Source organism: Rhinopithecus roxellana, chromosome 5 (assembly GCF_007565055.1).
Source record: "Rhinopithecus roxellana isolate Shanxi Qingling chromosome 5, ASM756505v1, whole genome shotgun sequence".
Classification (NCBI taxonomy): domain Eukaryota; kingdom Metazoa; phylum Chordata; class Mammalia; order Primates; family Cercopithecidae; genus Rhinopithecus; species Rhinopithecus roxellana.
In genome coordinates this window covers 88,500,684-88,572,772 of record NC_044553.1, presented here as the reverse complement: position 1 = coordinate 88,572,772, position 72,089 = coordinate 88,500,684, and the positions used below count along the sequence as shown (strand labels likewise).

General features: G+C 40.7%; 3 protein-coding genes across 8 annotated transcripts in view; 2 read left to right on the top strand and 1 right to left on the bottom strand.

The window, feature by feature from the left end:
* Positions 1-4,003, top strand: part of AKAP5 (A-kinase anchoring protein 5) — a 9,016-nt gene extending 5,013 nt beyond the window's left edge. The window contains exon 2 of the mRNA XM_010383695.2: positions 1-4,003. This exon is cut by the window's left edge and continues 2,332 nt beyond it. The gene's annotated coding sequence lies outside the window, so the exon portion shown is untranslated.
* A 13,129-nt stretch (positions 4,004-17,132) lies between these two features.
* On the bottom strand, positions 17,133-39,064 carry ZBTB25 (zinc finger and BTB domain containing 25). Of its 4 annotated transcripts, none has more exons than XM_010383698.2 (3): positions 38,777-39,064; positions 24,244-24,423; positions 17,133-18,787 (listed from the first exon to the last, which is right to left on the bottom strand). In XM_010383698.2, exons 2-3 carry the CDS (start codon positions 24,414-24,416, stop codon positions 17,653-17,655), a joined length of 1,308 nt encoding a protein of 435 aa, XP_010382000.2. In that variant the 5' UTR covers positions 24,417-24,423; positions 38,777-39,064; the 3' UTR covers positions 17,133-17,652. The 4 variants fall into 4 exon arrangements, with proteins under 4 accessions (XP_010382000.2, XP_030786380.1, XP_030786382.1 ...); XM_030930520.1 differs by lacking the exon at positions 38,777-39,064 and adding an exon at positions 38,673-38,759; XM_030930522.1 differs by lacking the exon at positions 38,777-39,064 and adding an exon at positions 38,005-38,132.
* A 315-nt stretch (positions 39,065-39,379) lies between these two features.
* On the top strand, positions 39,380-68,275 carry ZBTB1 (zinc finger and BTB domain containing 1). Of its 3 annotated transcripts, XM_010383697.2 has the most exons (3): positions 39,380-40,069; positions 57,195-59,110; positions 67,925-68,275. In XM_010383697.2, exons 2-3 carry the CDS (start codon positions 57,213-57,215, stop codon positions 67,959-67,961), a joined length of 1,935 nt encoding a protein of 644 aa, XP_010381999.1. In that variant the 5' UTR covers positions 39,380-40,069; positions 57,195-57,212; the 3' UTR covers positions 67,962-68,275. The 3 variants fall into 3 exon arrangements, with proteins under 3 accessions (XP_010381999.1, XP_010381998.1, XP_030786379.1); XM_010383696.2 differs by lacking the exon at positions 67,925-68,275 and having other exon boundaries at positions 39,381-40,069; positions 57,195-60,663; XM_030930519.1 differs by lacking the exons at positions 39,380-40,069; positions 67,925-68,275 and adding an exon at positions 41,651-41,742 and having other exon boundaries at positions 57,195-60,663.
* The last annotated feature ends 3,814 nt before the right edge of the window (positions 68,276-72,089 follow it).

Genomic DNA, 72,089 nt, shown 5'->3' with positions numbered 1-72,089 from the left:
CCTGTAATCCCAGCTACTTGGGAGGCTGAGGCAGAAGAATTGCTTGAACCCGAAAGGTGGAGGTTGCAGTGAGCCAACATTGCACCACTGCACTCCAGTCTGGGCACCAGAGCAGACTCCATCTCAAAAAAGAAAAAACAAAAAAAGGAGAACCATTCACAAATCCTTCAATCAGGCAAATTGTTACTAAGTGCAAGAGTGTAGAAACAAGGAGTGGGTTTTTCCTTCTCTTCTTTCTGCCTCAACAGATCTGTATATATCCATTTCTGCATGGATTTATCTGTGAAAAGTTAAAAAATGAAACAGCAAAAACAAAACAAGGGGAATATTATTCTTCATCCAGAAGAAGGGAAAATTCCCAAGTGAATTATCACAGATAATATAGGATTCATCTTGCAGAATTACTTCTTTAAGAGCCATATTCATCAACCTCTCTCCAAAGAGGGGAGAGTAGATTCAAAGCCAGGCTGGTAGTAATTGTCCTGGAAAATCCTAATAATCTAGTGCAAATATTATTTTTGGCCAAAAATGAGCCATGAATGTGGGTGAATAGAAAGTGAAAAGTTAAAGCACATTATAATTTAAATGTCAGTATTACTTCCTGTCTGTGTGTTGAGAGAAACCAGTAAAAAGCATTTTACATGGATATTGAAAATTAACTTTTTCATCACTATTTTCTTTTCTTTTTTTTGAGACGGCGTCTTGCTCTGTCACCCAGGCTGGAGTGCAGTGGCGTGATCTCGACTCACTGCAAGCTCCACCTTCTGGGTTGATGACATTCTGCCTCAGCCTCCCAAGTAGCTGGGACTACAGGCGCCTACTACCACACTCGGCTAATTTTTTGTATTTTTAGTAGAGACGGGGTTTCACCGTGTTAGCCAGGATGGTCTCAATCTCCTGACCTCGTGATCCTCCCGCCTCGGCCTCCCAAAGTGCTGGGATTACAGTCATGAGCCACTGCACCCGGCCTTCATCACTATTTTCAATCCAGATATACTTTACAAAAGTGAGAAGGGCTTATTTGCATTTTTATTTACATATTGAAAGGGAAGCATCTGATCTCATCAATGATTGCCATATTTTTTGAAAAAGTAATCCTATTTCAATCTTTCCTTGTGTGAAATGGCCATAATACCACAATGCACTTCCCTACCTCACAGGTTAGGATTCAAAGTGTGTATTCCCCCATTGTGTAAATTGAGTGATTGTGTTACTACCTGAAACAGATGAAGTAATAAAGATGAAGTATGAGATGTAAGGTATTTGTTCAAGAGCTCCACGTGGAGGAAAGAATGCAAATTAGATGATTTTAAATGATCTGGGTGAATTCTTGCATTGTGTATGGATTGCATATAGAAAGTATTTGCTACTTTGTCCTACAGAATCAGCTTCGTTTCTTTCTGTAAATACATATTGAGACCTCTATCAAAAGAAACTAATCTGACTTTGAAATTGAACCAAATCATGGATATTATTAGCAAGATTATTTGCTGAAGTGCAAAAATATTTCCCCCAGATTTTCCTACCTTCACGCTTATAATCTTGGGGGGGAAAATCCTTCAATTTAGCAAGATGAAAAGTGTATCATTCAAAACACATGACCCAAGAAGTCAATTTCTTTTAATTGTACAACTTTCAAACATAAAAAAAAAAAAAGACGAAGTCATCTTCTCTGAAAACACTATTTAACTCACTATATATGGTGCTAATGGACTTGGACAGCTACCAATTATCATATTTAAAAGTGAACAATTTTAAAAACCTGATAAGGTTGGTGCATTTTACAGTGTACTGAAGAATCCTGTCCTCATTTACTGCAAGGATGCCTCCAAGCCAATACACTTGCATTGTAAATGTTTAGTAATCTCATGAACAAGCAAAAAGTATAGCACTTACCGTTATTGAAAATATTTTGGGGGATTTTAAAAGAAACAGATAAATGGTAAATATGTGTATTGAATTTTTTGGTTAAGAAAGTAAAATTTTATCTAATGCTAGGTTTTTACTTTTTTCACTGTGGTTTAATATATATTTTTGGTTAGAATGTATTGATTGTTTTTATGATGAGATGTATATTTTACTTGCATTCATTCTTAAGTGGTTTCTGTTTTTCTATTGAGAATAGCTGTTGAATTAAGTACGATTTCAGTTAGAAAAAGGAATTCAGAAATTAATTGGTCTCAATCAGATTATATGTGCTACATAGCCAAATCCTATTACAGTGAATTCTAAGGTGATTCAAATTGTTTTATTGTTACAGAAATATGCAGAAATCAGATGGCTTCAAAGTCATAAAATATTTTTCTTGTAATAGTATTTAAGCAATTTGACCTTATATGCAAACATTAAGTGAATATAAATAGGTTCTGGTTCATGTCCATTTAATGACATTAAAATAATTATTAGGAACACCACATGAATTTTCATTTACATTTGCTGTGTTATAAATTCTGCTTTTAATGAATGTTTATTTATTAGCCAAAATTAAGTTTCTCTTTGAACCCAGAATTTTACAAGGCTGGGGGTTGGGGACGGGGATTATTGGATACTTGTTAACTTTTTCAGCATATTATCATTCCTCTTTTAAGAGTCAAGTATTATTCACTTTGCTTCTTACAACCCAGAGAAGGTGAAAATTCTGCTCTATTTTATGTAGCACTATTCACTTAACATTTTTTCAAAGCACTTTATAGGATATAAAAATAGTACCCGAAGTAAAGGTAGCAGAAAACAAAAGAACTTTCAAACAGAAATTATGTTCCCTGCCACCTCCTCCACCTCAAAGAATAATAAGCATGTGGCACAAAATGGAGTTCTTCAGAAAAGCTGTCTGCATAATTTTCCTTCAAGGTAATGTGTTTGACAGCATGAAGTTTGTGATGATCTTACTTGGTCTACTATTTAGTGGAGTCTTAGAATCTCTTTTATTTACTTCCGAGAGATTGTTATTTCACCAGTATGTGTGAACAGGCTTGCTAAAGGCATTAAAGATATGGATCATGAGGGCACCAAATTGGCTTCTGTATGCAGTCCAGCATTAACTTCATCCATAAATTTCTAACTTCAAGTTGCCTTATTTTTTATAGTTAAGAATGTTTTTAGAGGTTTACAACAGAATTTTAAAAATAATTGTCAGGCTTTAGAATCCCATTGTTTGAAAAGATCCTTTTAATGTCAACTTTATTGAAATATGTAGTCAACTTTCTAATTTCATCTGATAATACAGCAGGATTTGATTTTTCTGCCTGCCATTTCTGCATTAAAAAAAAAAATCCTCATTTAGGATTTAGAGTTATTTAGGTTCAAATTCCTATGATGTTTTATTGGGTAACATGAAGTCTCTTATACATAATTCAAAATTTCAATCCATGGTATATTTTATGGTACATTTTTGAAAAGAAAATTTGTAATGCTCCTTAGTTACAAAAATTAGAAGGAAGCTACATAAAATGCAGGTGTCCTAATTAAATTAAATTTAATTCAACACACGTATTAGGCATAATTCATACCTAACACTATTTGATAAGGGGGACAGGCTCCCTGCTCTCCAAGAGCTCAACCTAGGGAGCAGTGACAACAGAAACTGGGTTGGGGTTAAGGCAAAGAGCCATGGATAATGCTGCAACATGAGTGCCATAGACGGGAGTACACAGAGAGAGCAATTCATTTTGGTGTGGGGAAGGTGGTGATCTGAATACAGCAGCAGTTTGAAAGTGTTCCATTTTTAAATAAACAGTATGCTCATTTTTTGATTTGTGACTAGGTGTAGAAAAAAGCCTGCATAGTGTTACATATTTATAGTAGTTCTTTGTAAAAATGTTAAGTGGATGAGCTATTATGAACTATTATGAAAGTAAAAGTTTCAATTTTTTCTCATTAAAATTAGTACTAAATTACTGTGGATCAGATGATAATATTAAATAATACTCTGTAGAAAAAACGTTTCAAGTTGAATTAATTTATGTACTGATTATTAATACAAAATAAATGTTATATTGACTCATGTTTGTTTATTCAGATCTTTTAAAAGAACTGTGGGCAAACTATGTTCATTTCCTAAAACTACAAAGATCACATTGATGGAACTACTGAGTTTGCACTACCAAAAGTTCTACTCTGCTAATTGGAAATTGGACAGAGATTTCACAATAACACTCCTAAAACAGTCCTTCAGCAAGAGAAATAAAAACACCTAAAACGTTGAACTAATTCAACCAAAAGGGCAGTTCTGAATTTGATGACATTTGTGAATTTGACAAAAACACACTGTTTTCATCTCTTGCTATACTCATTAGTTGTCTTTTCTGCATTAACCTATGAATTGTTAATAATCTTTATGATTTTTCAAATGACTAATCAATGTGAAAATGCTAGAATTATTCAGATGGTACGTACTAAAGGTGGGTGTTTAAAAAGTTCTGTATTTACTAAGGCACTGATTTCATTTTGGTAATGTTAACACCCTATCTTTTCGTAACCACAGCCCAGTGATAACAATCAGGCTCTAGGAAGGACTGTACTTTCCAAATCTTGGGACCAATTTAAAACTATCACCTTAAAAGTCGTAAAACTAAACCTGGCTTCAAAGCAAAATGCCTTCTTAATGTACAAACACGGTAATAGCGTAGCTAATATTTCACATTTTGCAGGCTTTTTAAAAGTTTTACGGTTCGGCGCGGTGGCTCACGCCTGTAATCCCAGCACTTTGGGAGGCCGAGGTGGGCGGATCACAAGGTCAGGAGATCGAGACCATCCTGGCTAACACCGTGAAACCCCCGTCTCTACTGAAAATACAAAAAATTAGCCGGGCATGGCAGCATGTGCCTGTAGTCCCAGCTACTCGGGAGGCTGAGGCAGGAGAATGGCATGAACCCGGGAGGCGGGGCTTATAGTGAGCCGAGATCATGCCACTGTACTCCAGCCTGGGCGACAAAGCGAGACTCTGTCGCCAAAAAAAAAGTTTTATTAAATCTCATCTTCTTGGTTTAAAAAAAAAAAAAAGATACACTACACTTCACAAAACTTGTCCTCACAGGCAATTCTGTTAATCCCTTTTTAGACCTACCTTTAATGCTGACATCTGGAGTCCCCAGCCCTTTTGTGAATACCTACCTTTCTTTTTTTCCTTTCTGAAAGCTTAAGCTTACTGAAGGTTAAGTTCCTGAGCTTGGGAAAGAGAGTATGCGTGTTTGTACACTACACATTCACAGAAAGTCCTCTGCAAAACTGGGTGTGGGCACAATGAGCAGTGCAGGGAAACCTAGGTGAGGAGAGGACAGTGTGGCGCCGAGCCTGGGCAACTCCCAGCCTTAAAATTGTCTCTGTAAACTCCACCCTATCATAACAATGGGAGCAGTGTCCCCCAGTTTCAGGACATTAGCAAGACTAGATGCACTTTCCCCACCACTTGCTTTGTGGTGAAACTCAAAAAGAACTTTTGGCCTTGATCTGACAGTGCTACTATGGGAGAAGGATTATACACTTTTCACAGCTGTACTTGTGGTCTTAGGACCCAGGCCTTCCATTTCTGCACTCCTGGGAAATAGGGAGCACAAGGTGACACCGAAGCAGATGCAGTCATTTGTACACTTGTAACCGAACCTTTTATTCCCCAATCCCTAGTCTGACATCTAAGCTGTTAGGTCACAGAAAGGTCTGGTTAGTATGGCTACACGTGGGTTTCTGTACCACATCTGTGATGAAATCACCATCACAATGCAGCTTCAGGCATGCATTGCTGCTAATCAAATATCTATAAATTACAATGCAAAGGTTCCATATGGAATGGCCATTTGCAGCGTAAGAACTTTAGAATATCACTTCTGTTTAAACAAAACTAGAGTATTTCTATCCTCCTGACAGAATGACTTAGAACTGCCTTGTACTCTATATGGCTGAGATGCAGAAAATGCCAAAACAATTGGTCACGACTCAATTCAGGTAAAAACAAGTCAACCTGAGTTTTTGATCTTTTATCCAAATGGACCCTAAATGGCCTTATCAGTAATTGTCCTGATTTCAGGGTGAATTTGTTTAGAATTCTTTAAAAAAACCCTCAGCATCTGGCTATTGTGTTTTTCCTGAAGGATTAACAGTGAATAATGATAATCATTAGGGTTCATCAAACTCTAAGACTTATATTTTTCTGAGTGGTATGAATCTTTTTCTCATTGAGGTATAATTTACATACAGCAAAATCCGTCCTTTTAATACAAGTTCTACCAATTTTGACCAAGACATTAGTTGTGTCACCTACGGGTAATTTTAAATCTTATTCTGATTTCTATACCACTTGTCTTAGTTTAATCCTGACTTTATCAGTGAAAACTGCTACTTGCTGCAGAAATTCAAAATAAGGGCTTCTTAAACCCAATGTTTAAACCAGGATAAAGAAACGCAAGGCTGTCATGCACAGCTGTATCATCGGCATAGCACAACTTTGGGAGAAGCCTTCATTCAATTGAGGCACCCCTAGCACTGTGTTGTGTACTGTCTGCATGGCCATCATAGTGGCTCTGAGTGTAGCCAGCAGCTTGAGAGAGCAGCAAAACTGTGGTATGTTGATAGTGAAATAGGAGATATTTAAGATTTAAAAAAAGGAATCTTTCCTTTGTATGTCTTTCCTCATAGACTTTAAAATACTGTGAGAGAGAGGACAGAAACCACTGAGCTCACACCATCAGACTGCACACATGTGAAAAAAGAGCAATGTTGGGAAATGACAACTGGTCAGCTAGGAATATTGTTGAGATTCACTCCTCTCGAATCTTTGATCTGCATTGTAAAACCTCTCCCCTTGCCTTTGCAAATATATTTTCGCCTTCAAAAAGTAACCGGTGTGACTTCACTTTCTACAGAACCACTCCAGGTTCTTCAGGTTTTCGTCCCTATATGGTAGTTCATAAATGCCAGTTCAAAAAAAGTTTTTAATTACCTGCATATGGTCTGAACTAAGTTTCATATGGCTTCCACTACAGAAAAAATGTGGCAGAGCTAAACGCACAAGATCCCATTCCTCAAAGGCCTGCTGGATACACAAAAATCTGACAGGGAACCTCCTGAAACTTGGTAATAACACAGACCAGACAAGGGATGACGACCACAGTGGGTGAGAGCCATCTTCTCCAGCCTCCCTCCTGGCACAGGCCTCTCCTGTTTCCAGGATAGTAGGGACACACCAGTTGTACAGAGAATCTCTCTGTAATTCCTTCAGGCATCTGACATGAAAGGACACCATGGTGTTCCAGTAGCTTAACACTTTATTATTTTGATACAATATCACCAAATTGTTTCAATGAAAAAAGTTTCAAACTTGTATAAACAGTGGAAGAGAATGTATCTGAGGGAGAGTGGGTTCATTTTCCAAGTTGGCTTATCAGCTATAAAATAAACTTAGGAGAAGCAATTGGTGATTAGGTACGAAGTCCTAGGATGATGAGAATAATATTGTAATCAGAAATGAAGGGGGAGGCAGATTGTATTCACTCAGTATTGGAAGGTACGAAGAGTTGAAGGTAAGAAAACTCTTAACTTGGGGGGAGGGGGGAGGGATTGCATTGGGAGTTATACCTGATGTAAATGACGAGTTGATGGGTGCTGACGAGTTGATGGGTGCAGCACACCAACATGGCACAAGTATACATATGTAACAAACCTGCACGTTGTGCACATGTACACTAGAACTTAAAGTATAATTAAAACAAACAAACAAACAAAACTCTTATTCAGAATGGAATGGGTTGGAAAGTATGAGAGAAGAAAGTCAGTTGTTGAACCATAGTTGGAAAATAAAGTAAATTTCAGTAGGTAACATACTGGCTTACCTCAAAGATTGTGGATGTACAAAAAAATGAACAAAAGGCAAGAAAGAAGCAAGGGAGTGTATTTACTCAAATGTCCTTCAATCTATGTCTTGACCAGGCAGAACACCAAAAACTGAGTGTGATGCCTGATTAGAAGAGCCCAAATTCCAAGGCCTCACAGTTAATGACTTGGAAAAATCTTCAGAAATGCTCAATGTATCACAATAATGTGATATTTTAAAGAGTTATCTGCTGAGATATGTACATGTAAATCAGAGGCATCTTGATTAGAGAAGGATGTCAAGATACTGCAGTACCTTATGAAATTTTAAGAAAATTCTCATTAGTCTTGACTCTACAAAGCATGATCCAAAAGTAGCTAAGCCCTAAATAATATTTACTATTAATAGTAATGCTGAATTCAAGTATAATGAACTTTTTAAAGGTACACTGGTGCCACCTTTTGGCCAGATTAAAAATTTACAGAAATTATAACCTACAACCTCAATTTCATGAAGAGACTTCTTTGGAGACACAATTATTTAGTTGAAACATTATATGAATAGTTTCAAAACTGTCTTGCTGATTAATACATCTCTGATTTTTAATAATCATATTTTTTCCTTTTTAATAATCACATTATTATCTTTTAAAAGCTGGGATCAAGGATAATACAAATAGAATTTAATTCTGAACACATCTCATACTCCAATACTTACTCTAAACATGACTAGGGGCCGGGCGCGGTGGCTCAAGCCTGTAATCCCAGCACTTTGGGAGGCCGAGACGGGCGGATCACGAGGTCAGGAGATCGAGACCATCCTGGCTAACACAGTGAAACCCCGTCTCTACTAAAAATACAAAAACTAGCCGGGCGAAGTGGCGGGCGCCTGTAGTCCCAGCTACTCGGGAGGCTGAGGCAGGAGAATGGCGTAAACCCGGGAGGCGGAGCTTGCAGTGAGCTGAGATCCGGACACTGCACTCCAGCCTGGGCGACAGAGCGAGACTCCGTCTCAAAAAAAAAAAAAAAAAAAACAAAAAAAACAAAAAAAAAAACATGACTAGGATAGAAATCCCCCAAATTAGGTTTCTTTGTATTATTTTATTCCTGACAACTGTCACAAAACTTACTTTAAGGTCTTAGAAGGGTTGGTCAACCTCAGCTCTAATGACATTTTGAGGTATTCTTTATTGTGGGGGGCTGTCCTCTGCACTGAGATGTTTAGCAGCATCCCTGGCCTCCACCTACTAGATGCCAGCAGCAGCCTCCCTCACTGCCCACCCAACTGTGACAACCAAAAACGTCTCCACATCATCAAATGTCTCTATGGTGGGGGGATAGCCCTGTGTAATGGTTAATTTTGTGTCCAAATGACTGGGCCATGGGGTGCCCCAATAGTTAGTCAAATATTATTCTGGGTGTGTCTGTGAGGGTGTTCTGGAGGGAGATAAAATCTGAATCAGTAGACTGAGTAAAGAAGATCACCCTCCCTGATGTGCATGGCTCTCATTCAATCAGTTGAAGGCCAGAATAGAATAAAAAAAGAGACCTTCTCTGGCCTGACTGCTTGAGCTGCAATTATTGGTCTTTTCCTCCCTTTGGACCCAAATGGAAACATCAGCTCTTCTTGAGTTTCAGGCCTGCCAGCTTTTGGACTGGAACTTGCGCCATAAGCTCTCCTGGTTCTCAGGTCTTCAAATTCAGACTGGAACATCACTGACTCCCCTGGCTCTCAGCCTGCCAACTGCAGATCTTGGGACTTCTCAGCCTCCATATTGCATGAACCAATTCCTTGTAACAAATCAATCTCTTTCTCTCTCTTAGTTCTACCTGTTGTTTCTTTCTTTTTCTGGAGAATCCTGACTAATATACCTCGGTTGAGAACTACTATTGTGCATCATGTTACTGGGGGCAAAAGGCAACACAGTAGACTGTAAATAGAGAAGAAAGCAGCAGCTGGGCATGGTGGCTCATGCCTGTAATCCCAGCACTTTGGGATGCTGAGGCAGGCGAATCACAAGGTCAGGAGTTCGAGTCCAGCCTGGCCAACATGGTGAAACCCTGTCTCTACTAAAAATACAAAAAATTAGCCAGGCGTAGTGGCAGGCACCTGTAATCTCAGCTACTCAGGAGGCTGAGGCAGGAGAATAGCTTGAACCTGGGATGCGGAGGTTGCAGTGAGCTGAGATCACTCCACTGCACTCCAGCCTAGGCAACAGAGCGAGAATCCATCTCAAAAAAAAAAAAAGAAGCAAAGCAAGAAACTTCTGGGAAATGACGAGATACTACCTTTCTTTCCAGAGACGGCAGTTGGAAAGCATTTGATTAGGACATCAATTTTCTATTAACACAGATTATGGTTGGTAAGAATTAGGCCCACGAATGCATTTTTGCATCACATCTCCAAAATGTTACCCAGTACAAAGACTACTTACCTCAACACCAGGAACACAACATTTGGCAAACACTGATGTAAAATAAGAACACATTCTACAAGCTGAGCTAATAAACTTTTGATTAAGTCATATTAATTTGTCTTGATAAAATAAATGAAATTCATTGTTTCCATTTTTCCATTCCAACTAGAGGATACACAACTTCTTTTTTTTTTGAGACGGAGTCTTGCTCTGTTGCCAGGTGGAGTGCAGTGGCACAATCTTGGCTCACTGCAACTTCTGCCTCCTGGGTTCAAGCAATTCTCCTGCCTCAGCCTCCCTAGTAGCTGGGACTACCTGCACGGGCCACCACACCCAGCTAATTTTTTGTATTTTACTAGAGATGGGGTTTCACCATGTTGTCCAGGATGGTGTCAATCTCCTGACCTTGTGATCTGCCCGCCTTGGCCTCCCAAAGTGCTAGGATTACAGGTGTGAGCCACTGCACCTGGTTTTTTTTTTTTTTTTTTTTTTTTTTTTGAGACAGAGTCTCACTATGTCGCCCAGGCTGGAGTGCAATGGCACGATCTTGGCTCACTGCAACCTCCACCTCCCGGGTTCAAATAATTCTCCTGTCCCAGCCTCCCAAGTAGCTGGGACTACAGACGCGCACCACCAAGCCCAGCTTATTTTTGTATTTTTAGTAGAGACAGGGTTTCGCCATGTTGGCCAGGCTGGTCTCGAACTCCTGACCTCCGGTGATCCACCCGCCTCAGCCTCCCAAAGTGCTGGGATTACAGGCGTGAGCCACCGCCTGTGGCCAAAATTTTTGGCAGAGATGAGGTCTCACTATATTGCCCAGGCTGTTCTCGAACTCCTGGGCCTTGGCCTTCCAAAGTGCTGGGATTACAGGCATGAGCCACCATGCCCGGCTGATACACAACTTTCTAAAAGAATGTTTCTAAAGCAAATTCATAGTACATTAGGTGGATGAGTTTAGCCACACAATGTATTATTGATTTTGGTCTCCTGTATTTGCTATGTTACATGTACTTTGAAGATTTTTTCAGTGGGTCTTTTATATTGAACAAGTTTTTATAATCTAAGTTTATTTTAAAGTATAAGGTTATATTTGATCCATTCTGACTAAATGACTTTATTTAGCACAAAATAGAGGAGCTGATGCCAGTTAATGTCAATTGCACCAGAGCAATACTTACTAATTAATCAAGTGCAGTACAAATACATACTGAAACACAATGAATTCTTCCAGGTCTTCAAGACAAAAATCACAGTTTGTAATTCCTTATATTTAAGACATCCAGGTTTGGGATTGTGTAATCTCACCAGTTTTCAAAATGTCCAACCATACAAACACAGAAGTACAGCAGAGAATAATCATTTACAGACTTCACTCTTAAGAAATTAAAAATTAATAATTTGTCACAGATCTATATGTAGTTCAAAACATATAAAGACACAAATTACATTATGAAAATTCTTCGCATGGCCCATTTTTACATCAATTACTACAAAAAATGGACATTTATCAAGTATCTGACTCACAACATCAAGAATGTGCCTGCACAAACGTTAATGAAATTACACATTTTTCACACTATGTTTTTCCATGATTAATATGTATTTCCTTCAGTTTTCAGTGACGACTTTTCTAATAATACTATGTTATTACCTTCAACCCATTTCCTGTCCTCATCTACTATTTAGATCACCTACATCAAAGAAATAAAAATGGGCTGGGCCTGGTGGCTCACACCTGCAATCCCAGCACTTCGGGAGGCTGAGGTGGGTGGATCACAAGGTCAGGAGTTCAAAACTAGCCTGGCCAACACGATGAAACCCCGTCTCCACTAAAAATACAAAAATTAGCTGGGAGTGGTGGCGTGCGCCTATAGTCCCAGCTACTCGGGAGCCTGAGGCAGAAGAATCGCTTGAACTTGGGAGGTGGAGGTTGCACAGAACCAAGATCGCACCACTGCACTCCAGCCTGGGCAACAGAGCGAGACTCCATCTCAAAAAAAATAAAATAAACGTATTTCTTTATTGTTTTTGTTCCTTTTCCTTTGTGTAAACAATATATTTGGGAGAACGTTCAATAAAGCTGAAATTGATGAAGTTTTATTCCCAATAATGCCAAAGAACTAATATCCTCCTTACTGAAGGCTAAAAAGAAACAGTGATGATTAAATTACAGTAGAACAGGAATTCTAGCAACAGTATTGTTTCTAGAGTTATTTGTAAAAAATAACAATAAGAGTTCTGTCAATTAGTTATTGAATATTAGATAGTACATTACCGCTTTTAAGAACATTCTAGAATTTATAGGCTGAAATACTAAAGTTAATAGGTCTAGCTAAGCCGGGCGCGGTGGCTCAAGCCTGTAATCCCAGCACTTTGGGAGGCCGAGACGGGCGGATCACGAGGTCAGGAGATTGAGACCATCCTGGCTAACACGGTGAAACTCCGTCTCTACTAAAAAATACAAAAGAAGTAGCCGGGGGCGGTGGCGGGGGCCTGTAGTCCCAGCTACTCGGGAGGCTGAGGCAGGAGAACGGCGTAAACCCGGGAGGCGGAGCTTGCAGTGAGCTGAGATCCGGCCACTGCACTCCAGCCTGGGGGACAGAGCAACACTCTGTCTCAAAAAAAAAAAAAAAAAAAAAAAAAAAGGTCTAGCTAAAGAATAAATGTTGTTTATATGGTTGGTTTTAATCAATAATACTAAGAGAACTTAACACATTTAATGTAAATCCTCACAACACCCCTGTGAGGTAGGTATTGCTTACACTCACTTTACAGATGGAAAATCAGGAAAAGCAAGAATTAACAATCTCAAGAGTTATAAATAAAAAAATTCTTATTTTCTTAAAAGGCAGACTGTGCTCAGTTCTGATGATATGCTAATAAGAACAAATACTAAAACAGTCTCTATTTTTCTCCAGAAAACAACTGTGTAAGATTTCGAAAGAAGGAAAAATTTTAAGCTGACTCACGGGGAAAATGTTTGTTTAGTATCTGCCTCATACACAGATGAAAGTGCATATGATATTTCCAGTTTCAAGCTTGGTAATCATTATGCAAACTGCACTATATTATTAGGATACTGGCTAACTGTATGGCTCCATTTTGTGGAGATGTAGTCAAAAATAAAGGTTTTAGCTGGAAGAACTTTTTTTTTTTTGAGATGGAATCTTGGCTCTGTCACCCAGGCTGGAGTGCAGTGGTGCGATCTCAGCTCACTGCAACCTCTGCCTCCTGGGTTCAAGCTATTCCCCTGCCTCAGCCTCCCAAGTAGCTGGGATTACAGGTGCCCACCACCACATCCGGCTAATTTTTTGTATTTACCAGGGTTTCACTGCATTAGCCAGGATGGTCTTGATCTCCTGACCTCATGATCCGCCCGCCTCGGCCTCCCAAAGTGCTGGGATTACAGGCGTGAGCCACCACACCTGGCCTAGCTGGAAGAACTTCTAAAATACAAAGCAAATTTTCTGTGAGCAATCACATCTTTAAAAAATAATACTCAGGGCACAGTGTTAGGCATATGACAGTTACTTTAAAAAATGCCTGCAGAGCCAGGCGATGGTGGCTCATGCCTGTAATCTGAGGCCAAGGTGGGCAGATCACAAGGTCAGGAGCTCAAGACCATCCTGGCCAACATGGCGAAACCCTGTCTCTACTAAAAATATAAAAATTAGCTGGGCGTGGTGGCATGTGCTCAGGAGGCTGAGGCAAAAGAATTGCTTGGATCCAGGAGGTAGAGGTTGCAGTGGGCCGAGATAGCACCACTGCACTCTAACCTGGTGGCACAGTGAGACTCCATCTCAAAAAAAAAAAAAAAAAAAAAAAAAAAAACCTGCAGCATAAATGAAAACAACAACAACAACAAAAACTGGGGGTCAGTCCTACACCACTATTTACTGCATCTCTGGAATTCAGCTTTTGGGACTTTTTTTCTATAAAATGAAGTTGATATTTTCCCACTTCCTAAACAGAATGAATGTTACAAGGAACAAGGAAAGAGCATTTGCTTTGAATTCCTAATATTAAAAGGAACTATATGAATAGAAATACAGGCCGGGCGCGGTGGCTCAAGCCTGTAATCCCAGCACTTTGGGAGGCTGAGGCGGGTGGATCACGAGGTCAGGAGATCGAGACCATCCTGGCTAACATGGTGAAACCCCGTCTCTACTAAAAAAATACAAAAAACTAGCCGGGCGAGGTGGCGGGCGCCTGTAGTCCCAGCTACTCAGGAGGCTGAGGCAGGAGAATGGCGTAAACCCGGGAGGCGGAGCTTGCAGTGAGCTGAGATCTGGCCACTGCACTCCAGCCTGGGCAACAGATCGCGACTCCGTCTCAAAAAAATAAATAAATAAATAAATAGAAATACAGTTAAACCACTATTTTCTTAACTCTCAACAAACAGATATATTTCTGCTTTAAATCAGTGTTGTCTATCACGGCCAATCAGCTGCTAACAAACTCTTACCATTTCTCCATACTCTGCCCTGATGTGCTTGCTGTCTTATCCCATCATCCATATACAACTCTACCTCCACCCTTTAGCTATATACAAGGATTTCCTGCGTCAAAGAATAATGAGTGGGCTGGGCACGGTGGCTCACACCTGTAATCCCAGCACTTTGGGAGGCTGAGGCTGGTGGATCACCTAAGGTCAGGAGTTCCAGACCAGCCTGACCAAGATGGTGAAACCCCGTCTCTGCTAAAAATACAAAATTAGCTGGGTGTAGTGGTGCATGTCTGTAATCCCAGCTACTTGGGAGGCTAAGACAGGAGAATCGCTTGAACCCAGGTGGCAGAGGTTGCAGTGAGCTGAGATTGTACCATTGCACTCCAGCCTGGGCAACAAGGGCAAAACTCGTTAAAAAATAATAATAATAAAAAATAATAATAATGAGTGGGCAAATAGGGAAGAATACAGAGGAGAAAAATTATCTTAATAAGAACAATAGAATTTGAATTGAAGAAGGCTAGGAAATATATCCTAACTAGCCTAAAATACAAAAAATAAATGTTAATACTTGTGTTCTTCCAATGAGATGAAATCTTTGAGGGCAGTACAAATTTGAATAGTTGCCTAAGTGAATTGGTAGAAAAAAGTTTAAGATTAGATGAAGTTCTGAGTTCTGACTCCAAAGAGTAATACATTTGTTTTAATTACTCCCAATACAATTGATCTTATAAATAGTTAGATTTGCTCTCAACACACATCAGTCTTGACCATAGGAGCCTTTACTCACTTGTCTAAGGCAGAGACTCAACTGCCTTACACAATATCCAGTAGTTTTTTCTTCATTCAATCCTCAAGAAAAACTTACCACTTTGTAATTTACCTAAACTGTTTATCTAGAGAAAACCTTTGTGTCCTTAGAATTAGCTGGATTACTCTTTGAGCTCCCTCCTGATTGAACACTGATGCTGTTGAATGTGTCAGGAAATATCCTCTGAAGTGGAGGGAGCTCAAGAGTTTTGTAAGTGGTTAAATTCTAAGGCTCACAAACCAAATTTTTTAGATGTACTCAAATGCCTGTGAAGCTTAGAATTTAACAAGAGGGCAAAAAAATATGTCTGTTTTATTATCCTTGACTATGCAGTGTTTGAAATTTAAATATTTCAGAAACAATTTAGATCTATCCTTTGTGGTGAAGCTTAACCAGCTATTTCCCAGGTATATAGAGCCGGGGAATCTGTAATTTATTCCATCAACTTTAACTCTCCTGGGGTTTTAGCTTTGTAAGTGTCACCATTATAAAAGAGAGTTAAGTAGATTTATAGAGGGAAAGCTAACATCATGGATTTTAAATGCAGTTATAGAACACTGAACGTATCTACTTTGCTGGCTTTATGGATCAGGAAAAAAGTAAAAACGGTGCCACTGAAAAATTACTTTTTCAAGTGGTTTTTAGAAAATTAATATCAACCCAGGAAGCCCCCAAAATCCTCTGACATTGAGGGTAGAAAGATGATTTATATTTTATCATCTTTCTCTTTCAACTCATGTAAACCTCTGGTCATAAAAATCTCAAATTGCTTTTTAAGCTGTCTAAGAAAACACTATACACCAAGGTAACAACCCTGGGGTTTTTAGTCAATGTAGTTCTAGCTCAGTCTCTGTCTCTGCATGCTTATTTATCTATGTGTGTATATCTTACTGTTTCTTAAAGATTTTTAAATTTCTCTCTGACTCTTCTCCCTTTCTTTTAACTGTTTTTTATTAAAAATGAGGTATACCATGTCTGTAATCCCAGCACTTTGGGAGGCCACGGCGGGTGGATCACGAGGTCAAGAGATCAAGACCATCCTGGCTAACACGGTGAAACCCCGTCTCTATTAAAAAAATACAAAAAAGTTAGCTGGGCATGGTGGTGGGCGCCTGTAGTCCCAGCTACTCAGGAGGCTGAGGCAGAATGGCGTGCACCCGGAGGCGGAGCTTGCAATGAGCCGAGATCACGCCACTGCACTCCAGCCTAGGTGACAGAGGGAGACTCTGTCTCAAAACAAAAAAAAAATGAGGTATACTCAATATTAAAAAGTAAAGAGAAGCCATGTAGGTAAGATGTTGTGGAGCTAGTTGTTAAAAAATAAAATTACTCATGATGTGGTATATCTTTTTTTTTTTTTTTTTTTTTGAGACGGAGTCTCGCTCTGTCGCCCAGGCTGGAGTGCAGTGGCCGGATCTCAGCTCACTGCAACCTCCGCCTCCCGGGTTTACGCCATTCTCCTGCCTCAGCCTCCCAAGTAGCTGGGACTACAGGCACCCGCCACCTCGCCCGGCTACTTTTTTGTATTTTTTAGTAGAGACGGGGTTTCACCGTGTTAGCCAGGATGGTCTCGATCTCCTGACCTCGTGATCCGCCCGTCTCGGCCTCCCAAAGTGCTGGGATTACAGGCTTGAGCCACCGCGCCCGGCCGATGTGGTATATCTTAAAATAAATTTTTATACATTATAACATATGTATAACATATAGTTATGCATTAAAATAAGTATTAATTTCCTATATGGAAGAAAATATTTAAAAATAATCCTTGTAGGAGTGAATTCACGTGAAATGTAGGCAGAAGTGATAGTTTAGAATATGCTTTAAAACAGATTTCATTTACTTTATATTCAATTTGATTTTACTGATTCTGTAACTGGAAAAACTTAGAAATTCTATAAATAACTATTTAAAGTTTCCATATTTCTACATTGGTTTCTGATTTCTAAATTGTAATTTCATTTGTGAAAAGTTCACAGTAGTAACTGAATGTTACATTTTAACAGACACATATTAATATGTCTTATGAGAAGATCTAATATATACAACCTTAAAACCATGGATAAGCTGTGAAGAAAAAAAGTCAACGAAACGAGGAGGAAAATAATTAATGAATAAAAAATGCTATGCGAATTTTCTTTTTCAGAATTGGTATAAAAATTCTGAAAGAGAAGCTGCTACTCAACTAGGATAGCATCCACATTTTCTTGTGTAAGCTCTGACTCTAAGGCACAAGGCAAGTCTAAGTGTTCTTGTGACAAGCGAGAACTTTTCAGGGAGACATCAGACCAGTTGTCACAGTATGGCTGAAATCTCTGGGCCAATGCATTACCAAACCTTTGGCATCGGTTGTATCTGTAAGATTTACCTTTGTGTGTATACATGTGTTCCAACAATTGGCTCTTTCGAGGGAATTTATGACCACAGATGGTACAGCTCATTTTTCTTTTCCTTGAAAAAGAAAAATTACAGTTTAATTCTACTGGCTCTGCGTCTTTGGAGATCAAAGATACTTGACTGATCTGCAAAGGCTCTGTGGTATCCTGGTTGGTGTGGTCTGGCTGCTGTTCATTCTCCTTAACAATGAAGGAGCTGAGCCTATGGCATTCAAGGGCCTCGCTGTTTTCATTAAGGGGATGCACTTCACCAAGGTCATTGCTTTCCAGAATGGAAGCAGGGACACCGAATGGCAGGGATCCAGACACATGTGTATGGAGATGTTGCCTTAGGTTACTACGGGAATCAAAACGTTCCCCACAGTAATGGCATAAGTGTATTTTAATACTGTTTTCAGTAGAAGTGGGGCCTGTCACCTCTGATGAGGGTGAGGGGTGGCTCTGGGAGATCACAGATTCTGGGTCACATCTCTCCTGCTTGATGGAAACTGGGGGCTTCTGGTGCTCCTCCAGGGCCTGGGTGACAGGATGGGCCCTCTGCTGGTCTGCAGTGCCATCATCCAGACCAATAGCAAGAGACAGCTGTAACTGGGGGTGGTCACCCTGGACAGCAGCTCTGTTTCCACTGTTGCTAGAAGGAGCTTCTTTGACCTCCAGTCCTTGTTTCACAACTGTTTTTTGGGTTGTTGAGATCTGAATGCCATATAAATTTGAGGACTGCACAGTCTCTGGTGAGAATACTTGATTCATTTCAGTTGCAATGTGAGAAAGGTAGTCGGCGTGAAGAAATCGAATCCCTTCCTCCAAACGACTATGATCCACAATCTGCTTTGGCCCTTTCCCCGTGTACATAATATGCAACAAATAGCTGAATATGTCAGGTTGGATGTCAGTTGGCTGTATTTTTATGCATTCACTGTTAAAAACAAAAACAGACCCACAAGAAATGAAACACAACCTAGTTCACCTTTCAGCTAACAGCATAGTCTGAGACTAAAGTAATTTCTTCCTAAGAAGTTCAAACTTAGCAATCTGCCTTATAAAACATGGCAACACAGGCTTAAACTTTCATTTTATACCAACTTTATGCCTACCAAAAAGTCTTCCTGTATTCAATCTGCTGCCTAAAGTTAGGAAACACAGACACATTCTGATTAGTTCAACGTTAATCGAATGACTCCTAAATGATATGCACTATACTAGATGCCAGGGGTAGAAAACTGATGAATAAAATAGGTACCCTGCTCTTAAGGAATTTAACAGTCTATCGAGTAAACAATCAAAAGAACTAAAAACAGGGACTCAAAACAGATACCTGTATGCCAATGTTCACTACAACATTACTACAGTAGCCAAAAGGTAGAAAGAAGCTGAGTGTCCACCAAAAGATGAGTGGATAAACACAAGATGGCCTACACATACAATGGAATATTATTCAACCAAAAAAGAAGGAAGTTCTGATACCTGCTACAATGTGGACAACCCCGAAAATATCATGCTAAGTAAAATAAGACAGACACAAAAGGACGAGTATTGTATAAAATATCTAGAATAGGCAAAGCCATAGAGATAGAAAGTAAATTAGCGGTTTCCAGGGGTTGAGAGGGTGAGATGGGGCATTACTGCTTAACGGGTACAAAGTTTCTGTTTGGGGTGATAAAAAAATTTTGGAAATAGACCGTAATAATGGTTGTACAACATTGTGAATGTGATTATCACTACTGCATTGTATAATTAAAAATGGTTAAAATGGCAAATTTTACATGTTTATAGCCACAACAAAAATATCTTAGAACTGTTGAAATAATCTATTGAAATTGGCCAGGTGCGGTGGCTCATGCCTGTAATTCCAGCACTTTGGGAGGCCAAGGCAGGCGGATCATCTGAGTTAAAGACAAGCCTGACCAACATGGTGAAACCCCGTCTCTACTAAAATTACAAAAAACTAGTTGGGTGTGGCGGCACACAACTGTGGTCCTAGATACTAGGGAGGCTGAAGCAGGAAAATTGCTTGAACCTGGGAGGTGGAGGCTGCAGTGAGCTGAGATCACATCACCGCACTTCAGCCTGGGCAACAGAACGAGACTCTGTCTCAAAAAAAAAAAAAGGAATCTATTGAAATTGATAATATTTAAAATCTAAATGCTAATCTTATTTTGGCTTCCCAAATATATTCATATGTGTTCTTTAAATCACAAATGAGGGGCCAGGCATGGTGGTTTATGCCTGTAATCCCAGCACTTTGGGAGGCTGAGGCAGGTGGATCACTTGAGCTCAGGAGTTCAAGATCAACCTGGGCAACACAGCAAAATCCTGTCTCTACAAAAATACAAAACAAACAAACAAAAAATTAGCCAGTCGTGGTGGCATGCACCTATAGTCCAAGCTACTTGGGAGGCTAACATGGAAGGAACACTTGAGTCCAGGAAGCAGAGGTTGCAGTGAGCTAGGATCGTGCCACTGCACTCCAGCCTGGGCAACAGAGCCAGACCCTGTCTCAAATAATTAAAAAGAAAAATAAATAAATAAATCACAATGAATACAGGTATAATTTTGAAAAGCTTAAAAATAATCTCAAATTTCAATTTTTACATATGAATCTAGAATTCAAGTAATAGATGGAAATAAGTATGTAAGAAATCAGACATATCCCTGCAAAATTAGAATAGAGACAACCTGAAGGAAATGTTGCTATCAAGGAACAATGAAATCTGTGAATGGACTTACGTTCCCTGCAGCAGAAGTTTATGTCAGTGCATCAGATTGCTCTGGGTGGCAGTATGCTGGCAATCCATTGCTTTAGTCTTGATACCTTAGGACTTCCCTCTTCCTCTACTGGGTTCCACTCTTGGCTCTAACCCACCCACTAACATGGTTTGTGGCAGGGCTTTTAAAAATATCAGTTCAGGGTTCTAATAATATGATTTTTAGTTGCTCAATACAGAGATACCACATAGCAGGCCTACCTTTGTATCACCCGGGTTCAGTTTAGCAAGCACATAACAGGTGCATTGAGAGCTGAACCAACTCACAGCTCTCAAGAGACTGCTCTGAAGGTGGCATTTCCAATATAGTGAGAGTAATCTACACTGACACTTAGGTCAGATAAGAAACTCCCTCATTTGCCAGAAAAAGTTGCCCATTACTTGTTCCCACTCCAATCTCCTCTCCACTTTGTGCCGTATGTTTCAACCATTCCGATCTATTCTGTGGTCTGAATGTGCTGGCCTGGTTCATATATCTGTATATGTTTTCATGCCATTTTTTCCCTCTGCCTATGATGCACATTCTTGAGTCCTACTACAACATCTGAAAAACTCCTTCTGATTCTTCAAGATCCAGGGTCTCTGTAAAGCCCGTTCCAACCTTCTCAAAATAGGGCCACTGAAACCTTACTCTATCTTGTATACACTTCTATGACAGACTTAAGGCATTATTATTAATAGTAACAGTAGCTAACAGTGCAAAACTTTATTCTAAGCATTTCAATATTATTAATCCATTTAATCTTCTCAGTACTCATGGGGTGAGTATACTATTCAAACATTTTATAGATAAGGAAATGAAGGCATAGAAGGGTCAATTACAGCACAACTATTTGCTTTATACACATTACTCATCAGACTATGAATTGCTCAAAGACAGAGATTATAACTTACCTGTTACTGGGTGATATGGTTTGACTGTGTTCCCACTCAACTCTCATCTTCAATCGTAATTCCCATAATTCCCACGTGTGGTGGGAGGGACCTGATGGGAGGTAACTGAATCATGGGGGTGGTTCCTCCATGCTATTCTCATGACAGTAAGTTCTCACGAGATCTGATGGTTTTATAAGTGGCTTCCCCCTTCACCTGGCTCTCATTCTTCCTCTTCCTGACACCATGTGAAGAAGGAAGTGTTTGCTTCCTCTCCTGCCATGATTGTAAGTTTCCTGAGGCCTATCAAGCCCTGAGGAATTGTGAGTCAATTAAATCACTTTCCTTTTTAAACTACCTAGTCTCGGGCCAGGTGCAATGGCTCATGCCTGTAATCCCAGCACTTTGGGAGGCTGAAGCAGGTGGATCACCTGAGGTCAGTAGTTCAAGACCAGCCTGGGCAACGTGATGAAACCCTGTCTCTACAAAAAATACACAAATTAGTTGGGTGTGGTGGTACACACCTGTAATCCCAGCTATTCGGAGGCTCACAAGAATCACCTGAACCTAGGAGTCGGAGCTTGTAGTGAGCCGAAATCACACCATTACACTCCAGCCTGGGGGACAGAGTGAGACTCTGTCTCAAAAAAAAAAGAAGAAAAAAAACCCCAGTTTCAGGTACGTCCTTATAGCAGCGTGAGAACGGATTAATACACTGAGGTATAGCACAGAGCCTGACATATTGAATACTTATTCAATAAATATTTGAATGAATTAACAATTAAGGCCGGGCATGGTGACTCACGTCTATAATCCCAGCACTTTGGGAGGCCGAGGCAGGTGGATCACCTGAGGTTGGGAGTTCTAGACCAGCCTGACCAACATGGAGAAACCCCGTCTCTACTAAAACCACAAAATTATCAGGGCGTGGTGGCACATGCCTGTAATCCCAGTTAACTCAGGAGGCTGAGGCAGGAGAATCACTTGAACCCAGGAGGCAGAGGTTACAGTGAGCCGAGATTGCACCATTGCACTCCAGCCTGGGCAACAAGAGCGAAACTCTGTCTTCAAAAAAAACAAAAACAAAAACAATTACAATGTATAATTGAGGCTGAACTCCTACTTCAAGTAAGGTTCTTTAAAAAAAACATAAGAGTGTTCTGTCACTTTCAACCTAGGATGGAATAAAAGTACTCTACCAAAAGGTTAGAATCTGAATACCACTTTCCTTCCCCCTCCCTACATACCTAATATGCTGGAGTAACCCAAATTTGAAAAAGCAAAGTAATTTTGAAAAAATATTTGAAACAAGTGACCCTTAAACTGTAATACAGACCATATGGCAGGTAGAATTATGATACTGAAACTTTGCTATGAAAGTGTTATATGAGCCTGGGTGCGGTGGCTCACGCCTGTAATCCCAGCAATTTGGAAGGCCAATGCGGGCAGATCACCTGATGTCAAGAGTTCGAGTTCAGCCTGGCCAACATAGTGAAACCCCATCTTTACTAAAAAAATACAAAAATTAGCCAGGCGTGGCGGCACACACCTATAGTCCCAGCTACTTGGAAGGCTGAGGCAAGAGAATTGCTTGAACCTGGGTGGTGGAGGTTGCAGTGTGCCGAGATCGCACCACTGCAGTCCAGCCTGGGTGACAGAGCAAGACTTCATCTCAAAAAATAATAATAATAATAATAAAACAAAAGTGTTACATGAAATAAAAATTAACAGCTTAGTGACTAAAAGCATAGACATAGCTTCAGACAAATCTGTATCAAACTTATTGGCTGTATAATCTTGCATGGGCAAGTTACTTAACTCAGTCTCAGTTTTCCTTTCCCTAAAATAGGGAGAGCAGTAGAATTTACATTACAGGGCACATACTTAGTGCTTGGGTATGGGATAAGCCTTCAGTAAATTTTAGCTATTTTTTTTTTTTTTTTGAGACCGAGTCTTGCTCTGTCACCCAGGCTGCAATGCAGTGGCACGATCTCGGCTCACTGCAACCTCCACCTCCCAGGTACAAGCGATTCTCCTGCCTTAGCCTCCCGAGTAGCTGGGACTACAGCCGCCCACCACACCTGGCTAATTTTTGTATTTTTAGTAGAGACAGGGTTTCACCATATTGGCCAGCCTGGTCTCGAACTCCTGACCTTGTGATCTGCCCGCCTGGCCTCCCAAAGTGCTGGGATTACAGATGTGAGCCACGGCAACTGGCCAATTTTAGCTATTCTTAGTTTCATTCTTATTTTCCACTAAGGAGGCTACCCACTGAGTTTAATTACTAATGTATAAAAAATTATTATAATTTAGCCAGGCACGGTGGCTCACGCCTATAATCCCAACACTTTGGGAGGCTGAGGCAGGCAAATGACCTGAGGTCAGGGGTTCGAGATCAGCCTGACCAACATGGTGAAACCCTACCTCTACTAAAAATACAAAAATTAGCCAGGCGTGGTGGCACATGCCTGTAATCCCAGGTACTCAGGAGGCTGAGGCAGGAAAATCGCTTGAACCTGGGCGGCGGAAGTTGCAGTGAGCCGACATTGCGCCATTGCACTTCAGCCTGGGTGACAGAGCAAGACTCCGTCTCCAAAAAAAAAAAAAAAAAGAAAAAATTATAATTTTACTTCTTAGGGTGACTCCGTAACAAAGAATTTCCAAAATGATATTATAATAAGGCTTATCTAAATCACAATATTAAAAATTCTTATTTACAAAAACACATCCTTACCTTGTTTGGTGAATAAATATCATCTTGAAATAGTTAGAGAAAGCAGCAAGCACCGCTCTGTGGGCTTTGAAGTAAACATCTCCAATTGCAACTGTGCAATCACAAAGAAAACCAAATTCTCGCTGCATGTTCAGTTGTTGGAGAAGAACAAGGCTATGGCTGGCAGTGTCCATTGTGGTTCTGAAAAAAGGACAAGATAAATATATATAGGTGTGTATGTATATACGCATTACTTTTTATTAACACAAAATTGTCTACAGTTCACACAAACCTACAGAGTAACAAGGAGACCTAAATTTAAATGAAATTATTCAAGTTTTCCATCCTAGTACTTTCACTGCAAACACGGCTAACACTAAATTCCTCCATTATGACAACTGATATAAACTCTGCTGAACCATAAAATATGACACTTTTTCCTCTGATAAGAAGATAGCTTGGTATGAGTGACACATGAAGACAGACCTGTCCTTTTCCATCTATGTGAACACAATGTTTCTAATCTTGTTTCCTCATTAGAAAAATGAAAATGAGATACTGATTCCTGCCTCAGAGTTAAATGAGATAACTTATGTGAAAATCATGTTGTAATGGAAACTGCTACTTGATGTTAGCTATAAATGTTAATAACATAACAGGGTATCCTGGCTGAGCTAGAGATGTCACTCCTCCTCAGGGATCCTCTGGTACTTAGGGGATACTGGCCTCCCACCTCTCATCAAATGTTTGGGGGACTTATCAGTCACAGTAGCTCAGGAACCCTTAAAATAGATGTCAAGCCACATCCCCAATTTACTTGTGGCCCAAGAGCCTCATGAGAAAGAACTTAAGTCGGCGCAGTGGCTCATGCCTGTAATCCTAGCACCTTGGGAAGATGAGGCAGGAGGGTCGCTTGAGCCCAGGTATTCGAGACCAGCCTGAGCAATATAGTGAAACCTCAACTCCACAAAAAATAAAACAATTAGCTGGGTATGGTGGCATGCACCTGTACTCCCGGCTACTTGGGGGGCTGAGGCAAGAGGATCACTTAAGCCTGGGAGGTCAAGGCTGCAGTGAGCTGTGATCACACCACTGCACTCCAGCCTGGGCAACAGTGAGACTGTCTCAAAAAAACAAAACAAAACAAAAAACCAAAAAACAACAAAACAAAAAAGAAAGAACTTAAACCCTGATCTCATCTGGATTCAGATGCACATTAGAATGTAGGTTCCCAAAGGAAGTAGAAGGCAAGGTGGAACAACTGTCGGGGGAGCCTATATGAGGAAGAATATGCAGAATTCTGGCCGAGAAGCCGAGTATAAGCAGCAAAGACATTCAGAAGTGCCCTGGTTTCAGGCAGGTGCGAGACTACATCATCTATAGCCCTGGTAGCTATAGTATAAAGGGCATCACTGGGTGGCCAGGAGAATATCCTTTGAAAGAGCAGACACTGAAAAATAGAATGAGGTTTCCACACCAGCCAATCAGACCAACGTCTAAGGAGGTCAGTGATGGAATGCGGGGTTAGCCGTCTGGAGACTGGCAGTGGCTTGGGCAGTAGACAGCTAAGTGATCAGTAATCTAATAAATATAGCTAACATTTTATAGTGCTTCCTATGTGTCAAAAATTAGCCAGGCATGGTGGTACATGCCTTAGTCCCAGCTACTTGGGTGGCTGAGTCAGGAGGATAGCTTGAGCCAGGAAGATCGAGGCTACAGCGAGCCATGATTATGCCACTGCACTTCAGCCTGGGTGGCAGAGCGAGACCCTGTCTCAAAAAAAAAAAAAAAGCCACGTACGGTGGCTCATGCCTGTAATCCCAGCACTCTGGGAGGCCGAGGCGGGCGGATCACGAGGTCAGGAGATTGAGATCATCCTTGCTAACACAGTGAAACCCCATCTCTACTAAAAATGCAAAAAATTAGCTGGGCATGGTGGCGGGTGCCTGTAGTCCCGGCTACTTGGGAGGCTGAGGCAGGAGAATGGCGTGAACCCGGGAGGCGGAGCTTGCAGTGAGCCAAGATCGCGCCACTGCACTCCAGCCTGGATGATAGAGCGAGACTCCGTCTCAAAAAAAAAAAAGACAGAATCTATTAAAACTACATATTTAATGTACTGATGTGGAATAATCCCCAAGTTTTATTATTATTATTATTATTATTATTATTATTATTATTATTATTATTATTTGAGACGAAGTACTGAACTTGTTGACCAGGCTGGAGTGCAATGGCTCCATCTCAGCTCACTGCAACCTCCTCCTCCCAGGTTTAAGTGAGTCTTCTGCCTCAGCCTCCCAAGTAGCTGGCATTACAGGTGCCCGCCACCATGTCCAGCTAATTTTTGTATTTTAAGTAGAGATGGGATTTCACAGATGGCCAGGCTGGTCTCGAACTCCTGACCTCAGGTGATCTGCCCACCTTGGCCTCCTAAAGTGCTAGCATTACAGGCATGAGCCACCGTGCCGAGCCTAACAAAATAAAAATCTATATTGACAATTTCAGCATGTGAAAAACGTGTCTTAGAATCAGTGAAAAGGTTCAAATGGAAGTATCTTAAATTAGCCTGATAAATTGTCTCAACAAAAACAAAAACAAAAACAAAAAAACACCAAACCCTCGGATCATAAACATTTTCACCAGTTCTTCCCATTATGTAGTATAATGAACTACTGAACCACAGGGAAATGAGACATAGCACACTAATAAGCCACCCATATGGGAATCTTATGGTTAATGGTCTATGGGTAATAGTTAAATTCTTCACTTATTCAACAGATTTTTTGAAGAGCAATTTAATAAAGAAAAAATACATAAAAGCATGCATTGTACAAGGCGTGGAGACAGAAAAAAATGACAGATGTTACACTCAAGATTACAGGCTCACAGGAAAGATAAAACATCAAACCATAATTATAATATGAAATAAATGCATTTAGTAGCATAGAGCAGTTCAAGAACATGCTATCAGAGGGAGATAAACACAGGCAACTCGATGGGAAAGAAGGCCAGGCAGAAAAAAAAATGGATAAAATTACTGGGAAGAATATGAATATTTAGATAACAGAAGGATTCAGTCTGGCGTAGAAAAAAAAAACAAAGTAACAGAAATAATGAGATGTGGTCAGCTCACAAAGGATACTGAATATAAGACTAAAAAGTAGTATCGTGTTTGAAATCAACTATGTAAGATGTTTGAGTAAGAACAGCATGATCAGTTACCTTACTCTGTGGGAGGGAGAACAGAGCGTGGTAGTTAAAGCTTGAACTAAAATCAGACAGCTTAAAATTTTAGCTCTGCCATTTACTAGCTGCATGGTCTTGGCAAGATACTTAACTCTCTGGGCCTCCATTTCACTTATAAAATATGGATAATGACAGTATCTAACTTAAAGGTTATTTGAATTTAATGATATAATGCACTTAGAAACAGTGGGCCCATAGTAAGTGCTTAATAAATACTAGGCATTATCATCATCACCATCATTAGGCGTGAGTCAAGACTGCTCTAATAGCAACATATAAAAAATATTAGCAAGGGAAAAGGCATGGAGAAAGAAAAGACTGGCTAGAAGCCTGCTATGATATCAAAGTAATCGTGGTGGGAATGGAAGAAGGAATACAAGAGATACATTAGACACAAAACTGCAATGACTTGGCAACAGACTGGATGTGGTCACCACAGAGATCAAATCAAAGGTGAGTCTCAGAATTCCAGCTTGGGTAAATAGAAGAATTCATCCATTCCTTCAGATCACATTTTCAGAGTAACTGCCATGTGCTAGGTGTTGATATAAAGGCAGAGTCCCAGAACATTAGAGAAGTAGTACAGAAACTGGCTTGATAAGAGGCTCCCACCTCAAAAAAAAAAAAAAGGCCGGGCACGGTGGCTCACACCTGTAATCCCGGCACTTTGGAAGGCCGAGGCGGGCAGATCACCTGAGGTCAGGAGTTCTCGAGACCAGCCATGGTCAACATGGTGAAACCCCGTCTCTACTAAAAATACAAAAAATTAGCCAGATGTGGTGGCGGATGCCTGTAATCCCAGCTACTCGGGAGGCTGAGGCAGGAGAGCCGCTTGAGCCCGGGAAGCAGAGGTTGCAGTGAGCCAAGATCATGCCATTGCACTCGCAACAAGAGCGAGTTCCACCTCAAAAAAAAAAAAAAAAAAAAAAAAAAAAAAAAGAAGAAGAATAGAGGTTTCACCTCAGACACCCTGAGCTCCAAATGTCTACTGGATATCTAAATGTTTAGTGATCAGCAGAGACAAGCAGCAGGACTGGGCTCTAGAGAGAGCAGAGCCAGAGAGGGAGAAGAGGCCTCTAAAATGACAAGGCTGAAATAACCAAGTATGAAAATAATAAAGTAGACTAAAAAGTAGGATGAAATAAGAGGGAAAAAAGCTAAGAATGAATCTTTGGAAAACAGAAAAGACACAATAAGACAGAGAAGGAGAAATAAGAAAACATTGTCATTGAGGAAAAGCAATGACCTTGCAGAAAGGAGGTGGCAATGGTGCAAAATAACTGAAGAGAAACACAGGAGTGAGGCCCATTACAAACATGTCGAGTGTAATGACCAAAAGATTCCTGGTGACCTCCGACAATAGCACTGGAAAGCAGCAAGGGCCAAATATCTGACTGCAGGGGATATTAGAAACCAGAGGCTAGGCCAAGCACAGTGGCCCACGCCTGTAATCCCAGCACTTTGGGAGGACAAGGTGAGTGGACCACTTGAGGCCAGGAGTTTGAGACCAGCCTGGACAACATGGTGAGACCCCGCCTCTACTCAAAATACAAAAATTAGCTGGGTGTGGTGGCACATGGCTGTAATCCCAGCTACTTGGGAGGTTGAGGCCGAAGAATCACTTGAACCCAGGAGGCAGAGGTTGCAGTGAGCTGAGATGCACTGCACTCCAGCCTAGGCAACAAAGCGAGATTCTGTCTCAAAAAAATAAAAATAAAAATAAAGAAACCAGAGGGTATAAAGCCTAGACACAGACATGACAGGACAGGACATTAAGGGAGCTTCAGATCAGAAGAAGACCCAAATGCACCTCTTCCTTTTACATATGAAAGAAACCTGGAGTAATAAACTCTGAAAGTTACATAGAGCACTGAAGTTGACACAGAACTTTCATATACAATAATTTATTTATCTACTTCAGATTAGATAATTTCTATTAATCTATCCTCAAATTAAATGACTTATCTGTCATATCTGCTCTGTTAAATCTATTCAAGATTTTTGTTTCAGATACTGTATTTTCAGATGTAAAATTTTCATTTTGTTCTTTTTTAAAGTTTCTAGTTCTCTGCTGAGATTTCCTATTTGTTCACATATACAACATTATTTTGCTTTACATCCTTGAGCATAGTTATAACAGCTGCTTTAAATATTCTCTGCTAAATGCAACCTTTGGCTCATTGTGGGGTCAGTCTCCACTGATTAGGGTGATGGTTTCTGGATTATAGCCTAGATATTGTGATTAATACAAATGACTCTAGATTCTGTAATATTCTTCCAAAGAGTGTTTATGTTTTTGTTTTTGCAGACAATTACCTCAGCTAGACTTAAACTCCAAGTTCTGCCTACCCTGTGGTGGACGGCAGCTAAAATCTCTGCTCCTCTAGCCTTAAGTGTGCTGTTTGGAGGCTGCTCCACACATGTACAGTTCAGGGGTTTGCAAGAAATTCAAGCACAGTTTATAAAGTGTTTGGGGTTCTGCCACTCCAACATTCTTTCTAGGATTTTCTCCTGCACTTTCCAGCTGCGTGATCACTGTGAGCTCTGTCCCCATTTCTTCTAGAGAGATTACAGGTTGTTATTACAGTTGTAGCCACCTCTTCATATCACCAGCTGGGACCTATGCCAGTCTAAAAGCCATAAAAACGGAAGCTTATTCACTGCTGTTCTTCTCTTCCAATTGCAGACCTCAATCTAGTTTCTGTAATTCTCAAATGCCATCTAGGAATTTTTAAAACTTTCATCAGCTGGGCGCAGTGGCTCATGCCTGTAATCCCAGCACTTCGGGAGGCAGAGGTGGGCAGATCACCTGAGGTCAGGAGTTCGAGACCAGCCTGATCAACATGGAGCAATCCCGTCTCTACTAAAAATACAAAATTAGCCAGGTGTGGTGGCGCATGCCTGTAATACCAGCTACTCCAGAGGCTGAGGGAGCTGAGTTGCTTGAACCCGGGAGGTGGAGGTTGCGGTAAGCTGAGATAGTACCACTACACTCCAGCCTGGGCAACAAGAGCGAAACTCCATCTCAAAAGGGGAAAAAAAAAAAAATTATCAAGTTTGTATTTATCTGCAGGAAATTGACCTGATAGGAACTATTCAACCATTGCTCCCCTCCTCCAACATTTTGTTTTTTTTTAAATGAGAGCAATTTATTAGAAAATAAATAAAATGGCTACTCCATAGGCAGAGCAGCCCTACTCAACCATTACTGTTTATCAGCAGTTCTAAAAACCTGTGGTCTCACGATCCACTTACACTTTTTAAAAAAAGTATTACAGGCTGGGTGCAGTGGCTCACACCTGTAATCCCAGCACTTTGGGAGGCCAAGGTGGGCGGATCACAAGGTCAGGAGTTCAAGACCGGCCTGGCAACATGGTGAAACCCCATCTCTACTAAAAACACACACACACACACAAAAAAAATAGCTGGGCATGGTGGCGTGTGCCTCAGCTACTTGGGAGGCTGAGGCAGGAGAACTGCTTGAACTGGGACCTGGGAGGAGGAGGTTGCAGTGAGCCGAGATCACACTACTGCATTCGAGCTTGGGCTACCGAGCAAGACTCTGTCTCAGATTATGAAGAGCTGCTGTTTATATTTGCCAATATTTACTATATTCAAAATTAAAAGACTTTAAAATATTTATTTAAAATAGCAATAAACCCATTACATATTAACATATTTTTTCCTAAAAAAACTTTCAAAAATAAGTGAGAAGAGTGGTATTAATTTACATTTTGCAATCCTCTTTAATACTTGGCTTTAACAGATACAGCTGGACTCTCTTATCTGATTCTGCATTCGATCTGTTGTCATACGTTGTTTTGGTTCGAGTATATTGAGAATCTGTTCTTACATAAGGGAGATCCTTATTGACCCATGAAACCTTCAGTGGCTCCTTGGACCACACACTTTGAGAACCACTGCCCTACACTATCTTTTTTCCTTTTAAATCTTATGAGGTAGTAGAGCAGGTACTATCAGTTCTATTTTATGGCTGGAAACCACAGGCTCAGAGAAGGCAGGAAACATACCTGAAGTCAAACAACTAGCAATTAAATGGTGCTGGTAATACCTCAAGACTGACTTTAAACCCAGGGCCCTTTCTTCAAAACCCCATCTAGAACTTTCAACATTTATACTGTTGGCAGATTTTGCAAATATGTTGAATCAAATAAGGGAGTCAACTTTTCAAGTGTATAAAATGAAACAAAATCTATTTAAAAAAAAAAAAACACCAAGTACACATGAGGTGCGTTCAAACTTGTTTTGCATAATAGGAGACCTTTGATGTTGTAATATATCAGATTACTTCAAATCAATAGCCCCATTTCAGTGCAAAATTAGAACATTTTCTAATACAACCTACTTTGCAAACTATTAGCTAGACTTTTTGCATAGCCTTTGCTCATCATTGACCATCTATTTTATTTTCTCTAGTATGTGAAAAAGCTAAAGTTTCCCATGAATACAGAAAGAGCTTAGAAGTTACATTTGAGACTTTCTGGTGAGAATTTTAAGATGTGAGAGAAATTATGGAAAAATAATGTATCATTTTATTATACTTATAAATACTAGAATCAAAATGTAAGAGTGCTACATTTTTAAAAGTTTTATCTGTTATCAAAGTGATACATTATCATAATATGTTTAGCATTGATATTTAAGAGATTACAAAAACCTTCTTTACGTTCTAGATTGTAGTAACTCTGGATTACTTCAAATTAAGATGGAACAACTTTATACTAGTATCTGTTTGTTTAAAGCTGGCTTGATATTCAATATATATCTTTGATTCTTATGTATTTAGAAAAATCTACTGTACTAGACTGGACTCTCAGATCTATGGTAGCCAGACTGATATCCTGGACTACACAGCTCTTCATTCTCTCAAGCTGTAAGAATCTTTAATAAAAAAGGAACAAAAAGAGCAAGATGACTGTTTCTGTAGGAAAACAGTCTTAGATATTTTCTGTCAATGCTTACCACTGAGACTTTATGATGAATTATCATTCAGACAAGGAGATAGGAAAGTTGGCAGAGGAATATGTACAGCTTTTTTGAGCTACTTACTCACGGCTATAAATACAAAGGCAAAAGCAAAATATTTCAAGTGCCATATGATAAAAGACTTTATATAGCGACTAACTTTTTTAATGGAACTTTCACATGACTGTAGAGGTGTGACATTTAATTACCTAGAGAATGAAAGAATGTTTGTAGAAATCATTTTATCCTGAAACAGAGGTTCTTATTGCTGACTATACTGTAAAACCTTCTATGAAGAGCTGTATTGATGTCTGAGTCCCAACCCAGGCTTAGCCCAAACAGAATTGAATTCCTAGGGGTGAGGCACAGATTCTTTTTTTTTTTTTTTTTTTTTAAGACAGAGTGTCGCTCTGTCACCCAGGCTGGAGTACAGCGGCACGATCTCAGCTCAATGTAACTCAATTTAACCTCCGCCTCCTGGATTCAAGTGCTTCTCTCTGCCTCAGCCTCCCGAGTAGCTGGGACTACAGGCGCCCACCACCACATCTGGCTAGTTTTTGTATTTTTGTGGAGACGGGGGTTTTGCCACGTTGGCCCGGCTGGTCTCGAACTCCTGACCTCAGGTGATCCACCTGCCTTGGTCTCCCAAAGTGCTGGGATTACAGGCGTGGGCCACTGTTCTCGGCCAGATTCTTTTTTTAAAAAGCTTCCCAGGTGATTCTAACGTTACACCTCAGTTAAGAACCACTGCCTCAAAGGAACAGGGGACCAAGGAAACCCAAGAAATTATTTCACACTCTACAATCACAGTGATATTTAAGAGACTATTAAAAAAACCTTCTGGCCGGGCGCGGTGGCTCAAGCCTGTAATCCCAGCACTTTGAGAGGCTGAGATGGGCGGATCACGAGGTCAGAAGACGGAGACCATCCTGGCTAACAGTGAAACCCCGTCTCTACTAAAAAAATACAAAAAACTAGCGGGGCGAGGTGGCGGGCGCCTGTAGTCCCAGCTACTCGGGAGGCGGAGCTTGCAGTGAGCTGAGATCCGGCCACTGCACTCCAGCCTGGGCGACAGAGCAAGACTCCATCTCAAAAAAAAAAACAAAAAACCTTCTTTACTTTCTAGATTGTAGTAACTCTGGATTAGTTCAAACTAAGATAGAACAACTTTATACTAGTCTCTATAAACAAACAATTCCTTAAGAGCATTCAAAGTGTGAAAATTATGTTGACTACATTAAATGAACAAATATCAACAACTGTAATTCTAATTGTAACCTTAAAATATTGGCCAGATTGGCCAGGCACGGTGGCTCACGTCTGTAATCCCAGCACTTTGGGAGGCCGAGGCGGGCAGATAACGAGGTCAGGAGATCAAGACCATCCTGGCTAACGCAGTGAAATCCCAATTCTACTAAAAATATTTTAAAAAGTAACCAGGCATGGTGGCGGGCACCTGTAGTCCCAGCTACTCGGGAGGCTGAGGCAGGAGAATGGCATGAACCCAGGAGGCGGAGCTTGCAGTGAGCCGAGATCATACCACTGCACTCCAGCCTGGGCCACAGTGAGACTCTGCCTCCAAAAAAAAAAACTGGCCAGATTAAGAAACAAAAGTGCTCCATGGCCAGGCACAGTGGCTCACTCCCAGCACTTTGAGAGGCTGAGGCAGGTGGATTATCTGAGGTCGGGAGTTCAAGACCAGCCTGACCAACATGAAGAAACCCCGTCTCTACTAAAAATACAAAATTAGCCAGGCGTGGTGGCACATGCCTGTAATCCCACTGCTCGGGAGGCTGAGGTGGGAGAATCGCTTGAACCCAGGAGGCGGAGGTTGCGGTGAGCCGAGATCACACCACTGCACTCCACTCTGGGCAACAAAAGTGAAACTCCGTCTCAAAAAAAAAAAAAAAAGAAAAGAAAAAAAAGAAACAAAAGTGCTCCTAAACTGGCAGGATGGGCATGGGTGGGGAGGTAGAAGAACACACTATTTTCAGATTTCTTTTCAAATAGTACTTAGGAAAAAGAAATATTTACTCTCTTACTTCATTACACCTAGATTGGATTTTATAACATCTAAAAGTGATATAGAAATTCCAAATCTGAAAATACTGTTTGAGTAAAATCTGCTATAATTCCAGACATCTGCTTATTAAGATATACTGAGAATGTCAGCAAAGAGGGTATGAAGTGGAGGTGGTAGATGATACAGGAAGAGTAGTTATGCTCTAGAAACCTTTAACGGAACTGGGAAACGTTAGTTTGGCGCCTCCTGCCTGTTGGCAGACATAGGCAACCTACAAGCATTTCTAACTCCCGTCTAACCAACATGACATTGTAGGATGCCTGATAAAGCCAAGCACACAAGAAAACTAACAACAGTGAGCACAAATTGTTAACAGACCTTAAAAAAAAATCAGAACCCGGAGAAAGAAAGGAAAAGATTCTTCTTAGTCCATTAAAGACAGACCAAATGTCTAAAAGAAAAAATAAGTTACTCAAAGGACAGGAGAAAGCTGGAAAATTACAATGCTAGTACAGACCTAGAATACAGTACAGACAAGAGTAACTAAAACTTCTGGATACAGGTAAACCAATACTTCTCAATGGAACTGTACTCCCATGAACGCATTACTCAAGTGGGCTAATAAAACCCTTTGCTTAAAGTGCCTGGAGATTTCAGGAAAAACAAAACATCCATGCATGACTGATTTGTAACCAGAGAAGAAACGAATTAGAAAAATATCAAAAATAACTGAAAACTCTTAAGTACTTTTTCTCCCAATAAAGCACACACACACACACACAAAAGAGAAAATTCCTGTTAGCAAAGGGAAAGTAGAAGTGTAAATAAATGCCTGTAATCCCAGCACTTTAGGAGGCCGAGGAGGGCGGATCACCTGAGGTCAGAGTTCAAGACCAGCCTGGCCAATATGGTGAAATTCTGTCTACTAAACATACAAAAATTAGTTGGGCATGGCGGCAAACACCTGTAATCCCAGCTACTTGGGAGGCTGAGGCAGAATAACTGCCAATAAGGGGGAAAACTCAAATGTCCATGGATAATCAAATGGATAAAGAAAATATGGGCCAAGCACAGTGGCTCACACCTGTAATCCCAGCACTTTGGGAGGCCCAGGTGGGCGGATCACTTGAGGTCAGGAGTTCAAGACCAGCCTGGCCAACATGGCCAAACCCCGTCTCTACTAAAAATACAAAAATTAGCCAGGTGTGGTGGCAGGTGCCTATAATCCCAGCTACTTGGGAGGCTGAGGCTAGAGAATAGCTTGAACGCAGGAGGCAGAGGCAGCAGTGAGCCGAAATTACGCCACTGTACTCCAGCCTGGGTGACAGAGGTAGACTCTGTCTAAAATAAATAAATACATAAACCAGAAGTATAAATAAATTTAATCGATAATCCTGAAACTGGTGTTTGCTTCAAACACTTTCTTCTTCCTCCTCTATCCCTAAGCAGGTTCAAATGGCAGTATCTTTCCTTTCTTAAGGAGAATAATACTATTCTGGTTATTTTCAAAACCTGTTATTATAATAAATACTATATGCAAGGCCTTGTGCTAAGTGCTTATATACATTATCTCTTAAAATCCTCACTGTGATGACTAATGTATTATTTTCATTTCCATTTTACAAATGAGGAAAAATCCTATGCTTAGGACACACAATCAACAAATGGTATAAAGCGGAGATAACAAGCCAGGTCTGTCTCCATAGCCTGTGCTAATAAACTGGAGCAGTATTTTCTTAGCTTTCTCTCCTTAAATGACTGAAGTTCACATGCTATTTGGAATAAATATGCAGAAAAGGGGCACAGGAAGTGGTGTAGAAAGAAGCACTTTATAACTTATCAAGATAAGAGCACCTGCACTGCTTTTTTAAAACAAGGAAAAACCGTGCAATAACATAAAACCCCCTACTCTTTTTTTTTTTTTTTTTTTTTTTTTTTTTTTTTTTTGAGACGGAGTCTTGCTCTGTCGCCCAGGCTGGAGTGCAGTGGCCGGATCTCAGCTCACTGCAACCTCCGCCTCCCGGGTTCACGCCATTCTCCCGCCTCAGCCTCCTGAGTAGCTGGGACCACAGGCGCCCGCCACCTCGCCCGGCTAATTTTTTGTATTTTTAGTAGAGACGGGGTTTCGCCGTGTTAGCCAGGATGGTCTCGATCTCCTGACCTCGTGATCCGCCCGTCTCGGCCTCCCAAAGTGCTGGGATTACAGGCTTGAGCCACCGCGCCCGGCCAAAACCCCCAACTCTTTTCTGGCTCTATTATTGCTAAAACGGACAAGTTGGTCAGGCACCACCTACGGACCATAGTAAATAAATCACTTTGGTTCAGTGGTGGGGAGGGCATTATGCAACACTTCCCAGCACAGCCCCGGCTAGGATATTTTACGGCCAAGGCACTTGGGCCCCTCCTCCCCAGCTAGACAGCCTGGCTCCTTCACATTCCCCTCAGGAGATAGGGTGGAAGCTCACAGCTCCACTTTGTAAGGCATAGAGGGCAGCTGAAAGTCCTGCTTGGCCTCTCTGGGCAACCACAGGCGCCAATAAATCAGCCACAGGCGATTCTCTCATTCCCTTCCTGGCTGAAGCAGGAGCAAGACATAATGCAAAAGAGCACTGATTGGACTTGAGAGATAAGCGATCTAGGCTTAAATTCTACTGCAAATGACTATATCACCACAGCCCAGGTAATGGCCTGTTTCCTCAGGCTTCTAACATGAAGACAGTACCATCTCCTTTTTGGTAAAGATACAAAGTTCATCTATGAAAGCAGCTAGTATGATACCTTGCCCACTGCAAGTATTCAGTAAACAGCGGCCAACTTGAGCAGAATCCATCTCTACTACATGCAAATAAGACATTCAAGGTAGGACTGGACAAAAAAGGTGTAGCAGGTTATGTGGGTTCCTCTCTGCTTTCTTCCTGACCATACCTTGGTATTTCATTGATTGCCAGCTCTCAGAACTAATCTATTCCATGTCGTATCCCATCAGTGTTCTATACCCTGTTAAGGAGCTGATGTCCGGTAACGGATTCATGATTTACCCTTAACTAAAATATATGAAGATTGTTAAAGAAGACTTTGATGCCTTAACATAAGGAAGCAACCAATGCTGCAAATAATGGTTATTCTTGAAGAGAACAGCAATGAAATTTTCAGGGGTGGCTGAGGGGTGAAGTCTTTTAGTTCCAAAAATACACCATAGGCGGCCTACCTCACCTAGAAATACTATCAAACCCACACAATGGCGATGCCTGATTTCTCCATAATCTCAATCAAGCCAAGTATAATGACCTCCGCCGGATACATTCTCTACAGGTGAGTGGGGTAAACTGGCACTGCGGTCCTGGCATGGTGGAGAGTGCAATCACCAAGGTATCTGGAGCCTTGGAGTCTTAGCTATCAAGAGGTGTAGCTAGCTCCAGTTACATCACGCTCTTTAGGCCTGGTGTCTTCTCTGTGATGATCAACAGATTTTCTGTAAGGCACCGCTCAGCTCTAAAATTTGAGATTCCAAAGTGTACTCTGCACACTTGACAGTATCTTGTGAGAGGATCAACAGCTCTGCCAGACGAACTTGAGTCTCAAGAGAAAGAATGCCAAATTTAATCCCTTGGGGAGACCCGGGCGCTGACTGTTGAAACATGCTAGGTGCTGTCAGGTTCCAGGTACTACGCTGTGCTATGCGCTGCCTCCGCAACTGATAACACCTGACTACTCTAAATAATGAGTGCCAGAGAAGGCAGTGATGGGTCAAGCTTCAAAAAGAAAAACCGGATTTGCTTAGAACAAGATAAACATAATTTGAAGATAGAAAATAAATTATGAGGGCGGGGAGGAAGTCTTCTTGCCCTAGAAACTAGGCAATCACAAGCTGGGAGTGGAAACACTAGCCGCAGCGTCCTCGCAGCATCTGGAAAGTCGCCCGCTCGTAAGAGAGGTGGGCGCCACCCGGGGGAGGCCGCAGGCCTATTGGGATTTCCTGCTAGGGGTCGCACCCGGACCCGCAGCAGGGACGGCTCCGCACCTTCGCGGCACCCCGTGTGCCACCCTGAATCAGGCCCCGGCGGCCGCTCCTAGGAGCAGCAAAGGGTGGTTCTGGGTATTGTCGGCCCAGCGCTCACTCGCGGATGTATTTTCCTCCTGTGCCCTGCCTGACACCTCAATGGGACCAAAAACACCCCTCTCCCCAGCTACTTGCATCTGTCCCGCGACCGGTGCAGCTGCAGGCCGCCGCCCTGGGCGGCTCGCGGCTGGAGGGACTGAGACCCGGGCAGCCCACAAGGGCTGGGCCGCATCGCTTACCCAGATGCCCCCGCGGCGGCAAGCCGACTCCTCCGTGCAGGAGGGGCGGGCTCCCAAGCCGCGCACAGCAAGCGGTGGAGCCGGCTCACGCACCCCGCGGCTGGCTCTCGCGCGGCTTCCCGCGCCGGCAGCCCGCGATGGCCCCACGTGACCGCGTGTCTGGTAGCAGGGGAACGAGGGGCGCCAGGGCCAGGGTGTGCGTGCGCGCGTGCGTGCGTACGCGCGCACGTGCGCGCCCTCCCGCCCGCAGCCGGGCTGGGGTCGGCCCGCGCTCTGAGCGCTGCCGCTACAATTCGCAGTCGTGACTCTGTAGGCGGAAGCACAGGGACGAGCCGAGCGTCACAGGCTCCCCACAAACAACCGCGTGACCCCGGGACTTTCCCCAGGGTGTGCAAAAGCACAGGCACCCCCTCAGTTCTGGGGTGAAGGTGGGGGTGGGGAAGGATGCGCCCGCGTGTTCGCTGGGGAAGGGATGAGGGCGCGGGGCCAGGGAGGCCGAGCCGCGGGAGCCTGGGTGGAGAGGCTGACTGGGCGAGGTGGGGCATGGCGAGGGAAGTGACTCAGGGCCAGAGGCGGACAGGCCCACGGAAGGTGGGGTGGGGGGAGCGCGGGGACTAGACGACCCTGAACCGACGGGACAGAGCGAGGTTGCTGAAGCACTCGAGGCGGGCCGCGAGGGACGGCCCAGCTGCTGGGCCCAACGGGGCAGGGGTCTGACATCTGGACAGAGTGGGAAAACAGCCGCGCATCCTGCCCTGGGGAGTCGGGAGGAGCCCCGTCACATCCAGCTGTGCAAACAGGAGGAGGAGGAGGTCCCGAGCCTACCCTTGAGAGAGGGGCGAGAGGGGTGGTCAAGCCGCCGCTGCCGCGACGGCCCCCGCGGTGCGGGTTGCGCCAGCCTCCTCGGAGCCCGACGCAGAAACTTGTTGCAACAAACAGGCGACCGCGGGTGCCCCTAGCAGCCAGCGGCAGAGTGGGTGGGCGGGCGAGAGGGAGGGGAAGGCTGGCGGACGCCGCAGCGAACTGGTGGGCAGACCCGGAGTCGCCGCGTAAGCGGGGCCGGCTCAGTGCGGTGCGGCAGGCGCGGCTGTGCGGCAGCGGAAGTCCTTTGTTGCAGCACAGTCCCTGGCAGAGCCAGAGCCTCTCCGCGCAGCCCAACCCGAGCGCCGAGCGCCGCGCGCCGCCGCCACTGCCACTGCAGCTCGCGGCCCCTTCGCCTCCGCCCGCCTTTGCCGTGGCTGATTTGCCTTAAACTCCCTAAAATCTCCGCAGCTCTGGTTCCTGCTGCGGCCGGTAAGTATTTGCCAGTTGTGGGGCTATTTGCGCAACTTTGGCCCGGGCCGGAGGGCGACGGGCCGCGGGCCTGGCGGAGTGCGGGGCCAGAGCGGCGCCGACCCGTGCGGGGAGCCGGAGCGCGGCGGACGCGTTGCAAGGACCCGGTGACGGGCGGCTGCCAGGCCGCCTGCTTGTTGCCGGCGCGTCAGGTCCCGGGCGTGCGGCCTCCCTGAGTCGGAGGCAAAGCCCTTACGGAGACTAGTTCCCAAATTAGTTACCTTCTTTTCTTTCTTTCTCTGCCTTTATTTTTTTCGAGGGGGGAGGGGAGGTGTAGACGGGAGGCGGGAGAACCCGGTTGATTGACGTGCCTGGAGCCCGCTTCTCTCAACTTACAGCTGCGGCTCCGCGGCGGGTGGGAGGGGAAGTGTCCCGGAGCCCGAGGCTGCAGACTTGGGCGCGCTCCGAGGGAGGAGGCGTAAGAGCCGTGCAAATTCTTGCTACGCTGTTTCCCACCCCCTCTCGCAGGCACACACGCTTTTTGTTCAGTAAAAAGTGGAAGGTCTGAGTTGGGGAATTTTAAGTGGAAAAGATCTGTTTCCTGGGAAGGAAGTGATTTCGCTTGCAGCGGTGGGCGCTTACTAGAAGTTCGGTAAATATGTTGGATGCAGATCGGGAGTCGTTTACTACTAAACTATGTAGGCAAGGTCTGAGCTCAGCCACCCCACCCAGTCTCCCTTTCTACCTAAGCAACGCGTGTACATGATCTGAAGGGTTGACATGACATTTTCTAAATTGGGCGCATCAGGAAGAGGTTGATGAAAATCCTTGACGTTTTCCGGGGATAGGACATTTGTATGTGTGTGATAATGTTCTTAAATCGAGTTTCAGTGTGGCGGTGCACGCAGATCCTTCATTGGTGTTAGTGTATTTCCATACGGTATGTATCACTAGAAGAACAGTGTTCCCTTTGACACTCGAACCCAAGGAATGGCCCGAGGCTTTTTGAGGCAACCTAGGATCAGTGTCTTGAGTTGAAGTTGGAGGCACTCTGAAGCAGATTTGGTGAAGGATGCAGTTCTCGTAATCTACAGAGCAATCAGTCTTCTTTGAAACGGAGAAATTAGATTCCATGAACTGTTATCAGTGCAAATAGATATGATGTGGAGAAACGGGGAAAATTGAGTACAAAAAGATGAGACTTGAATGATGGCTGGCCATCATTTGCTCAGAACCTCAAAACTTTGCTTTTGAATCACTTGCTGGATATCTAATAAAGTCTCAATAATAACTGGATGACTTTGGGAGCTACAAAGGGGCTTACTCCTCTTAAAGAAACAGGAAACTGGGCCGGGCGCAGTGGCGCACGCCTGTAATCCCAAATGCTGAGGCGGGTGGATCACCCGAGGTCAGGAGTTCAAGACCAGCCTGGCCAACATGGCGAAACCCCATTTCTCCTAAAAGTACAAAATTTAGCCTGGCGTGGTGGCGGGTGCCTGTAATCCCAGCTACTGAGAAGGCGGATGCAGGAGAATCGCTTGAACCCGGGAGGCGGAGGTTGCAGTGAGTGGAGATGGCGCCACTGCACTCCAGCCTGGGCAACAAGAGTGAGACTCCCTCTCCAAAAAACAAACAACAACAGCAACAAAAACCAGGAAACTGAAGCATAGTGGAGGTGAAATGGTTTTACAAAGGTTAGTAAACACAACGTCTACAGTAGAGCCTTCAGTTAACCTCTTACATTCATTTTATGAGCAGGCTTTCTCCATTAATACCACATTTTCAGGCCGGGCGCGGTGGCTCAAGCCTGTAATCCCAGCACTTTGGGAGGCCGAGACGGGCGGATCACGAGGTCAGGAGATCGAGACCATCCTGGCTAACACGGTGAAACCCCGTCTCTACTAAAAAATACAAAAAACTAGCCGGGCGAGGTGGCGGGAGCCTGTAGTCCCAGCTACTCGGGAGGCTGAGGCAGGAGAATGGCGTAAACCCGGGAGGCGGAGCTTGCAGTGAGCTGAGATCCGGCCACTGCACTCCAGTCCGGGCGACAGAGCGAGACTCCGCCTCAAAAAAAAAAAAAAAAAAAAAAAAATACCACATTTTCATGGTATTGAATAACTCGGGTTGAGCAGTCTTTCCTGAAGCCTTTCTATTCTTCCCACTCCTAATATGATGGCCTACTTTTTTGGTTTTTTTGTGGGGAAAGGACTGGTGTATCATTGTCAGAGAAAAGAGAAACCTTAGGGTTTCTCTTAGGGCCTTAGCAGGGCATGAGCACAGTCACAGCCACTTGCTCTTGACCTTGTGCTTTGATCTCACTTTAACACTTCTAAATTTTTGTACTGCTTCCTCATTCTCTTTTGCCAGGCTCTGGGGAAGATATAGTTCATGGACCTTTTTAAGAGTATCTCGTTTTATTTGTAGCATCATTTCCCTTTCTAATGTGCAGGAGAAAAGAAGTACCTGCTTTCAGACTTGCTCTCTAGTCGGGAAAAGCACTAAGCCTTTGCTCTTCACCTTCTGGTGCAAAGGGGAGGTAACTGTTGGTACAGAAATACAGAAAAATTCCCGTAGATTTTTGTTAATAAGCTGCAATCTGTTGTCTTCCCAAAAAATTGAGATATATTTGAGAAACATCTTCTTGAGAGGTCACTTTGGTCTCTACAGAATGTTTTCTCCTGACATTTTCTTCCGTGCTAGTATGTCATGCTAAAATGGTGAAATTGTTTTTTCGCATATTCTTATGTGAACCAAATTAAGGGTTATTCATGTCTTTTTTCTCAAAATGTAAGTAATTTTTTATTATAAAATCCATGCTCTTTGTAAAAATTCAGCCTGTATTGAAGTACATAAAATACAAAAATGAAAGTCATTTTGACTCCCACTCCCCAGAGATAATCACTGTGTACAGTCAATTCCTTGTTTAAAACCTGATTACAGCTGTGCTGCTGTGTGTGCCTCACTCTGCCTGGGGATGGCCTGTGGTGATTCATGGACTCATGTTCTCTATTCACATTACTCAGGTTGGTAAGAATTGCCAAGTAAAGGAAAGGGGAGTGTTTTGCATTGGGCTGATTTAAAATTATTTGATTAAGTAACTGGGCTGCTATTTTAGGTTTGTCCTTATTAAATATTTACCGTATCATGGTGGGCTATTTTTCATACTATGTTTATGGTAATGGTGTTGCCCAGCCTCTGATGGATTGATTTACAGCAGCCAAACACATCAAAAGCAAACCCTCAGCTTTATAGTTTCATAATTTATAATTAGGAAGGAGTAGGTATACTTGCCATGAAGACCATTGCCAGTATATCCCTATGCTGATATACGATGGGGTCCTCTTGATCAGCACCAAAGATTGCATGCTGAACATATGGAAAGGAAATTAGAAGAAAGAAGGGTCAATGACTGCTGTTTTCAGATGTGGCATGGAAGAGACTGATATTGGGGAGGAAGCGGCAGGGACTCACTCCTTAGATGTGTATTTAAGAATGAACTGTGAAGAGGCCGGGTGCGGTGGCTCAAGCCTGTAATCCCAGCACTTTGGGAGGCCGAGACGGGCGGATCACAAGGTCAGGAGATCGAGACCATCCTGGCTAACATGGTGAAACCCCGTCTCTACTAAAAATACAAAAAAAAAAAAAAAAAAAAAAAACTAGCTGGGCTAGGTGGCGGGCGCCTATAGTCCCAGCTACTTGGGAGGCTGAGGCAGGAGAATGGCGTAAACCCAGGAGGCGGAGCTTGCAGTGAGCTGAGATCGGGCCACTGCACTCCAGCCTGGGCGACAGAGCGAGACTCCGCCTCAAAAAAAAAAAAAAAAAAAAAAAAAAGAATGAACTGTGAAGAAGTTGATGATGATCTAAAAACAGAGCCCCAAAATAGTACATAGAAAGTTAATTACAACATCAGTTATTTGAGGCTGTTGGGGACATGGGTGGTTTTTATACTACTCTGTCTTTGAATTTAAAATGTTTTCAAAATAAAATGTGAAGATTAAAGAATTATTAACCAGATTTTCTTTTGTCTATATGAGATGCATGCAGTCCTTTTTAGAGATAACTGAAGAGCTCCATCCCCACTTTGAAGTATTAGAAGAGGCATGCTCTGGTGAACAGTGGGGAGTTAGCAGATGGAAGGGGATTTAGGGAAGGGACAGGACCTTCTTCCTGCAAGATGGGGCAGTGAGAGAATGATGAGAGCTTTTAGATTCGTGAAAAAGGTGACTCAGGGAGGCTTAGAATGTTCCAAAGGGGCACTTCAGCTAATAGTCATATTTAGAAGAGTGTTGTCTGGTTTACACAAACTGAAACTTAGGGCTTTGAATCAAGAGTCTCAGCTTCTACTTAGAAGATAAGCAGTTTCGGGGAAGTCAACCACTGAACCTGTTTCATTTACAAAATGAGAATAATAAAAATACCTATCTCAGGGTGGTTGTGAGATCAGTTGTATTAATATATGGGAAAATGCTTTGTAAATTTTCAACTACTGTATAAAAGTTGCCATGATTGAAATAAACAAAAAATTGATAAGCAAAATAAAACTTCTGTGTTTAAACATGTATTCATTCAAAAACTCATCAAATATCAACTAAATGTCAGACATTTAGTAATGAATGAGATACTGCCCTGGTGTCAAGGAGCTTACAGTAAAGCAGGGGAGCCAGATAATTGCAATACCTGCCTTAAGTGTGGTAATAGAGCATCACAGTTTGGATGATGCATTATTGGTACCATATAGTTGTATGTATAGGCTGTTTTGGCAGCACAGAAGAGAGGCATCTGCCTCACCCTAAGATCAGAAAAAACTTCCCAAAGAGGCCAGGCACAATGACTGTCCCCTGTAATCCCAGCACCTTGGGAGGCCTAGGCAGGTGGATTGTTTGATCTCAGGAGTTTGAGACCAGCGTGGCCAACATGGCGAAACCCTGTCTCTACAAACAACACAAAAGTTAGCTGGGCGTGGTGCTAACTCCCAGCTATTCGAGAGACTGAGGTGGGAGAAACGCTTGAGCCTGGGAGGCAGAGGTTGCAGTGAGCCGAAATTGCCCCATTGCACTCCAGCCTGGATGACAGAGCCAGACCCTGTCTCAAAAAAAAAAAGAAAAGAAAAGAAAAAAAACTTCCCAAACAGGGTGAGCTAGACATTGAAAAGGTTCTAAGGAAAGGAACAGCATGTGTGAAATGGCAAGGCTTTTGGGGTATTAGGTTATTTGGGATGAGGGGGAATCTTAAGGCTTAAAAATAAGAGTTAAGTTTCTTAGAATGAACATACATTTTATGATACTTTTTATTGGTTTCATTTTGTTGAAGTTTAATTATATGATTGTGATGTTTTCAGGATTTTGGTTTGAATTAAAACTGGCGTCACAAAATTGGAAACAATACAATTTTTTAAAAAATGTGTAGGATCTGGCTGGGCGTGGTGGCTCACGCCTATAATCCTAGCACTTTGGGAGGCTGAGACAGGCGGATCACAAGGTCAGGAGATCGAGACCAACCTGGCCAGCATGGTGAAACTCCCGTCTCTACTAAAAATACAGAAAAAAATTAGCCAGGTGTGGTCATGGTGGTGGGCGCCTGTAGTCCCCAGCTGCTCGGGAGGCTGAGGCAGGAGAATGGTGTGAACCTGGGAAGCGGAGCTTGCAGTGAACTGAGATTGCGCCACTGCACTCCAGCCTAGGCGACAGAGCAAGACTTCGTCTGAAGAAAAAAAAAATGTATAGAATCTGCCCAAAGAAGGAAACTGGGTAATCCCTCCCATCATCATAGAGCTGCCTCACCAGTTATTCGTTAAGTAACATTTACTGAATACTTAATATTCCAGAGAAATGAAAAAGCCAAAATCCTTGTCTCAAAGTTGTTCACAATCTCGTGGGGGAGACCAACACATAATTATAACCAATTCTTATTTAGCATTTACTCCATGAGAGATACTACTTAACAATAACTCTTAAGAGGTAGAAAGGATTACCATCCCTTCTTAGATGACAGAAGTGAAGCACAAATTGACTAAGCAACCTACTCAAGGTCACACAATAAGTGGCAGAGCCAGAATTTGAACCCAGGCAGTCTGGTTAGTTTGTGCTTTAATGCCTACTTTATGTAGCTGTTCTGATTATTAAAATACAGTGTAAAAAGTGCAAAATAAAGAAATAATACACGAGATCAAAACCTAAAATAGTGGGAGAGGAAGGTGTTACAAAGGCTTTCTACAGGAGTTGATAAACTGATTTTTAAATGATACGTGGGAGGTTCAGACCCAAAGAACTTATCGGTATGAGTAAAACTGGAGGGGAGGTAAGAAATTCATGAAGTATGCTGGATGTGTGTGGAGGAGGGTGAAGGTGGTGACAAGCAGTTTTATGTTGCTTGAACATGAAGTTTGGAAGCAGGCACTAGCTAAACATATAAGACTAGATGGGTGGGCATGGGGGGCTTTGTATGCCTCAATAATGATTTTATACTTTAGCCTGAGGATATGTGAGGGGAACCATGGTAGAATAGTGTGATATGATTTTTCTTCTTCATGAATCATCTTGAAAACGGCATTGCTCTTAGAAGGAAAAAATTACCTGAGTGAAGGATTTGAGGGACTGGTTGAGGAGCCTATTTTAATAACTCAGGAGTGATAATAAAGGCCTTACGAGAACAGGAAAGATAGGGATGGAGTAGATGGGCATATTTGAGAAATATTTAATGGGAAAATTGGCAACACTTAATGGTTGATTATGAGGGAGAGGTTCTAGGTAGCTCCCAAGTAGTCTAGGTGATTGGTACATAGTGGTGGCAGCTGAGACAGAATATGGGGGAGGGGCATTTTAAAGTGAGTTCCAGACAAAATCTGATTCCACAGAATTAGTACATTCAAATAGAAGTCCTACAAAACGGCCGGGCGCGGTGGCTCAAGCCTGTAATCCCAGTACTTTGGGAGGCCGAGACGGGCGGATCACAAGGTCAGGAGATGGAGACCATCCTGGCTAATAACGGTGAAACCCCGTCTCTACTAAAGAATACAAAAATCTAGCCGGGCGACGAGGCGGGCGCCTGTAGTCCCAGCTACTTGGGAGGCGGAGGCAGGAGAATGGCGTAAACTTGGAAGGCGGAGCTTGCAGTGAGCTGAGATCCGGCCACCGCACTCCAGCCTGAGCGACAGAGCCAGACTTCGTCTCAAAAAAAAAAAAAAAAAAAAAGAAGTCCTACAAAACGAACCCTAAGAATTCGAATGCTATGGGCAATAAGGGATTTCCTGGTGAAGCACATTTGGCTGAAAGAGCCTACTGTTTACACAGTGCCCTCTGGTGGTCAGAAGATGCTGTGGGGCCTCTTTAGCATGAATGGATTAAAATGTACTTTTCCTCCTCTACTTCTGGAGGGAGAGGGGAATATTCCAGAAGCCACTGTGTTCCTTCTGCTTTCTGTGTGGATAAGGTCATTTCTTAGAACTATAATTCAACTGAACTACAGGAACATCTCACTTATTTGTAAGTTATATGGTTGGCAACCTCAGCTATCCAGTGCTTTGGCCTGATGCAAAAGAGGAAGGAAATTTGATCGCCTGTCAACAAAATTCAGGAATTAAAACTTTACATCTAATGAGCATTTCCCTAGGTCTTCAGAAGATGCTGTGCTCCCTCTTTAGGATGAATGGATATGTAGATTCAATTTTCAATGAGTTTTTGTCTAATTTCACAGCCAAGAAGAGATTGAAATGGTGGGCTACAGGAGATCAGCACACCTTTAGGAAGTGACAGTTGTTGGCTTGCAAGTAAAGAGACAGAAAAATACTAACAAGCCAACAAAGCACAATCTCCAAAAGCATAACAGTCTGATCTGAGGCCATTTTGTGTAGATGCAAACAACCCTTGCAAATTGAACAACTACTGTATTTCAGCAAAACATAATTGTTTCAGAGGAGAAAACAGCCAGCCAGGTGATGCTATATGTGTAGGCTGCAGTTAGAGTAGTATGAAGAGCCCTAGACCAGGATTGAGGAGACCAAGGTCTTATCCTGACAGCCACTAAAACTAAATGTGACTTTGAACATACCACTTAATCTCTTAGGGCCTCAGTTTGCTTTTTGATCTGTAAAGCAGTGGGTTGAACTTGATCATTTCATAAAATTCTATAAACTATAATTATGACATTAATTTTTTAAAAATTGTACTGTGCTTGGATTGAAAAGGCAAAGAAACATTTGTCATCTCTAATTTATGTAAGAGTCCTGTGAGAAGTATGATTATCCCAATTTTATAGACGAAAAAATGGGCTTAAAGAAGTAAAGAAGTTCCCGCATAGCTAAACCTAGTGGTAGAGTTTGTATTCAAACAAACAGTATATGCTCTCTGGGTTCTTTTTTATTTCCTTCACTTGACAAGCACGTATTAAGTGTCAGCTATGTGGGAAGAGTGTGCTAGGCACAAGGAACACAAAGGCCATTAAGCCTTGTCCCTGTCTTTGAGGCTTCAGTACAGTAGGCATTGCTATATCACACTGCTCCTTGGATCTCTTGTCAGTGCTAATGATACAAGTAATACTACTGCACTGTTAGGCTTAATATACAGCTCCATTATGTCTTTAAGATGTGGGTATAAAACTAAGCCACAGGCCGGGCGCGGTGGCTCAAGCCTGTAATCCCAGCACTTTGGGAGGCCGAGACGGGCGGATCACGAGGTCAGGAGATCGAGACCATCCTGGCTAACACGGTGAAACCCCGTCTCTACTAAAAACTACAAAAAACTAGCCGGGCGACGTGGCGGCGCCTGTAGTCCCAGCTACCCGGGAGGCTGAGACAGGAGAATGGCGTGAACCCGGGAGGCGGAGCTTGCAGTGAGCTGAGATCTGGCCACAGCACTCCAGCCTGGGTGACAGAGCGAGACTCCGTCTCAAAAAAAAAAAAAAAAAAAAAAAAAAACTAAGCCACCATTTATATTATTGTTTCTATGGGAATGTGTTTCAAGTTTCAAATAAATTAAAAATAAAGTTTTAGGATATAACCCAGTTATAATTGCAGAACTTCCCGTACTAAGTACTGAATTTGGAGTCTAATGCACAGCCACTAGTGCAGATAGTGAATAACATTTTCTAAACTTGATCATATTTGTCACTTAAATGCATTGAAATAAAATCTCTTATCTTTGGGAGCCTCTACAACTGGTTATTCCTGGAAGTTTCAAGGAGAAACCAAGAGAATGTAGTAGAGATTGGACCCTATACCCTGCAAGATGGTATTCTAGGAAAGAATTTTGCCAATGTGACGTTATTTTTATAGATGGCAAAATCTTTAAGGTCATAATCTTGGGCTCTAGAGTCATTGCCTGTGTTCTAATCCCATGAAGTCCTCTCTTTGTGATATTACAAAGGTTATATAACACTGTATGGCTCTGTTCTTTAATCTTGAAAATGTGTCTTATAGCAGCATCTACTTTGTGGGGTTTGTTATGAGGATTAAATGCTAAAATGATTCTTACATATGCATACATACACAAAATGATACCTATATATGCATACATACACATATATGCACATATACACACATACACGTATATATATCCATACGTGTATATATGCAATATATGTGTGTGAGATATGCACACATATATATTGCATATATCCATATGTGTATATATGTAATGTATGTGTGAGAGATATATACATCTCCCTATACATCTGCCTGGAATAGAGCCTGGCATATAGTAAGAAATAATAAATGTTAGCTATTCACATTATTATTATATTACAGTTGTCATTTACTCTACTTTGATAACCTTCATCTACCAGTCCAGTAAAGCAAATATACCTCCCCTCCCATTACATATCCAGCCAAGCTGCTGTGTACCCTCCTCAACTATTTACATACACATCTATATAAATACTTGAAATGCCTCACCCGTGCTTTCAGTTTATCCTACTCATTCATCAAGGCTTTACTCAAATCCTGCATCCTTCCTAAAGCCTACTATTTTGGTATAATTAATGCTTTTCTTCTAAACCCTTGCTGAACTTTATTCAGTATAGTTATTTTTATTTTTATTTTTGAGATGGAGTCTTGCTCTGTTGCCCAGGCTGGAGTGCAGTGGCTCAATCTCAGCTCACTGCAGCCTCTGCCTCCCAGGTTCAAGTGATTCTCCTGCCTCAGCACCCCCCGAGTAGCTGGGGCCAGGCATCCGCTATCATGCCCAGCTGATTTTTGTATTTTTGTAAAGACGGGGTTTCACCATGTTGGCCAGGCTGGTCTTGAACTCCTGAGCTCAGGTGATCCACCCACCTCAGCCTCCCAAAGTGCTGGGATTACAGGTATGAGCCACCGCACCCGGCCTCAATATAGTTTATTAAACTCCTCAAATTGTTTCTTGGTTTCAAATTTAATTCCTCATATACAGTTATCTCTATTGTACACCATCCTTCTCCACCCTCCACTTCAATGCTTTATCCACTGTTAGGAACATTATGAGTATTCAATACATTCTGATATTCTGATGTTAAAATGTAAGAATCCTTTCATTACATTTTCGACTTTTAAAATACTCTGTAATCCTCAAATCCATATGCATACATACATTCGACCTATAAGACATAGAAATAGGTAAAAGGAAACATACATACATAAATCTTCCTTGAGATCCAGAGGTAATTGTAAGTCAGTCAGAGATTGGGGTGCTGAATTGGGACTGTGATGCTAGGCTCTCTAGACTTTCACTGAGACTAAGCAAATCTTCTTCAAATGCCTCATTGGTGCTGCAAGTCTATGACACAATTTAAAGGGTGATTATTTGCCTCACAGAAACACTTTAAAATTCCTTTAAGTTACTTCTTTATTCATTGAATATGCTTGTTTATAGACCCTTAAATTATCATTTTCCAAGGCTGGAGTAAGAGAAACTTTAGCAAAACTGTTATTTCCAATTTAACAGATCTAGCAATGAGGAAAAATATTTCTGAAATCTTACTATGTCAGTGAGAAATTTACTGAAATAGCTTACACAGTATAACTTAGGGAACACATTTATCAAATAAGACTAGATTGACAAACTCTGCCTTCCGGGTTCCCGCCATTCTCCTCCCTCAGCCTCCCGAGTAGCTGGGACTACAGGCACCTGCCACCACGCCTGACTAATTTTTCGTGCCTTTAGTAGAGACGGAGTTTCACCGTGTTAGCCAGGATGGTCTCGATTTCCTGACCTCGTGATCCACCCGCCTCGACCTCCCGAAGTGCTGGGATTACAGGTGTGAGCCACTGTGCCTGGCCTCAAAAATTTTTAATGAAAAAATTATCTTCAAGAGATAAGCTAAAAGTCTCACAGGAATTTAGATCCCTCCTCCCCTGCTCCATATGCCTCTGCCTCTTTTTGGTGTATTAATCCTTTTTAAAGCCTTTCTGGGCTGGGCACAGTGGCTTATACCTGTAATCCCAGCACTTTGGGAGACTGAGGTGGGAGGATTGCTTGAGCCCAGGAATTCGAGACCAGCCTGGGCAACATAGCAAGACCTCATCTCTACAAAAAATATACAAAAATTAGCCAGTCATGGTGGCATATGCCTGTAGTGCTAGCTATTCAGAAGGTGCGAGGTGGGAGGATTGCTTGAGCCCAGTGAGCTGTGATGGCATGCCAACCTGGGTAACAGAGTAAGACCCTGTCTCAAAAAAATAATAATAATAATTAAAATTTAAGAAAAAAAAAGAAAGCTTTTCTGAATGAGGTGTAACAAGGACAAAGTTGCTGGTGCTAATGTGTGAATGATTGCTATTATAAGTTACTCTGCCTAAAATCAGTTTTACTCAGAACTTGGACATTTGCATAATAATGTTACTTAAACTACAATTCTAGGTCAGCCTAAAAACTGTTGTGTTAGAATTAAAAATTAGACACAGCATTTGTTCAGCTTTCATTTGTTCAGCTTCCAGCTCTATAGGGGGAACATAGGAGTATAAACATGGAGGCAACGGGATTCACACTGTGATGTGTCTGACCCAGAGCACTTGTTCTTTCTACTACAGCATGATGCCTTCTTCTGTAGAGTGGGCACTTTACAGAATACATGTTGAATGGAATCACTGATTTAGGAAAAGTAAAACTTCCTCAAATGAAGTTTCCTTGATATTACAGAATATTTGTGCTACTGCTGATGATCCATACTTTATACAGTGCCTGGTATACCAAAGGTACTCAATAAATGTTTGTTGAATGAATAAATGTGCATTAAAATGCTATAAGTGCTCTTATTTGTTTTAGTGCTTTATGTTAATAAAAGAATATGTATTTTTACTCAATTGAATTGTGACTATAGCTATAGATATGCCTACATATTGATCTTCTATGTAGCTGTATTAATTTTGGTTGCTGATGATAAAACTGCTGTTCATCTAGATAAGAAAGGGTCCTTGGAACTTCTGCGCTCTTTATATCATTATTTCAAGCCTGAACTATTTAATACTTGAAAGTTTTTATAGATTAACTACTGGCTTTCTAATAGACTCTTATTTGGAAGGAAATTTTAAGGTTATCAAGTCAAACTTATCCTGATGCTTAAATAAGCATCGCCACCATTACAACATCCACTGTTACTTTCATTATTACATGCCAAGCACCATACATTTTACACATTGCCTCTGTGAATCCTCATATATGACATTGTATTTGAGGTATTGTTATTCCTACCTTCACAGTTCAGGAAACTTAGGGTCAATGAGGATAAGCAAGTTCCCAAAAGTGGGAAAGCTAGATAAGAAGCTAGGTCTGTCTGATCCCAGGCCCTATGCTCTTTTCACTACTCTACTGTCCTCAGTAGCATCCTGTTCCTGCTTTAATATGGGTACTCATTCTCCAAACAAGTTTGTTTCATTCTTGAACTACTCTTATTAATAGAAAGTTTTGGTTTTTTGGAAATAATACCTATCCCTCTGGCTCTTACTCTATGGTTGATTATTAAATGTCTCTCTGAATCCTACAAAAATGACTATAGACATAGAAATTTCCTCCTACTTAAAACGGGCTTGGGTCAACATTTTTGTGTATTTTTTTCATCTTTTTCCCCCCACCTTTTGAATAAGGTTGTGGCGTGGATTTGTTTTATATAATTATAACATAATTTTGTATCCTGTGTTTGTTTATTTGGCTCTCCATCTTGAACATTTTTCCCACTTCTGTAGTTTCCATTCAGAAATATAATTTTTAATTCACTGCCATGTGACAGTGAATTCTGGGGCATAGATTTATTTACCTTAACAACTCCTTTTTTTACTAGGCATTCAAATTAGAAGTAACGCATTAATGAGTATATTTGTGCATACATTGCTTTTTGTATCTAGATACATGCTGAACATGATTCCTCACAGCTTTTTACAGATACCTGAGTTACAGAGGTTTGAAATACCTACTTGAAACTTGATCTGGCTTCCAGAAAAGGTGCAGTGGTTGCAATTTTAAGAAGGTAGCAGGTTTCATCATAAGCCATCTTCATTTCACCAGTCCCATATTTCTGACTATGGAACTTTATGTCTTAGAGGTGGCAGGATGGGCGTATAGGTAGTAAAAGGGGTGTGTGACCCATATATGATCTGTGAGGAATGGATAAAAAGCAAGTAGAAGTACGTAAACTTAGATACCCTTAAATTACTACTACAGAACTTGAAGAGTGAACATTTCTCTGAACACCTTGTTACGTGTTCTTTTTAAGTTCAGTCAAATTGCATAGGAACTTATTTTGAAGTAGAAGATAGATTCTGAAGCTTTATGTATATGGATTAAAAATTGAGGCTAAAATTTGATCTTATTTTAACTTTATAGTTTGATAGGATTTTGAGTGCTTTTAATATTTTCTCTCCTTTCTTCCTTATCCAAAGTCAGCTCCCTACACTAAAAATACTTAAATGCCCACTAATATTAAGTCTAATGTTAAGTGAAGAAAACTAGTTGCAGAGAGGTATATATAGTATGATACCATTTAGGTTAAAAAACACAACAAAAACAAAACTATGTGCCTGGCATCTCATAGGTACTGTATATGCTAACTATGTACACGTGCATCTCAACAGATCTGAAGGTATATAATCCAGAGTGTTTGAAAGGGTTACCTCTGAAAAGAGGTATGTGACCTGAGGTATGTTTTTATTCTATATGCTTCTATGTTTGATTTTTTTGCTACTTTTTTTTTTTTTTTTTTTTTTTTGAGATGGGAGTCTGGTTCTTGTCGCCCAGGCTGGAGTGCAGTGGCGTAATCTCTGCTCCCTGCAACCTCCGCCTCCTGGGTTCAAGCGATTCTCCCACCTCATCCTCCCAAGTAGCTGGGATTACAGGCACCCACTATCACGCCTGGCTAACTTTTTTTTATTTTTAGTAGAGACAGGTTTTCACCATGTTGACCTGGCTGGTCTCGAACTCCTGACCTCAGGTGATCTGCCCACCTCAGCCTCCCAAAGTGCTGGGATTACAGGCATGAACCACCGTGCCCAGCCTTACTTTTTTCTTTTAACAATTAAAAAAACCCCAAAAAATAGAAGAGGCCAGGTGCAGTGGCTCACACCCACAATCCCAGCACTTTGGAAGCCCGAGGCAGGAGGATCGCTTGAACTCAGGAGTTCAAGACCAGCCTGGACAACATAGCAAGACCTTGTCTTTACTAAAAAAAATAAAAAAAATAAAAAAAAAAAGTAAAAAATTTAAAAAAGGCCGGGCGCGGTGGCTCAAGCCTGTAATCCCAGCACTTTGGGAGGCCGAGATGGGCGGATCACGAGGTCAGGAGATCGAGACCATCCTGGCTAACATGGTGAAACCCCGTCTCTACTAAAAAATACAAAAAACTAGCTGGGCGAGGTGGCGGGTGCCTGTAGTCCCAGCTACTCGGGAGGCTGAGGCAGGAGAATGGCATAAACCCGGGAGGCAGAGCTTGCAGTGAGCTGAGATCCGGCCACTGCACTCCAGCCTGGGCGACAGAGTGAGACTCCCTCTCAAAAAAAAAAAAAAAACCTGGATGTGGCGGCATGCGCCTGTAGTCCCAGCTACTCTGGATGCGGGAGGATTGCTTGAGCATGGGAGATTGAGGCTGCAGTTAGCTATGATCATGCCACTGCACTCCAGCCTAGGTAACAGGGCGAGACCCTGCTTAAAAAAAAAAAAAAGAAAACTTTACACTCTCAGGATAAATAAAATACCTTCTCAAATAAACCCATGCTTCCTTATACCATGAAATGCATGTTGAGCAACATGAGACACATTCTAACTCTATAGGCCTATTGCTTCTCTGATAATTCAAGAAAAGACAAAGGCACTAATCCAACTTATTTGGTGCCATTTCTATATAATCTAATAAGGTTTTTCTGTTTTGTTTTTGGGATGGAGTCTCGCTCTGTCGCCCAGGATGGAGTGCAGTGGCATGATCTTGGCTCACTGCAAGCTCCACCTCCTGGGTTTACACCATTCTCCCACCTCAGCCTCCCGAGTGGCTGGGAATACAGGTGCCCGCCACCACGCCCGGCTGATTTTTTTTCTATTTTTAGTAGAGATGGGGTTTCACTGTGTTAGCCAGGATGGTCTCGATCTCCTGACCTTGTGATCCACCTGCCTCAGCCTCCCAAAGTGCTGGGATTACAGGTGTGAGCCACCGTGCCTGGCCCTAATAAGGTTTTTTAAATTTTTATTTTTGGGACAGAGTCTCGCTCTGTCACCCAAGCTGGAGCACAGTGGCGTGCAATCATGGCTCACAGCAACCTCAAAATCCTGGGCTCAAGACATCCTCCTGCATCAGTCTCCCCAGTAGTTGGGACTATAGGCGCATCATCATGCCGGGCAAATTTTTTTTTTTTTTAAGGCGAGGTCTTGCTATGTTGCCCAGGCTTAATAGGGTTTTTAAAATAGATTATTTTAGCAACACGTGGCCAATCTTGTATCATCTATTGCTGCCCACACCCACCCCATTTATTTTTAAGCATATCTCAGATATATAATTTCATCTGTAAATACTAAAGTATGTATATCCGAAAGATAAGGATTCTTTTTAACACAATCAAAATACCTTTCTCACACTTAAAAAATGAGCAATAGTTCCTTAGTATTAATCATCTAGTAAGTTTTTAATACTTTACAATCTAATTGTTAACTTTCAGTTTAAGTTGCTGTTTTATTTACTTTAATTACTCATATCCTTAAAGAGTTTCTTTCTTTTTTTCTTTTCTTTTTTTTTTTTTTTTTTGAGACAGAGTCTTGCTCTGTCATCCAGACTGGAGTGCAGTGGTGAGACACAGCTCACTACAGCCCAGCCTCTACCTGTCGGGCTTAAGTGATCCTTCCACTTTAGCCTCCCAAGTAACTGGGACTACAGGTGATGCCACCACACCTGGTTAATTTTTAAAACTTTTTTTTTTTTTTTTTTTTTTTTTTTTTTTTTTTTTTTTTGAGACGGAGTCTCGCTCTGCCGCCCAGACGTGAGTGCAGTGGCCGGATCTCAGCTCACTGCAAGCTCCGCCTCCTGGGTTTACGCCATTCTCCTGCCTCAGCCTCCCGAGTAGCTGGGACTACAGGCGCCCGCCACGTCGCCCGGCTAGGTTTTTTTTTTTATTTTTTTTTTAGTAGAGACGGGGTTTCACCATGTTAGCCAGGATGGTCTCGATCTCCTGACCTCGTGATCCGCCCGTCTCGGCCTCCCAAAGTGCTGGGATTACAGGCTTGAGCCACCACGCCCGGCCCAATTTTTAAAACTTTTTTGTAGAGATGAGGTCTCACACTATTGCCCAGGCTGGTCTCAAACTCCTGAGCTCAAGCAGTCCTCCTGCCTCAGCCTCCCAAAGTGTTGGGATTACAGGCATGAGTCACAAACTTGGCCTCCTTCAAGTATTTTTAAATTAATGTCTTTTTTTCTGTTCAAATTTAGTGTACATGTTCCCCCCAAGAGTTGTAATGAAACTAAAACTGTCTTTTGCTTTTGATGCCTTTGTTCAATTTGAAAAACCTGAATAAATGGCTGGATGTCTTCATCTTCAGATTTAAATAATGATTCAAGTATATATTGTTGAGTTTTACTATATTAGAATGGAAAGCTCTTAATTTCTTGATTGTAATAGCAAAGTCATGCAAGTCACAAATCATGATAACAATTACTTTTTTCCCGTGCTTTTCTATATCTTGTCTGACTTTAATATTTTTGTTTTACATAGGTGTCTAATTAATAGAAGATGGCAAAGCCCAGCCACAGCAGCTACGTACTTCAACAGCTAAACAACCAAAGAGAATGGGGTTTTCTCTGTGACTGTTGTATTGCAATTGATGACATTTACTTTCAAGCACACAAGGCAGTTCTAGCTGCCTGTAGCTCCTATTTTAGAATGTTTTTCATGAACCATCAGCATAGTACTGCACAACTGAATCTCAGCAACATGAAAATTAGTGCAGAATGTTTTGATCTCATTTTGCAATTTATGTATTTAGGAAAAATTATGACAGCTCCCTCCAGTTTTGAGCAGTTTAAAGTGGCAATGAACTACCTACAGCTGTACAACGTTCCTGATTGTTTAGAAGACATCCAAGATGCAGATTGTTCTAGTTCAAAATGTTCCTCTTCTGCTTCCAGCAAACAGAACAGCAAAATGATATTTGGGGTAAGAATGTATGAAGATACTGTGGCTCGAAATGGCAATGAAGCCAACAGGTGGTGTGCAGAGCCAAGTTCAACAGTAAATACACCACATAATAGAGAGCCTGATGAAGAGTCTTTACAATTAGGTAATTTTCCAGAGCCACTATTTGATGTATGTAAAAAAAGTTCCGTGTCCAAATTATCTACTCCAAAAGAACGTGTGTCAAGACGCTTTGGGCGGAGTTTTACCTGTGATAGCTGTGGATTTGGTTTTAGCTGTGAAAAATTGTTAGATGAGCATGTGCTGACCTGTACTAACAGACATTTATACCAAAACACAAGATCTTACCATAGAATAGTAGATATTAGAGATGGAAAAGACAGTAACATCAAAGCTGAATTTAGTGAAAAAGATTCTTCTAAAACATTTTCTGTACAGACGGACAAATACAGAGGAGACACAAGCCAGGCTGCTGATGATTCAACTTCAACCACTGGAAGCAGAAAAAGTAGTGCAGTGGAGTCTGAAATAGCTGGCGAAGAGAAAAGCAGAGCTGCTGAGAGGAAAAGGATTATTATTAAGATGGAGCCAGAAGATATTCCTACAGATGAACTGAAAGACTTTAACATTATTAAAGTTACTGATAAAGACTGTAATGAATCCACTGACAATGATGAATTAGAAGATGAACCTGAAGAGCCATTTTATAGATACTATGTTGAAGAAGATGTCAGCATAAAAAAAAGTGGTAGGAAAACTCTAAAACCTCGAATGTCAGTAAGTGCTGATGAAAGAGGTGGTTTAGAGAATATGAGGCCCCCTAACAACAGCAGTCCAGTACAAGAGGATACTGAAAACGCATCCTGTGAGCTGTGTGGACTTACAATAACCGAGGAAGACCTGTCATCTCATTACTTAGCCAAACACATTGAAAATATCTGTGCATGTGGTAAATGTGGACAAATACTTGTAAAGGGTAGGCAGCTTCAGGAACATGCTCAGCGATGCGGTGAGCCCCAAGATCTGACCATGAATGGGTTAGGAAATACTGAGGAGAAAATGGACTTGGAAGAGAATCCTGATGAGCAGTCCGAAATAAGAGATATGTTTGTTGAAATGCTAGATGATTTTAGGGACAGTCATTACCAGATAAACAGTATCCAAAAAAAGCAGTTATTTAAACATTCTGCCTGCCCTTTTCGATGTCCTAATTGTGGCCAGCGTTTTGAAACTGAAAATCTAGTGGTTGAACATATGTCTAGCTGCTTAGATCAAGATATGTTTAAGAGTACCATCATGGAAGAAAATGAAAGAGATCACAGACGAAAGCATTTTTGTAATCTGTGTGGAAAAGGATTTTATCAGCGGTGTCACTTAAGAGAACACTATACTGTTCATACTAAGGAAAAACAGTTTGTTTGTCAAACATGTGGAAAGCAGTTTTTAAGAGAGCGTCAGTTGCGACTGCACAATGATATGCACAAAGGCATGGCCAGGTATGTCTGTTCCATTTGTGATCAAGGAAACTTCAGAAAACATGACCATGTACGGCATATGATTTCTCATTTATCTGCTGGTGAGACTATATGCCAGGTCTGCTTTCAGATATTCCCAAATAATGAACAGTTGGAGCAGCACATGGATGTTCATCTGTATACATGTGGAATATGTGGAGCAAAATTTAATTTGAGGAAAGATATGAGATCACATTATAATGCCAAGCATTTGAAAAGAACCTAAGTGATTTTCTACTGTACTAATGTTTAGGTGATAGCAGGTAAAACACCAAAGCAAAGGATATGAGCTATTTAGGAATTGATTATATAAGATGATTTGTTAGAAACAAATTTCAAGGCCCTTTTAACTTTAATATTTTTGTTAGGATTTTAAGTATCTACATTTAGGTATTAAATGTTTATCATTTTTGTTGTTTCTTAATAGAATTATTTGTTTTTAGTTTTTCTTAGCTATGATTAAAATTACTTTTTAAATGTAGACTACAAGTGGTTGTTACCCATTCAATGACTATTAAACTTTAGTTTTTCATCAATAAGGTGATGACTTCACTATTTCTATGTGGGTTTTTTTTTTTTCTTTTTTTTAAGGTTATCATGTGAAATTTTAAACCCAGAATCATTGACCATTTCTGTTTAAATTTTTAAAATTCTTTAAGTAATTATTTGAAACTATCCCATTCACTTTTAGTGAGTTAACTACTCTTTATTCCCCCTTATTAATGAAATTCACATTCTTAAATTGACAAGCTTATTAGGCAAGTTAGGTGCACTGAATCTAACCTTTAAGGTTGACATGGGCTCAAACTTGGCCTAAAAAGATTGATGGACCTGAGGAAATTTTTATAAATGAATATTTCCTATAATTGATAAAATATTATCATTTAATTATCACATTTAAAACTTATATTAAGTGTAAATTCCAATGGCTTTACCTCACTTGAAAAATTAGTGAGGATAAGTCATTTTGTTTTGTGATATTAAATTTAACTATGATAGTTAATTAAAAAGACATATCTTGTATTCATTAAAAATATTTTAATTTAAAATATTCTGATTTCTAAAGTGTGTTAGTTTATCAATTATTTTTGTTTATAAATAGACTTTAATAGCTCTCTAAGAATATGACATCTAAAGGAAAAAATGATTTTTTACAATTACATACTTTTGGAACTTTGAGATTTGAGAAAGCTTCCATGTATATTGATAAATCTAATAAAATAAAGAGATCAATTATAAACCTGGTTGTTCTATAAAAGTAGAGTGCACAAAAAAATGTCTTGTGTTTTATACTGTCTAAGATTTGGAGGAAATGTGGCAAATTGCAGTTTATCGCCATTATCATTTTTTTCTGTAAAAGACTATAAAACGAGGATTATAAAATAATCACAGAGTATATCAATGGAAACAGTTTATCGTTTTTTCAGTTAAAGTAGTATTATTGTTAGTAGTTGCTGACACAGGGTCTACATAATTACATGTGAATTAAAACATTGGCAAAACTGACCCACAATAAACACATCTATTGAATAGAATGCCTTTTAATGTGAGTTACTTACAATGTAGTACCCTTTTCATAATGAAAGGGATTTTAATTAACTCCTAATCTTAAAAATATAAATTTGTGATTCTGAACACTAATTTGACAGCATTGCTCTTTTTGTTCACATCATATTTAAAGTATGCAAATCATATTTTGTATACAATTTACATAAAAGAACAAGTTGCCAAAAGAACTGAGAGACATACTGGCGAGTACAGATTTAGTTGAAAGCATTAGAGCACAATGTGAGCTCAGAGATTTGTGGGGATATGTTGAAGTGTTAAGTAAGGATAGGAACAGCACAGGAACCAAGTGCAGAATTCAAATAATGGGAAATAGGCAGGGGACAGGGGTAGAATACACACAAAAATTAAAACTTTAACAGCAAAAGCAGGAAAAGTGATTCATCTTACTCTTACTTAGATACAATAGTTTATCAAGTAATTAAATTTGAAATCCAACTTAAAATGAGATGTGGTATGTATATTACTGATAGGAACCAGATAAAAGTTCTCTAACCCAGAGACCATCAGAGAGTAGTATAAAGAGATCAGATAAACCAAGTTTCCAAACTACAGTGTATAGTATCATAATGGACATAATTTTCTTTGAGATCACTTTTTTTGTGACTCATCAACATTTTTCTTGCAGTGGCTTTTCCCATCATTAAAGAATAGGGCTTTTTCTAAATACTAACACTCTTTGAAGAAAGGATAATCTATTCCATTAGGAAGGGGGCTTAATTTAGTGTTTTGACATGTACTAACAGCTAACAATTAGCAAGCAAATACATAAACTTTACTAATTTTACATGACTGAGATGTATAGTTTTAGAAAGCCATACCTCAATTTATTTTTTATTTTTTATTTATTTATTTTTTTTGAGACGGAGTCTCACTCAGTTGCTCATACTTCTTGGCTCACTGCAACCTTCACCTCCCAGAATCAAGCAGTTCTGTGCCTCAGCCTCCTGAGTAGCTGGGATTACAGGTGCACGCCACCACGCCCGGCTAATTTTTGTATTTTTAGTAGAGACAGGGTTTCACTGTCTTGGCCAGGTTGGTCTTGAACTCCTGACCTTGTGATCCACCCACTTCAGCCTCCCAAAGTGCTGGGATTATAGGTGTGAGCCACCACGCCTGGCCACCTTAATGTTTTTTTTTCTGAGTTTCATGTTTCACAGAACATACTTTTTTGTTTTGGAACTAGCTACAGGGAAGCACAGGCTTCTCTAAAGTAGAATGTACAGTTCTCCTTATCAAGGCAAAAAGTTAACTTAAAGACTACTTGCTTTTTAAAATTAGGGAGAATGAAAAATATCCAGCACTTTTCTCCAGCCCAGTTCTCCAACCCAGTTCCTTCATATCTCCTTCCTCTCCTGGGGCAGAGCTGCAGAGCTGTCATTCCTTGCTGTTGCTTCTTGCCCTCCCTGGGTGTGAAGATAATGAAACAAGTTTGTAGAAGCTGCCAGATCTTCTGCCTTTGTAACTTAGGTATTTAGGTTCCAAATCTAAAACTGAAAGGAGAATCTACAGAGATAGATAGTGGAATCAAATTCTCTTTCTGTCTCATGAACACTGACTCTTTTGCTTTGGCCCTTTTATTCTACACAGCAAGAAAACCCAGAGGAATGGTTCGCAAGTTTGCCATCAATTATAGTACAATAGAACTTGTATGTTCTACGATTACTTAGTCAACAGGACTAAGAATCTCAGAAATTAATAAAGCACAACCAAGGCAGCAGTGGATTAGGACTCAGAAATGTGTCTTCATCTCCCTCATGTTTTTAAGGTAAAAATATTCAGAGAGGCCAGGTGTGGTGGTTTGCATCTGTAGTTCCAGCTACTTAGGAGGCTGAGGCAGGAGGATCACTTGAGTTCAGGAGTTCCAGACCAGCCTGGGCAACATAACAAGACCCTATCTCTAAAAAAAAAAAAGTTTTTAATTAGCAGGGCATGGTGGCATGCACCTGTAGTCCCCAGCTACTCAGGAGGCTGAGGTGAGAGGATCAATAGATCCCAGGAGTTCAAGGCAGCAGTGAGCTATGATCATGCCATTACACTCCAGCCTGGGTGACAGAGTGAGACTCCATCTCTGAAAAAAATTAGAAATGACGCACATGGGTTAAATGGTATATGGCAAATGTTTAATGTGTAACAGTTTGAGTATGGACAAAAATTCAATTAGAAGAAAGAATTCCAGAGGGGCTAATTATTAAAAAAAAAAAAAAAAAAAAAAGTTTGCTAGAGCAGTCAAGACACTAATTAAAAGGAAAAGTAGAGGCTGGGCACCAGCACTTTGGGAGGCCAAGGTGGGTGGATCACCTGAGGTCAAGAGTTCGAGACCAGTCTGGTCAACATGGCGAAACCCCATCTCTACTAAAAATATAAAAATTAAGCAAGGCACAGTGGCTCAAGCCTGTAATCCCAGCGCTTTGGGAGGCTGAGGTGGGTGGATCACGAGGTCAGGAGTTCGAGACCAGCCTGGCCAACATGGTGAAACCCCATGTCTACTAAAAATACAAAAAAATTAGCCGGGCATGCTGGTGCATGCCTGTAATCCCAGCTACTTAGGAGGCTGAGGCAGGAGAATTGCTTGAACCCAGGAGGTGGAGGTTGCAGTGAGCCAAGATCACACCACTGCACTCCAGCCTGAGTGACAGAGCGAGACTCCGTCTCAAAAAAAAAAAAAAAAAAAATTGGCCGGGCATGGTGGCGTGCACCTGTAATCCCAGCTACTTGGGAGGCCAAGGTAGGAGAAACTCTTGAACTTGGGAAGTGGAGGTTGCAGTGAGATGAGATCATGCCACTGCACTCCAGCCTGGGCAACAGAGCAAGACTCCATCTCAAAAAAAAAAGAAAAAAATTAATACACATGAAAAATCATGTTTTACTATCGCTAAAAAATATATGAACGGATATAAAAATTGAATAAAAATCAAACATTTGAAAATTATAGGTGAAATGAGTAGGGATTAAAAATAATATGATAATAATTATAGAATGCCTAATGGAACAATTTTATGAACATGCCAAGGATATGCCTAAATAATTGAGATTTTTGTAAGTGATGAGAGAGGAAAAAATAATTTAGATATTATCTTTTATATTCTAAAAATAGGAAGAGAAGCTGGTGGTTGTTGACAACTTTTTCCCTGGTTAAACAATACTTATTCCTCTAAGTCAGTAGTTAAGGAACTTCGTATTTAATAAATTTCTGGAAAATCTCCCCCAAAACCAGTTTAACCGTTGTAGTATTTAAATTAAACATAAAACTTGTGTCATTGTTAACAAAAAGCCAAATCACTACCAAAAGAAGAAATCTGAGTGTATGTGCACACATGGTTGAAAATAAAGATATCTGGTATACTTAATTTTAACTGGGTTTTTATCATGAATTAAAAGTTAAAACTTTTTTTTTTTTTTTTTTGACATTCATCTATTTTGATCAGTTCCTCAACTTTCCTTACTACTCCCATCTCCTTTGTAACATATGCTTCTCGGCCGGGCACGGTGGCTCACGCCTGTAATCCCAGCACTTTGGGAGGCAGAGGCGAGCGGATCACTTGAGGTCAGGAGATCGAGACCAGCCTGGCCAACGTGATGAAACCCCGTCTCTACTAAAAATACAAAAATTAGCCTGGCGTGATGGCAGGCACCTGTAGTCCCAGCTACTTGGGAGGCTGAGGCAGGAGAATCTCTTGAACCCAGGAAGCGGAGCTTGCGGTGAGCCGAGATCGCACCACTGCACTCCAGCCTGGGCGACACAGCGAGACTCTGTCTCAAAAAAAAAAAAAATGCTTCTCAGTGACAAATGGCCTGTGCTCTCCAGACATCCTAGCATCAACAACTTCTAGGATTGCAGGGTACCAAAAAGCTCTGGGGGAACATATGCTTATAGAATCCCTCCCACATCCTTGATAACCTGAGGTGCACTAAACTGGGGATGATAGCATGAATGCCAGGAAACTAAAGCAAGTAGGGTTATATTTGGTGTTAAGAACTTGAAATTGCATCCCATATTTGGGAACCCATGATCCATCCATCCTAGGGCTCTCAATAACCTCAGCATCCATTTATTTAGCACTCTCTATACTCCGTGAAGTGCTCTACATACATAATTTTAATTAATCCCTACAGCCTTATGAGGTAAGTATCATACTAATTTTCCAGATGGGGGACTGAGGTTCAGATAGATTATTTTTGCTAAATCACACAGAAACTATATATATTAGAACTGGAGTTTGAACCTAGGTTTCTGACTTCTACATTCCTGTACTCCACCTACCAAGAAGTATAAAGAAGGGCCTTTCAGCCTAGGAACACATGTGATAAAGCTCCTATGAGACTGTGCTCCTTGTTCATCTGTCATCTGCTGTGCCTGGTAAGGTGGCTAGTAATAGTGGGTACCCAAGTAACATGCTGAATAATGTGAAAACATGTGAGTGGAAAACAAAACTTTATTTAAATGGTTGATTAAGAATGATGTTTTAGAAATAAATATTAAATGCTGTTATTTTTTGATTTTCCTTCATTTAAAACAGTTAGTGGTACTGTCAGCTATCTTGAGGGGCCCATAGTAGGTGCTCAATTAAAAATTAATTTGAATTCAACTTCCACATTTCTATGTCTGTGACTTTTTCCTCCCGTATTTTCCCTATTCCTGTCCTTTATGTTTTAATCTCCCACCAATCTCCATTTCCTTTTATTGGTTATGAGACTGTTGAGTTGAAGGACTCAAATCATTTGGAAATAAATATTCCCAAGAAAAAGCAGGATAACAGAATAACCAGTTTCCTCTTTTTGCCTTAACAGATGATGTGGATAAGAAATTCATCATTTTAGCCAGGCACGGTGGCTCACACCCATAATCCCAGCACTTTGAGAGGCTGAGTTGGGAGGACTGCTTAAGCCCAGGAGTTTGAGACCAACCCTGGCAACACAGCGAAACCCATCTCTACAAAAATTTAAAAATTAGCTGGGCATGGTGGTGCATGCCTGTAGTCCCAGTTACTTGGGAGTCTATGGTGAGAGAATTGCTTGAGCCTGGAAGGTCGAGGCCACAGTGAGCCGTGGTTGTGTCACTGCACTCCAGCCTGGGCAACAGAGTGAGACCCTGTCTCAAAAAATAAAAACAAATAAATTCATCATATCTTTGGCTACTAAACAGAATAACCCCCTCCCCCAGTTACCATATGTGATTGATTTGATTAAGATTTATAGAGCAATCTAAGTTTGCCTAAAAACAAAAGTTAGTTAATCTAGCCACTTATAATTCAATTTCCCAAAATACCTATGGATTTCTAGGGTAAACTTATAGAGACAGTTTTACTCATAAAACAAATAAAAGATAATTTCAGGAAATGACACATAGCTGCATAACCACCCTAACCTAGCGGCAAATTTTTAAAAAGGTTATTTAATGGTTTAAGTGAAACAATCTCCCTCAATTTAATATTATTTTAACTTTATGCATCTATTACCTGATTTCTCTACTACTATGTTAAACCTACTGCTTTAATGATCTGGCTACCATCTACCAAATGTCACTTTTCAAGTGAGAACAGAAGAATGACATGGTGAAGATTCCGTGGACAATGTCTATATAATCATTTAAGCGTTAAATATAAACTAAACAACAATAGCAGCTTGTAAGTTGATGCCAATTCTGGCCGGAAGCAGTGGCTCAGGTGGCTCACACCTGTAATCCCAGCACTTTGAGAGGGCAAGGCAGGTGAATCACCTGAGGTCAGGAGTTCGAGACCAGCCTGGCTAACCTGATGAAACTCCTCTACTAAAAACACAAAAAATTAGCCGGGAGTGGTGGTGCATGCCTGTAGTCTCACCTACTCCGGAGGCTGAGGCAGGAGAACCGCTTGAACTTGGGAGATGGAGGTTGCACTGAGCTGATACCGTGCCACTGTACTCCAGCGTGGGAGACAGACTCCATCTCAAACAAACAAAAAATTAATGTTAATTTTGATCAAACAATACCACTTACATTTATATGCACACAATTGGTTGAATTTAGCATTAAGAAGTTCAAATCCTACTTAAATTGTTTCCTTATTCAGGAGAACCAAATCACTGAAGTCAATTAGTAGTGTCAAAATTTCTCATTCTTTCCATCAAAATCCACCACAGATCACTAAGGGACAGAAAGCCATTATAATTTCTCATTATCCATCTCAATTGCTGACCAAAAAAGATAGTATGAAGATTACAATTAAATACTTGGCTCTGAACTGAACGTATCAATGTACTAATCATTATTGTATTAAGTGAAAACACAGGAATGTCTAGGACCAAAGGATGACCGAAATTTAAAAGATTATTTCATATCAGAGTCAGGGATATTAATAATTTTATGTGAGAAAATTTGCAGTTTGTTTTCTCCTATTTGAGGAAGGAACAGTTTATACAGCTTACAAAGCCCCCACTTACTTAAAAAGTTAATGTGTTTTTATTCTCCTTAAACCAGCTTCTCATATCAAACACAATCAGGAGAGCTCATTTTTAGATAATAGAAACATTAATTCTAAGCATCCAGATTATGAACCATCTTTTTTTTTTTTTTCGAAAGCTTATGTTCCCTGATGTGAGCAAAACATCTTAAGAGAGAATTTATTTTATTAAAAAAATTTTTTAAATTAAGAATCTTATTATGAGGGCAAAGCACTGTTGCCAAAAATACAATTTTACTCAGAATCACTAGGGCAGGTTAGGAGGCTTATAAGCCGAGGAATTTGCAGAAAAACCCCTCCTCTTCTTTTGTGTGTGTATTTGTATGTGTGTGTATGCTTCATTTTCATTTGCAGAGTGGCTGAAGACAGTAAAAAGAATATGAACTTTTAAAAAAATTGTTAGATTTATGTTTCAATCAGAGATTTGTCATTAATAAGTTAAAGTACATTGTAAAATTATTTTATTTGAAGGAAAACACTTCTTAACTGCTTCCTTCCTCCCTACTTTCCTCTACTTGTCTGACCCCTATCTTTTTTATGTTATATATTTATATGTCCTACTGATAGATTAATAAGAACATCTTATATTTGAACGGTACAAGTTACATTCAAGAAGTAATTAATTTAAATTCTAGGGGCTATGCTTGTGTTTCCATGTTCTGTTCTGTTAACAGTGTGTTGGCCTAGTGCCAAAGCCAAGAAATTCTGATCTAAGAATTATGTTGTATCTTGTAGAGCAGTCAACTTGTAATATTATTTTTCTTGAGTTTTGTCTTTTTCTGTGTGGCAGTGGTGAAATAGGGCCTTCTAAACCTGTGGAGAAGTGAAAGATCTGAATTTGGAGAGGACATGGGGAAGAATCAATCTTCAACAGATAATCTTTAAGTGCAGACCCAGGAATATCAGATCTGAAGTGGCACCATCTTTTCTGTCTTCCTGACAAACTTCATCAGCCCAAAAAGTTCCAGTTGCAAAGATCCAAGAAAACTCAGTAAAGATCACTTTGGAATCACTTTGTTGTAACAAAATTGATTCATGGTGACTCTCTAATATTTGTGTAAATCTGCTAAAGAAAAGTAACTAGAAAATTCATACAACATCAGTGGTTACAGCTATACTAAAATAAAACTTTTTATGCTAATTATCTTCGAGGGTCTTTCTAAAATAAAAGGGGTTGTTAGGCTACTGCAAATATAAAGAGACATAATCACAAATCTATTTATATAGATATAAATAATTCTAAACTTAAAATCACTAGAATTGTAGCTTAAATATTACGAAATGTACTTAGGCAACTTAAAAAGTTACACCAAAAATCTGTAGTTTAGAGTGTAAGAAGTAATGGGTACAGATAAAAAAAATTTAAGACCAATATTTTAACAGGATAATTTGGTTATTACTCACTATAGTAAAACACTTGCCCTTCTTCCTTTTCCACTGTAAATGCCAATCACAATCTTGATCATTTATATTAATGAAACTCCTTTTTTAAATCTGTTAACTTGAAGGAGAACAGAAGTATTACTTCAATAGTAGTAGATTTCCACAAATCAGACACATTATTTTTTTCTGAACTTGGCAATATAACCTAATAAGGCAGAATTAGTTTCTGTTAAAATATTTATTCTCAATATTTATGTATAAACTATGCTTCTCGGCTTTCAAATTTCAAGATAAAATTTAAGTATTCAATGAAACGATGGTTAACAGGTTTTTAAAAATCTGTAATGGAGAAGTTAAATATTTGGTGAGATTTTTAGCCTGGCTATAAATGCTTTGTTTTATACATATATATGCACATATACACATTACTTAACCATATACATTTTATTTCCTTATTCTGAATATACTTGTAGTTTTACTTCTTTCTGTTTACATACCCAATTCCTTATGATTATTTTCTTTTTACTTTCTTCTGCTGAACACTTACTTTTTGAAAATTTATTTATTTATTATTATATTTTTAAGTTCTAGGGTACATGTGCACAACGTGCAGGTTTGTTATGTATGTAGACATGTGCCATGTTGGTGTGCTGCACCCATTAACTCGTCATTTACATTAGGTACATCTCCTAATGCTATCCCTCCCCACTCCCCCCACCAATTCCTTATGATTATTTTGTTTCTTCTGCAATATCAAGATGTTATATATTTTGAGAAATGCTTATTTTTATGACTATTTATTCCAATGTTTTAACAAGAAGCACAGAGATTTGCAGTATTCTTAATAGTATGTACAGAAGTTACATAATTTAAAAAACCCTCACTATAAAGTAGGATAACTTGAATATTCATTCTAATAATTATACCAAGTGAAAATCTAAGCATTAATTGCAATGTGATAGTGGGTAGAAAGAAGAGAAAAACCCACTAAAGTGTTCAAATACATATGAATTCAACTGCTTTAAGAGAAATAAAACAAATAAGCCTAGGGAAGTGTTAGTCTACAAAACCCTAGAGTTAATCTCTTTTGGGAACATGAGGAGGTATACAGAACTGCAGACTTCTAAACATAAGTAGGAAAAAGAAAAATAAAAGAATATTACCAATAATTAAAGGTGCCAGATCAAAGTAGTAATAAATCAACAAATAATTTTTGATTGACTGGTGGAATTAGATTTACTAAATAAAAATGGCTTAAATTTTGACTGTACTAACTATAAATGTAATGAATTATAATAATTATAAATGGTATAAATGCATTCTACAATGTGATTATTTTCTGTATTTTAGTATACAGTATAAAATGGAATTATTGGGTTAAAGTACTTTTGTTACTTTTTTAATCCATTGTTTTTACCTAATAAAATTTCCTCCTCTATATTCCAAAGTTAAATTGTCTGTATATTACTTTTATTTATACTGTATTTTTTTCAATCTGGCCATTTAAAAAAATTACTAGTTTTGAAATTTATTAACTCCTTCCATCCTCAAATACCACAATAATAAGTATCTGATATAGCTAAGTATGATGTTCTCAGGTAGCTTAAGATGTGCACAAAGAGAATTAACTAAAATTCTTATTGCCAGATCCTGATTTCTTTAAATATAGAAGAATGATCTGTTACTCAGCCTGGAAAGTAGTGGCAAGATTATAGCTCGCTGTAACCTCAGACTCCTGGGTTCAAGGGATCCTCCCACCTTAGCCATCCTAGTAGCTAGTACTATAGATTCCCACCATGATGCCTGCTAATTTTTAAAATTTTTTGTAGAGATGGGGTCTCCCTGTGTTGCCCAGGTTGGTCTTGAACTCCTGGGTTCAAGTCATCCTCCTGCCTTGGTCTCCCAAGTGCTGGGATTACAGGTATGAGCCACTGCATCTGGCCTGGGTTTCCTTCTTAATACACAAAGAAATAATTATTTATAAATATCCATTGATAAAAGTGTTCAGCTCTTTCGGAGGCTTAATTCATTTTTCAAATAACAAACACAATTTACTGTTCAGAGAAATAACTTATTTGCCAGTATAATTCATTTTTTTTTCAGTTTAAGAATTAAATAAGTATTAACAGTAATTGCATATTGAATCTGATTCTCCAAGTATAGGACAGCCTTACTTCTTCCAGATTATTTCAGTCTCTTCCACAAGGGTCTATAAAGTTAGCACTAAAAGCTGAAGTAGGTACAATTTGTCTGCTATTGTCATAGATTAACTTCTCTTCTGGAAAAAGCCTTCCAGGTTCAGGTCTCTTACCCTTCCATACCAGGCATGGAAGTGTCTTACCCCAGCCTACTGTGTATCTACAGCTTAACTGTAACTCCAAGACTGAATTTTTTAAGACTTAAAGAAACAAATGGCAAGATTTTTCCTGTAGTGATAGGTGAAGAAATATTTTAGGACACAGCACTTTGTAAGAATTATAAAATGGCAGTATTTATAGAGATCTTAAAGATAATCATTAGTTGAACTTCAGTTTGCTCAAGGGCCCTCAAATGAGAGGCTGTTATTCCATCTTTTCTTCAGGCCAACATTATCTCCTCAAGAAAATCTACTACAACCCTTGTGAAGGTTGTGTCTGGGTAGAGATTGAGAGGATTTTAGGAAAATTCACGAGTTTGGCATTTTTTTCCCTAGTAATTCTGCAAAAATTTATTATTGCTCAGTCTCCTTAGGGCAGGTCTAATACCCAGGCACATAGTTTTAGGCCATATCTTATTCACCTTTGTATCTCTAGTACAAATATTTTCAGATATGACTTTGTTTCAACTTTTGGTCTCTGCAGTGTCATTTAGTACAGAAATATAAGAGGTAGGCAGAGTATCTTCCTACTATAAAGAAAAAAATGAAGTTATTATTTTCAGTATTTTTGTTAAATAATGTGTCTCAGGTCACTTTTAATAAATACTAAGCTAGTGAGTTACTACTGCTTTCCAGGCACTCTTCTGGGTGCTAGGAATTAATTACAGAGGATTTGACATATGTTAAAGCTCTTGTTTTTCCCACCATTTAATCTTGTGGAGCCTTAGTCTTTGGATTTAAAAAATACTTTAAAACACCCTAGTATTTATAATCTGCCAAAGAGAGAGTTCACTTGTTGAAAATCAGTAATAATTTCTATGTAAGACTAATAAACTTTGTTTCAACTGTTGATATGGTTTGGCTGTGTCCCCACCCAAATCTCACCTTGAATTGTAGCTCCCATAATTCCCATGTGTTGTGGGAGGGACCTGGTGAAAGATAATTGAATCATGGGGGAGGTTTCTCCCATATTATTCTTGTGGTAGTAAGAGCTGATGGTTTTTATAAGGGGAAACCCCTTTCGCTTGTTTCTCATTCTCTCTTGCCTGCTGCCATGTAACTGGTGGTAGTGAGTAAGATCTGATTTTTTCTTTTTTTCAGCATCTAAAATCTTTTTAATAAGAGAGTAGGATCCAAGGTTGAGTTTTTGTAGCCTCGGCTGGCCTGTCGGCCCCTCCACTCGAACTTTCACCCCTTGGAGCAGACGTAGGGTTTG

Excerpts from the sequence above, each read along its gene's own strand:
- ZBTB25 (XM_030930522.1), bottom strand. The coding sequence starts at position 38,117 with ATGTTTCAACAGTCAGCGCCCGGGTCTCCCCAAGGGATTAAATTTGGC. Across the intron at positions 24,424-38,004 it reads CTCTCACAAGATACTGTCAA|AACCACAATGGACACTGCCA; the intron begins GTGTGCAGAGTA and ends TCCTTTTTTCAG. Across the intron at positions 18,788-24,243 it reads ATATTTATTCACCAAACAAG|TGAATGCATAAAAATACAGC; the intron begins GTAAGGATGTGT and ends TGTTTTTAACAG.
- ZBTB1 (XM_010383696.2), top strand. The coding sequence starts at position 57,213 with ATGGCAAAGCCCAGCCACAGCAGCTACGTACTTCAACAGCTAAACAAC.